The 71,548-nt window shown below is 48.8% G+C and overlaps 1 long non-coding RNA gene across 2 annotated transcripts; it reads left to right on the forward strand.

The window, feature by feature from the left end:
* Positions 1-28,850: 28,850 nt before the first annotated feature.
* LOC308567009 lies at positions 28,851-39,714 on the forward strand. 2 transcript variants are annotated; one of them, XR_014000254.1, is made up of 7 exons: positions 28,851-29,188; positions 33,898-34,087; positions 36,336-36,417; positions 37,792-37,860; positions 37,948-38,126; positions 38,236-38,304; positions 38,908-39,443. It is a non-coding gene; the product is annotated as an uncharacterized lncRNA (long non-coding RNA). The 2 variants fall into 2 exon arrangements; XR_014000255.1 differs by having other exon boundaries at positions 28,867-29,149; positions 38,908-39,714.
* Positions 39,715-71,548: the final 31,834 nt, after the last annotated feature.

Here is a 71,548-nt window from a genome sequence, read left to right on the forward strand (position 1 = left end):
GAATGCATACCCGTTCCCAATATCTCTGCATTGTCTCAGAGCCTCTTTCCTCAACCCCCTGCCTCCAGCACAGAAGCAGCCGCGATCCGGAGAGTGCCTATGGTTCCCTTCCCGAAAGAAACAGAACAGAACATGTTCATTGTTTCCATCGGCACCCCTAAAGAATACACTGCTTATTCTTGCCTGTTTTTGAGCTTTATAAAAGTTATATCATAGCGTACGAGGTCTTCCGTGACTTGCTTTTCCCCACTTAAACGTATTCCTAAGATTCATCCTTGTTACTGTGCGAGGCTGTTTCAATGTTTTTTTTCTGCTGCAGAATGTCCTATTGTGTGACTACACCACAGTTTAGGTCTTCAGACTCCCTTTGATGGGTACTCGGGTCATATGTATCCAGTACACTCACAACTATAAACAGCCCTTCTATGGACATGTTGGCGTGTGCCTCCTATGACATGTGCATATGAGTTCCTATGGGACAAACATGTAGACGTGGGGTTGCTGGATTGTAGGGAGTAGAAATATTCAAGTTCATGGAATAGCTTCAAGTTCTTATTCAGTGTTTGTATCCAAAGCCTCCATTTCTTCATTTGTAACATGAACACCAATTGCATAGGGCTGACGCAAGAATTTAATGCGTGCCAAGCGCACAAAGCCTTAGGCACAGGAGATGTTCAGGGCACAGTACCTGTGACTAGCTGGCTCCATTTTCCCGGAGAATTTGGGGGAGTCCTTGTCCACCTTCAGCAGTTCTTCCCGCTGCCCCTCACCTGACACTTGACTAGAGTCTGCTGGGGATTCTCGCGGTGGGGCTTATAAGCACTGTTGGTTTTTCTGCCCGCACGGCATCTTGGTGGTGTGGCTCGCTGCTGCCCAGTGTTTGTCACAGGGGCTGCCTCTCACTGTGCCTCTGAAAGCAGCCCCTGAAAGCAGCTTCCCCTAGACCCGTGCTTCCCAAACCTTGATGGGGTCTTGCAAACACGCAGGTCTTAATTTAGTCGGCCTGGGGCAGCTCGGAGACTCGGCATTTCTAACCGCCTCCCGGCGAGGCTGAGGCTGCTGGGCCCAGGCAGTGGATGGGAACTGCTTTGGGAAATGATGAGATCAAGCTGAGACCTACCTGGTAGAAGCCCCGAGTTAGCCAGGCTACGGCAGAGAGGGCCCGGACCAAGGAGCAGGGCGTGCAAAGGAGCAGCCTGGGGGTCGGTAATGCCCCCCAACCTTGTGGGGCCAGCTCTTCCTCCAGGAATTCTTTCAATGACTTTATAAAGAGTTCCTCCAGGTGTTATTAGGAGAGTGGCCCCAACTACATGCTGCAGTCCCTTCCAGAACATTACAAAGAAAATCCTAGGGAAGCAGCTTCCCATTGTTGGTTGGGGCCCTGGTTTTGGGCGAGACTCCCATTTTTCTCACCCAATTTACCCTGAAACCCAGGAAAGTGCTGGTCAAATTCAGTTTTCCTTCCTGTGCTGGCTCCAACCTTTTTCTGTCACCCCAAAGCTGCCCCCTACGCTGTGTGGTTTAAAGAAGCACTTTGCTTTTCAAAGCCAAGGACTTCTCGGGATGTTCCAAGCACAGGGCATTTCTCCAGTATATACATACCTCAAAACTCTTGTCCTACTGTGCGCTCAGTGAGTTGGGCTTTAGGAGATTAAATTTGTTGTTGTTGTTGTTATTTAAATGGAGGCTGATCCTCTTCCCTCCTCTCCATCTTTGCTGTTGACAGCCAGACACCCAGGAAAGCGTGCAAACGCAGTTATCCACGGCTTGTCGCCAAAGATATTTATCACTTCTCAGCGCGGTGCGTGACTCCTAAATGAGACACCCAAATGGGCACGTGTTTGTTCTTGCTCGAAGTGAAAATTTCCAAGTAATAGATGACATCAGGAGAGGGGTGACTCAGATTTTCGGACATTTAAGCCCAGACCCACGTGTCCAAATCTCTAAGACGATGCTATGGGACATGTGAGGTCAGTTCTGACTCTAGCAGGATGCTCCCCTTTCAGCTCCACCAAAATCCTTACGGCACAGGGGTCCCAAGGTCTCACTTACACACCACTTCAGTGAGGAGGAGTGGAAGGGAGCCAACACCAGAGTGGGAGACCTCAGCACCGCCCCAGATGTGCTGACACGTAGTTCTACAGCCCAGGCACGTGTCCTCGCCTCTGCATGGAGGTCTGGTCATTTGAAAACTAATCAGCACAGTTTTGAACATGTTGCAAAACAAAGAACCTTTAAATGGAGCCTCAGGATGGGACGGACGAAAGCCAAGCAGACTAGCTTGAGACAGAGCTGGAGACACAGATTTCCACTTGCTTCCCCCCCTCCCCCAACCACGGAAGCTCCTAGGGTCACTTTAGCAAACACAGTGTCTACGGAACACAATTTGAAAACCAAGAAACTAGATAAACCCCAAGGTCCTTTTACCGTTGATGGTTAACCAAGCGATGGTAAGTAAGATGGCCACGTTGGGGATATGGAGTGTTATGGAAGGAATTGCGTCTCTCCAAAATGCCTGTGTTGAAGTACTGTGAATCCCGAGGACTAAGAAGGGGTGCTGGTTGCTAACTGGGCTAAAAAAAAAAAAAAAAGAGGCAGAGCTAGCAGCAGTTTCTGCACAGGGGCCTCCGCACTGCCCGCCTGCCTGCCGGCCTGCACTGCGTTTCTGCCTGGGAGCCGCCCTTATAAAGGAGTTTCTGGAATCCTGTTTCAGCCAATAGGACTGAGGCTTTCCCCATCCAATTGGAGCTGCACAGCTCTGACCAATCAGAGCCCTGTATTCTGACCAATCAGGGACCGGGGGCGGGGACTTCTGTCTATATAAACAAGCCCCGAGCTTGCTTGGAGAGCACCTTTCCACTGAGGGCTGGAGCCTGAGCTCCCTGGTGGGTGGACGAGCAGCCGGGCATGGAGTGGAGTTGCCCAGGGAGGAGGGGCATGGCCCCAGGGCTGCCTGGCTTGGGGGCAGCCTCACTGCAGTGCTGTGATCTTTTCCTTCACTGCACCCCAAATTGGGAATTCCTGTTGCCTTTTGAATTGTCCCCAATGACCAGCAGTTGACAGTGCCTTAAGCTGAGGCTGTATTTGGGGCTAGGGTCTTGAAGAGAGAATTAAGTTAAAATGAGGTCACTAGGGTGGACCCTAATCCAATGTGACTGGTGTCCTTATAAGAAGAAGAGAGTTGGACACAGACACAGACAGAGGGAAGACCATGTGAAGACACTGGAAGGAGACGGCCGTCTGTAAGCCAAAGAGAGAGACCCCGATATTTGGACTTCTAGCCTCCTTGACTGTGAGAAAATAAACGTCTGTTCTTTAAGCCACCCAGTCTGAGGTACTTTGCCGTGGCAGCCCTGTGACCTAATATAAGGGGGGCAGGGAGGGGGATAGTTTCCCATACAGGTCACCATTTTAAGGAATTCTGTTTGTCCCCACTCTAGAAGAACTAGGAAACCTTGTGTGCCTTTTCTCAGAGGGTCTGAGCCCAAGCCCTTTACAGGAGAGGTGTATAGTCTTGCCTTTGGCAGGAGAAGAGGAACATTTTTTAGTGTGGTCATGTCTGGTAGGGGGTCTGGGTTCAGCGGGCATCCATAGGGATGGTGACCAGGCCTTGGGAAGGTCCCACTGGCTCGTGGTCTGGGAAAGTCTGGCCACTGGAAGGTTTGGGCCTGCTGGAAATATAAGCCAAGTGTTATTCTTTTCCTGATCACAGTGTGCTCATCTAGTGCCCATAGTAATAACAGTCATCAGCAGTAGAGCTGTGTGAAACTAGCAATTTTCACTTCGCAGGAATTTTTCTGGGAAAATAACACTTTTTCACCTTTGGAAACTGTCATTTGGTTTCACAAAAAAATTCAAGGTGAAAAGAAATGTAGGAGAACATTTTCAGTTTCTCATGAGCTTCATTTTGGCAGTGGTGGCCACTCCCTTCAGTCTCAGTTAACTGTGAGAGGGTCCGTGGTGGGGTGGGACCGGAAGAGATGTGGAGGTTGGTGGACAATGAGGGGGATGTGGAAAGCCCAAGGGGGCCATTGATGCCCTTCTAAGGGCCTCTCCGAGGAAGGGCTGGGGCTGGGGTGGCACTAAGCTTTGGGGAAACGAAGAGGGACATAGGACTTTGAGACGAATCATTGTCTTCTTTGACATCTTGCTCTGGGTTGTCTGGGAAAGGGTTAAGTTCATTCGCCACATAGTTTATGAAGGTCCCCTTCATTCAGGTCTCAGGGATTGGCCATGCGTATCTGGATTAGGCCTTCTTGGGGTTTTAAATATGTGGGGTTCATTTGCTCAGCTGCTTGCCCAGTAGCCTTTTCATCACATGCGTGCTGTCATAACAGGCACTGCGCAGGTGTGTGTGTATGCATGTGAGAGCGTGTATGTGTGAGTGTGTGTGTGTTGTGGGGCAGGGAGATGGCAAAACTGAGGGCAAGGCATACGAATTCTAGAATAAGATGTCACGCCTTTACGTGTGAGATATTGGAACTCCTAGAAAACACTGAATTCCTGCTCAGGAAACATCTGGAAAACAGTGTTTGGGGCAAGTAAAAGTAGGTCAAAGTGCAGTGCCTGGTTCAAAAAAATTAAAAAAATAAAAAATAAATAAATTGATGTCTCCTGAATTTGTCAAGATGACTCAAGAGCCTTAAAATTGTAATTCTTCTCTGAGAAACTCTCCTAAGGAAATAATCAGAAATATAGTCAAGGGCAACAGCACCAAGATCTCTGCAGACTTACTTACAGTAGCATCCTGGGGCACGTGCACCTCTCGACTCAGGGTTGGAGCACTTTCGTGGCCCCTCTTCTTTCGGCTTCCTTAAGCTTCTCCCTCATCTCCATCAGCGCCACCTCCCAGCCCCTCCCAAATAAAATGCCATTCCATCCACGCAGCAAGGGAAGTCTCAGGCTTAAAGCTGTTACAATCTGGGGTAGGGATACAGAACTCCAAATGCAAAACCATGTCCAGGCCTTGCAATGAATGAGTTCAGTGAGGGGTCCTCCAGTGGGAGCTTCTGTATGTGAGGCAACTCAGGATGCTGGTTTCGCACACAGTCCTTCAAGGCAGCATCCCAGCCTGCTGCCTACCAGATCTCAGCCACCCCTGCCCCGCGGACACTTCTGCCCTATGGACACTTCTGTGCTGCGGGGTAATGGCTGCTCTCAGACCTTTACTTGGGAGACCTTTGCTGGGGGTGGGGAAGGATTGCTCAGTGGTTTCCGGTTCTCTGAGAGGGTGAGAAGCCCGGCTCTGACATTTGCTCGCTGTGTGACTCAGTATTCTCGTCTGTCAAATGGGGATATTGTTAAAAAAAGACCAGAGGTGAAGATACGCAGCCTGACACTGTAGGCGTTGAATGAGCATCCATTCCCTTCCACTTCTCCTTCCTGGAGGGAGCCGGAGAGGAGGGTCTGAACATCAAGATGAGGGTCACCAATCACAAACTCAACCAACTTCCCAAGGGTTGGCTTCGCCTCTGGGCCCTGAGTTTCTTTTCTCCCCGAGGCATCAGGTAATCTGGGTTGTACTCTCACTTTGATTCGGCCCTGAAGCCTTGTGTTTGTCAGGATCCATGCTCAGGAAGGGGAGGGAGTTTCACATTTTTTTATTAAATTGCTGAATAACCACTTGGAAAACTCCACTCTTCTCGTGTGTGACAGGAGACGGCAGGTGAGCGAGGCTTCGTCTGCTGTAAACAAAAACTTAAGATTTCTTCCCATCGGCTTAGTCTCTCATTCATGCAGAAAATGAGACACGATATCAAAAGCGCGTGGGCTTGGCAGCATTAGGCGGCCTTTATGGGCCTGTCAGGCCCTGGCTCTGAGGGGCGGAACCTCCTTCGTCTGATTTCTTTCAGATGATTTCAGTTTCTGGGGCCCCGGCCCTGACAGCTTTTCCTGGACACAGTAACAGTGCTCTCTCTGGACAGGGCCCAGGAGCTGGGCTCGTCTCCGAGGCTACTGACTCTGGAGAGTGTCTAACAGTCCAGGCATCACGTCCTTGCCCCATACTAGGTCATCACCCACTTGTATGAGGGCCCTCCAAAGCCTGGATCCCCGGGGAGTGTCCACCTGCCACTGAGTGGGGTTATCCTCCGCAGTCCTGCACCCAGGCACAGACCCCCAACGTGTCCCCTGGAGACAAACGTGCTGGTGAGAACAGGCTCAGGCTGTGTTCCTGCTGCTTCTCCATGGAGAACACACGGGAGGCCCGATGCTCCCCTCCCCCAGCATCTTGGCTTTAGAAAGAATGGCCACAAGGAGTGGTTTCCAGCAGGGCCTCACTCAACTCACCAACGTGCGGGCTGAACTTGGCCATGTGGCTCGGTGAACGGCCGTGCTCATCCATGGGATTTGCCTGCACACTTCTCTGGGGTGGGATCGGACCTGCTTTCTCCCCTTAATCCAGCTTGGTTCAAAAGCGAGGACTTCACAGACCCCTAAGTGCCCAACAAAGGGATATTTGTGCCCATGGCACCAGGGCTGCTGTGCAGGGAAGGGTGCTGCATTCACCCACAGAAGGGGTGCGTTTTTCTAATTCACAGTTCACACAAAAGTGACCGCAGGACTGGCTGTGGTCCAGGGTGCACCCTGAGATGTGGCAGGAAGGATGGTAACGGTGGCAACCCCAGTAGATAAATCCAGGTGGGCACCGCTCGTTGTAAAGCTGTGCTGTGCATGCAGAGCTACAGGCCACTGTTACCTCTGCCTCCGCCTCTAACCCAGCTGCTGTCTGTTGAGCTTCTGTCAATGTGCTGTGAACACATGTGTTTTTTATAAGTGACGTTTTGGTTCTCATACAGGGGTTTTATCCCCATTTTACAGATAAAGACATCAATGCTCAGAGAGGCTGTGTAACTTGCCTAAGCTCATGCTTTGCCATTGATGGAATCAGAATTTGAACCCGTGACATCCTGGCTCCAAACTCAACTTGTTGGAAGCCTTGGGCTGGCAGTTGTCCAGGGTCCCTTGAATGTGAATGGGTCCCAGATGACAGGTCCATATTTTTACACTGTGAAACATACAACACACAGGAAAGGACCTAAAATGTAAATTTATATATTAATGAATTATTTGTTGTAAGTCAGCACTGATGTAACTTCCGCTCAGGTTCCTGCATGAGTACCCCAGAAGCCCTCCCCGTCGCCACCGTCGCCCTCAGGTGCAGAGGTGAACCCCATTCTGAACTCTTACAGGATCCCTTCCCTGCTTTCCTCTTTCGCTTTATTACTTAAGCAGATGTACCTAATCAGCATAGTTTCATTTCGCCTGTTTTTGAACTTTACATAACCGGGATCGTACAGTATAGATTCAGCTGTGTCTGGTTTCTTTCATTCAACGATGCATTTTTGAGATTCATCCGATTATCAGTAGTTTATTTTAATTGCTGTGCAGTATTTTATCATATGACTATTCCACGATTTATTTATCCATTCTTCTATTGATGGACTTTTGGGCTGTTTCCAGTTTGGGGCTGTTATGAATACTGCTGCGAGGAACGTTCCTATACCTGTTCCCTGCAGCCTAGAACGGAAACCGCAGTTTAATAGGGCGTGCATTTGTTCATTCTAGTAGACATGACAAAATGCTTACTGAAGTTGTATCAGTTCACACACTCCCCAGTAGTGTGTGAGTTTCGGTGGCTCCATATCGTTACCTACTCTACGGTGGGTGTGTAGTGACATAACATTGTGATTTTCGGATTTTATGACTGTATTGGTTCTGGTGGAGCATAGATTTGTTTTCTCTGAGTAGATAGGACTTCACCCTGTTGAGGGAGGCTTACAGCAAAAGTTACTAGTTGGCGGGCATCTGAGCACTTTGTGCCATTGATGTTTAAACACGGTAGACAGCTATTGAGAATTTCCTAGGCTGAGCTCTTTGCAACTTGCAAAAAAGTGGTCTTGAGAAGTTGGCTTGTGGGAAATCCCTGTGGGTGTTTGGGCTCCAAGATCAACAAGTATGAGCGAGCCCGGGCATAGATGGCAGCCCTGCTTCATGGTGGCCCCCGGCCGGCCCTCCACCCTCACCCCAGCCATCTCTTTTCTTCCTGTCCTTGCGCTGTCTTTTCCATCACCCAAGAGTTCTGGGGGCTGCTAACAGTCATAGCTGACACTTTCTGGGCATCTCTCTTGGCCTCAGTTTCTTCAGTGGAAAGAGGGGCTGTTTGGAAGATTGAATGTAATGGTGCGTGAAGCCCTGGGCACGAGGCCTGGCACAGAATGGGCACTCTGCTATAGGGATGAGACTACAGTGTGGCAGGTGAGGTGCCTAGGGTGAAAATTTTAAGGAGCTGACGCACCCTTGCTGGACCCTGAGAGCAAGGGCCTCCTTAAATTACACACTTTCGGCATTTTGGTTGCCTCTTCGTGGTCCAGGCCTTGCTCAGCTGTGGTGCTGCTGATCCGCTGCCCTCCGCCTGCTACATAACTTACTGTGGAGAGAGCTTTTCAATTACTCATTACGACACTTCAGGGGATTCCAAAACCAATTTGCAGGATATTTTGCACAGCACGTACAAAACTGAAATGACTAGAAAATATGGAAGTTCATCCTATATTATGGGGCAGGTACTGATTGAGGAAATGAGGGTCTCAGTTATACATGCATACTCTTGTACATGTTGCTCACCACGGGGCACAGTAATAAAGTGTTTTGAAAACTGCCGCTCTATCAACTCTGTACCATCAACAGTGCCCAGAATAACCCCACTTTCCCCTTCATCTGCCAAGTCACTCCTGGCCTTTAAACAGCTCCACCTGAGCAGCCCCTCCTTGCTGAAACCCGCCCTGACTTCCCCAAGCAGAAGCCATTTCCTGTGGCTTTGTGTCCCTTCCCCGCCTCACACCCAGCAAGGCAGGGAAAGGCCCATGGTAGGGCCAGACTGCCTGGGTTCAGATCCCACCTGCCTCTTACTGGGCGTGTAGCCAGGGGCAAGTGCTCTCCATGTCTCAGTTTCCCCATTTGGAAAATGGAGATGATGATGGAAGGGCCTAATGAGCTAACATATGAGAGACACCTGGACCAGCCCCGAGGGCACACTCCCCAAATGCTAGCCGGGTTCTTTATAGCACAGACCCCTGCATGGTGGTTATTTTTTGCCTTTTGATGATTTGGTTCCCTGTCTGCCTGCTCTCCTGGACTGAAACTCACTTCCTAAGCAGGGCATTCTCTTGAGGGTGGCAGGAGGGGAGGCAATGTGTGGATCCTGGGATTCTTGCTTCTATTCCATAGTCATTAAAGCTTAGATGAATCAGTGAGTGACTATATCCTATTACAGTGGTTTTAGAACCCAACAGACATGGGCTCCATATTTGTGTGAACTTGGGCAAGTCACTTAATCTTTAGGAGCTTGAGTTCCTCTATCTGTAAAATGGAATAATAATACAGCAGTATTTAAAGATGAAACTATAGTAATAAAACAGAGTGATGCCAAAACACAGTGGCTCCAAATTTATGCCTGTTTTCCTCTACTGTACCATTCTGGGTGAACAGCTGAAGTTGATGGGCAGTTGTGCTCATGGGGTCATTCCCAGACTAGACCCCTTCCATCTTGTTGCTCTGCCTCCCCTGGGCCATTATTCTCATCCACATGTCCACACCAATATGCAGGAACAGGGGAGATAAATCATAGCAATGGACTTGCCTTTGGAGTTCAAAATAATCCCCAAATTGCCCAAAGAACTTGCGATAACATTTTGCTGAGCTAACTGTAGTCACATGACCAGGCTAGCTGCAAAGGAGCCTGGGAAATGTAGTCTTTAGCTGGGCAACTACGCATTCAGCTCCAGCCCTTTTTCTAGGGATGAAGGGGAGACTGCTCGTTGGTGGATAACCAGCCGTCTTACCACAGATGGCTACGTCGGATGGCTGTGGTAAGAACTAAGGTTATGCGCATAACCTGCAAAGCATAGGGTGTGATATGAGTGTGCACCTGAGAAACGGGAGCTATTACTTAATAATTTCAAAGGAATTCTTTTAAGATGAATGTCATAACAATGTAACCGAGTTATACATCTTCTTGGTCCTTTGGTGGCTCAGGCTGGTACGGAAGAGCCCAGCCACAAATGTGTAGACGCAACGCAGGGAGTGTGTAGCCTAGAAGGCAAAGCCCCTTGTGGGACATGACACCTGCTCCAGGTATGTCGCCAGGTGAAGTGTTGGAGGAAGAGTAGGCACCCTAGAGGCGTCCCTAAGATAGAAGGACTTGGCACTGGCAGGGAGCTGATGTGACGGACGTCAGGCACCCTGTGAATCCTGCTTGTCGCAGTCAGGAGGTGAGTTTTCAGGAGGGTGAGGGAGGCCATGCGTGTTCGTGGGGAAGGCCGCACGATGCAGGGGGCTACCTGCGTTCTAATAGTCTCATCCCTGGCAAGTCCCCTCACCGTTCCGAGCTTCGTTTGTGCCCATGCACAAAATGGGGACCCAAACAATGCTTCCCCTGAGGTGTGGCTGTGAGACTAAAGCAAGAGAATGGGTGTGCTGGAAACTCTGGAAGGCTCTACAGATGTGAGGAATTAGGGTAATTAAATGCAAGTGGGGGAAATCCATCACCAGGAGTCAGGTGTGTCCCCAGACCGGCTTGGGCTCATGTGGTGGGTGGGTGGAGCCCGCTTACCTGTCCAAGAGCACTGCCTGCTCGTCCCCCGGGAGTGGCAGCCGAGCTGTCACTCTTAATCAGAGCTTCCTTTCTGGGAGCGGCCTCCTTCGTGACACAAACTTGGCACAGTGCAAACCTCTGCTTCAAGAGTTATTTTCTTTGGGTTTTGCAAATCCTCTTTTACCCGGAGGAGACAGAAAGCGCCACATTTCTTTCCACCTGGAAATTGCCATGGTTCTAAGCTGTCCTTGTTTCCCTGGGAAAGACATAGTTGTGTGTCTACACCCCGCAATTTTCCCGTGTAACTTTCGTTAAAGTTAATTGGCATCACAAGATTAAGGCGGGCAGCAAGAGACATAAGAAGTCAGTGACAAGTTGGGCCTGGCTGGGGTGCTGGGAGAGTGACAGGGCTCCCACAGGGGACAACATGCAGTGGGAGTCCCAGGCTTGCGTCAGGTCTTCTGTAGAAGGGGCTGCAGAGGTGCATTGTGGGAAGAGCCACAGCCCAGGGCTCTTGTGTCAGGTTAGGGCTGGAGGCGCTTTCTCTCTAACACTAACCGGCCTGGAAGGTATTTTCACCTCTCTCTTTATTAGTGACAGCTGGTCATAGTAACACATAGCACCTCACTGGGCGTGTCATGTGCTCATCTCCAGGTTGGGTTCTTTCTCACAGCAGCTCTAGGAAGGGTACGGTTATCTGTGGTTTACAGATGAGAATGCCGAGGCTCAGACAGGTTTCCTGATTTGCCTGTCACACAGGAGTAAGGAGCAGAACTGGTTGGTCACAGCCCTGTCACCTGACCCCACAGCAGGACACTGGGCTGAAAACAGGGTGGGAAGCGGAGCCTTCCTGCCTTAGATGGCCCTTCGCTGAGCCTCATCACTTGGAGGGACCCTCCCAGGCCACCTGTCTTTGGGCCAGCTGGGGGTCTGGGACCCATCCTGCTCGGGGCTGACGTTTGCAGGGTCTGTGAAAGCCCTGTGCTGCAGGCCAGGAGCTCCGGGGACCAGGGGTTCCGCCCCCGTCTTCGGCAGCAGGTGTTGGGCTCACAGAGCCCGCAGGCCACAGGACCCCCTGGTTCTTACCCCGTTCCTGTACAAGGACCCATTTAACGTTAAAACCTTCAAAATCTTTTTAGTATTTGTTCATTGAAAAACAAAATGAAAGAAAGTCAGGCGGGTAGTGAAGGGGGCAGTTGGCACTCTATCAGGCGCCCCTCTGCTGCTGAAGCGGGGACGCTGGTGCCAAACAGGAGCCACCCCAGCCGCCCCGAACCCAGCTGCGGGCTGTGCAACCCCCGCCGGCCGATCGACATCACAGCTCAGGGATGGCTGTGGCCACAATTGGTTTTCACAAACCAGACGAGAGGCGCTGAGGACTGTCACTCATCATGAGGTCAACCAATAAATAGCACAGCTGAAGACTATGGTTCCAGAATCCAACAAAATGGAATGCTAAATTAATACATGCATCATGGAAGGGAGGGAGCAGAAAGTCAGGGGATGAGTAATTATGGGATGCGCAGGAGCAGTTCCTTAAAACGCCAAGGGACCCCAAAGTAAGCCATCTCTTCCTGTATTATCAATACCCCAGTTTCCCTTCCCAGCGAATTCTTCTCAAGCCCACTCCTTGTCTGTCAGAGGGGCACTAGACTCACTGGGGTGATCGCTTTGTCAGTTATAGAGCTGTTTAATCACCGTGTTGTACATCTGACCCTAAGATAGCATTGTATGTCAACTGCAACTGAAAAAAACTTTAAATTATTTTAAAAATTAAAAAACTCAAAAAAAAAACACCCAAAGCAGAATGATGAAAAGGTACTCTTACTTCAGTCATACTTGGAAATAGGTCTGTCTTTTATCCATGACAACATCTATGTAAATGAATAATAATGATATGGATATAGGCAAATCAAAGGGGAAATACACATGGCCAAAAAACATATGAAAGAATCATCAATCTTACTAGTAATCAGGGAAATGCAAATTAAAATGACAAGGAGACATCACTTCATTCATCAGATAGGCAAAATTAAAAGTTCGATGTTATCTAGGGTTGGCTGGGGTGTGGGGAAATGGTTACTTTTATCTATTTTCTGTTCAGGGCAATAGAAGTCGATGCAGCCAGTTTGGAGGGGAACGCGGCAGTGATGATTAAAATGCAACAAACACACACACACACTCCTTTGTATACACAACACTGAAGCGCTGTGTGAAATAGCAAACACATTGGAAGTAAGTTAAGTGTCTGGGGATGGAGAGATGATTTCACAAACAGTGGGATATTCATGCAGTGCAATACGATGCAGCCGTTAAAATGAGTTAGATCCCCCTGGCAGGTGGCTCAGGTGGCTGGAGCACCGTCCTGTGCACCGAAAGGTTGTGGGTTCAATTCCTTATCAAGGCACAGACCTAGGTTGCGGGTTCTTTCCCCAGTTGGGGCACATACTGGAGGCAACCAACCGATGTTTCCCTCTCTCTCTCTCTTCCTTCCTCTCTCTAAAATCAATAACCAAATCCTTGGTGAGAATTTAAAAAAATGAGTTAGCAGATCAATATGCACTGAAGGGAAAAGATTTCTAAGACATGTTGTTGAGTAAAAGAAACAAGCATATTGTGTGGCGGCCGTGAGAACAGCTTCACGTGTCCCCTGGCAGCATCATGGGTGGGTCACGGAGCCTCATCGCTGCGCTCTGAGGTCTGCTGCTGTGTCGGAGTCAAGGCCACGCTTCCACGGCTGCTCCCTTCAGTGAGCGGGTGTGGCGGAGCGGTATAGCCAGGCGTCCTGGGGGACAGTGGGCTTCGCTGGCCAGCTCTGAACTCATGGGCTCCCCAGTGGCGGTCTAGGCGGCTTCCGCCTAACCTCTCCCCTCTCTTCCTCGGGGTCACGCTTGCATGGTGGTCTGATGGTTTTCCGAGTTCCTCCAGTCCCTCTCCGCTCCCTCCCTGCGTAGCTCCTGCCCCGAAACCTCTCGCACAGGAATTTCCCTTAATGAGATTCTTACACGCTTAATCCTGTTTTGGTGTCTACTTGGGATACCCATTGCCTGTCATTCACGCAGCAGCTCTCAAACTGCAGCACGCTTTAGGATCACCTGGAAGGTGGGTTAAAACACAGAGGGCTGGCCCCAGGCCTAGAATTTCTGATCCAGTTGGTCTAGGGCAGGGTCTGGGAATTTGCATTTTAACAAGTTTCCAGGTGATGTTGCCCGAAAAGGACCACACTGTGAGGACCACCCTGTTAATATACAACACACTTAATTCAAAGGTATTTTAGAGGTTTTGCCTCTGTATGTAAACATGAAGAAGCATATCTGGGGAGCATCGCAGCAAAGCGGCAATAGTATCTTTCTCCGGGGAGGTCAGTGGGACTGCAATCGGCGTGTCGTGGTGGCCTCGGAAACCAGGCCGCCTGGGTTGAAATCCTAGTTTTACAACATGCTAGCTGTGTAATCTCAGCAAGTTCTGAGCTTCCCTGTGCTTCAGGCTTCTCATGTGTAAAATGCTGGTAACAGCAGCAGCAATCTCTAGGGCTGTCCAGAGGAGAACACACGTTAATACATGTAAAGTACTTAGAACAGTGTCTGGGACATAGTAAGTGCTCAGTGCTCAGGAAGTGTTATTTTATTCTTTTTGAATTAAATGAATGATGAAGGGTCTTTAACTCGGAACTTTTTGCCACAAGAATTAGGTGTATTGCTTGTATAATTAAAAATTTAAATACAAAGAGGAAAAATCGTTGTGCATATATCTGTGTTTGTCCTGTGTTTAATCTACATGCAATGCTTGGTGAACAAATGAAGGCACAGATTTCTTGCAAGATTTCTGCCTACCCCTCACCCTCTGAGGGCCCCGAACCTATAAGCTAGGAACCTTAAATAAGGCAACTACCACTGCCTGGTTGGCCAAGTTTTTAAAAAATTAGTGTAGTCCTTACGTGACCCAGTCTATGTAGGGTCATATTCCAAGAAGCACGACCCATCTGCCAAAACTAATTGAAAAGGAATTCCAAATTTGACTTACATCATCCCAAAAACATTAAGGGAGATCCACCGGATAACCTCAGCAACAGTTCCTAAAACGCCCTTCTCTCTGTCTCCCCCCCCGGGAGAGCCTGAAGCATATGCGTGTTAACAGTTAGCAGTGTCGGTCCCTGTCACACTAGATTCATCAGGAAATCAGTTTAATTAAGCCTGAGTGTTAACAGGCCTCCCGTTTTTAAAGCGAACCACTGCTACTATAAAGGGTTCCCTTTCCCCGGACACATAATCCTATTTGAACATTGAGCTATTGGCCACTAAACCTTCCTGCATGAGGCAGATTATCAAGTAATTCATGTCCCTCTGAGCAAAAGAGGGGGGCTGTCAGGGTGTGAAAAGTTAGAAGAATCTTCTTTTTTGTTTGTTTGGCTTGTTTTTCTAAATTTCTTCATACATTTATTTATTTAACATTTATTTTAGATATATTCTGGACTTGAAGCTAGAAGATATGAATATATTGTCCTATTCAACCCTCGCTACTCAACCTAGGAACTAGTAATTATTTCCATGTTTTAGATGAGTAACGTGAGGCTTGGGAAAGGCAAATAAAATCTCACTTAAAGCTACTCGATTTATCACTGGCTGAGTTTCTGTGATCTTTTCACCATAGTACCTCTTTTGCTGAACTAAGAGATAGCCAGGCAAAGCTCAGCAATGCCACTTACTATCTGTATAATACAGGGTTGGGCAACAGTAGATTTACAGTTGTTCAAATGGAAAATAATGCAATAATTAATAAATACTACTACTACGAGGATAAACTGTGTTTCGCGTACTCACAATTGGAAGCCTACTCTTGCCCCACTCTGTAGTGAAAAAGTTTTTTTAATGTGTCTAGGCCTGAGTTTTCTCATCTGTAGATAAGATCACAAATATTTAACTGAGGAGATTTTTGTGGAAATTACATTAGATTAGAGGTTGAAAGTACTATCTCAGCACCTACACGCTGTAGGTATATTGTGAGCCTTGCACTGTTTGGGTTTGTTTTTTAAAAAGGAAAACCATGACCAACATTCCTATGGCTAATTTTGTAGATTAGCTCACTTATAACTCACCATAACTTCCTTCTGGGTTATCTTTTTGTATTATAGAAATTATAGAGCAAAAACAAAACCAGACTACATTTCCCAGATTCCCTTGCAGCTAGGAATCGGCATAGCACCTGAATTCTGCCAAGTCCCACGCAAATCTTGGTAGTAAAGTGAGCAATACAAGTTGGTAGACGTGCTCAGAAAGAGCAGATGTGCTGGTGAGTGGGGTGTTGGCATCTGTGTCTGGTGCTGGCTGTGGTGGAGTTTGTGGAGTCCATTGTTCCATATCAAAGGTTCTGATCAGTGAGTTTTATAGTCCCATGGTGTGGGTTGGTATTTTCATCTGGCCTCTTGGCTACAATATTTCTTGTAACATCCACATCTGGTTCTCTAGCCCTCCTGGAGGTTCTATGAGCTACTTAATAAATCCCTTTCTGCTTAAACAGACTAGAGTAGCTCCTGTTGTTTAGAAATAATATTTATAGATTGACATAGTATCGGCCAAGAATAAGGATTTGAAAATATCAACATTGAGTGTCAAGTTGTCCATGGGCATATGGCCGGTGCTCTGAACTAATGTTTCTAGATTGCCTTACCAAGGCAAAGAAGACATGCAGAACAGAGATAGTTTCTGAAATTTCTCTTGAATTATTTTAACAATCTGTAGTAATTTCAAACTGATAGTCCTAATGCAGCAGGAGGTATTGACTGCAAAGATAACCTGGGGATTTTAAAATTTGAAAACCAAGTTATAATTCTGCAAAACAGTGAAGGACATTTCCATGTCCTCAAACAGCAAACTATCTATATGGTTAACCATTGGTGTTGTCCTAATTGATGGTTTTCAATGGAAAACCAAAATAAGACATTTGGACAAGATTAAAAGAGATCCTGCCTGACAAAGGGATAGTGTGAGACATCTCACAGCCAGCTAGAGCGGGGGGGGGGGGGGGGGGGATTGCACAGTCAACTGACACCAGAACCACTCTGCCACATCCTGGGTGACCCTGGACCAGCTAAGGACAGAATATCCATAGAGCCCACTCTCCGGTGTGGTGAGAATTAAAGAAGACAATGTATGGGAATGGGCCCAACACATAATAAATGCCCAGCTGGTGCTGGGTCCCTCTTCTTGCCTCCCCCTCACCTATTGCAGCACATAGAGGGGGATACCACCTCAGTTACACTTCTGAAATATCATATGTAAATTAAATTTTGGAATCTCAAGTCATCCTGACACATGTCAGGGAGGCTCTCTAAGGACCTAATAGGCATGTGTTTATATATCTACACACACACACACACACACACACACACACACACACACACACACAGAAGTTGTGGGGGGTTTTGGCTCCAAGGAACTTAGACAAGTGCAGTATCTGATCAGCAAGGGCACTTGCTGCCTGTGTCTGGAATGGGCCTTTATCACTGAGCTAGCCCCCCCTTAAACCTTCAGGTTGACCCCCAGCTGGCACCTTCTGGCTGACCAAGCCAGGAGGCCGCAGAGTGAGTGGGTTACACGTGCTGAGGGACCCCTCGGACAAATCCCCCACTTTGGGCCTGGGGTGTCTGGAGGAAGGATGAGGGATCCTCACCATTGCTACCACCTGCACGATGTTTCTTCTTTAGCGAAACAGCTACATCTCTGTCATTGTCCCTAAGAGGTGTTTTTAACAGCACCGCTGTTGAGTTAAGTGAACACTGAAGGAACCAAGAGAAGAGGAAAGAGGGCAGGTTAGGGGTAAAGGACCTGGATGACACGTCTCGTCACTCAGAGGCTGCCAGATGGCGCAAAACTCTCTTCCTCGTGGAGCTGGTTGTTTCTACACTGGAACAAACAGATCCTTTTTATTATTATTATTTTAAAAAAAAGCCAACTAAGAAGCTTGGCTGAATTCTTAGCCCCAAGTTTTCCATGGGTTAGGTTAGCTATAAATTAACCAGTCGCAAAATATATAAATAAATGAATCGCTTTGTTCCCAGCTCTCTCCAGTAGGGCTCTGGCTGCGAGCTCTGAAGCCCGGTGGCCGTTGCGCTGCCCAGTGCTTTTATAAATACTAATGAGTGACATATTGAGAAAAAATCGTACCTACAAAAGCAAAGACTTCTTCCATGCAAATCAGGCCCCAATTCCCCACAGATAAGGATCTTTTTGATGGAACACATGCAAAATCTCCAGCTCTTAATTCTTTCATTAGTATTCCAGGCAGACGGCTGCCAAATAACAGAGAGAACAGTCTGAATCGCGGTGTCTGAAACCTAATATTGATTTGTTTAATAGTGTCAGGAAGTCAAAATTCACAAATCTCCTGTCGATTGTTTATGAGGCAGTTAGCAGAGAATTGGTTGCCCCTGCTTAATTAATAACTCATTACTGAAATTTGATTATATGCTTGAATGCTTTAAACGGGCTCTAACACAGCGTCTGCCGAAGTGGTGGAGCGATAAGGTGAGCAGGCCCCGAAAGCGTCCCCGTTTTAGGCTCTGCCACTAGAATTGCCCAACAGCCCTGCCGCGCAGGCCTCTGACTTTCCTTCCGGGGCCAACCTCCCGGCTGTTGACATATTGGTTTAAAAGGTGCTCTGGGCTCACGTGAACTGAAGAGGGGGTGGGTCTGAAATTTGGGGTGGAGTCATTTCTAAAAAGCACACACAGCGCTGACATGGACATAATTTATTGGTCACTGATCAGAGGGGACACTATGTGGTATTGTCTGTGAGTTACAGATTCTGAAGGAGGTGCTCTTAGGGGGCTGATTAACCGGTGGGAAGACAGGAATCACTCTGTCCCTAAGTGTCGTTGTTTAAAAAAATAGAAATTCAGCATGAAGTGTGGACAGACTAGCAGGATCAGAGCCCAGGAGGTGCCAGCATCGTCTGACCTTGTGCTCTGAGGTTTGGGGGTGGAGGGAGGCGCCAGTCTACATGGCCCGTGCCAGGTACAGGAGGGGAAAGCTTAGAGCCTAAGTTACGGTGACATCAGAGCTCAGGGGTAGCTCTGTTGTCTCTCCTGATTAAAATACGGCCTTTGGGAGGTAACACATCTGAGGGCTGGGCTTGCGTGGAAGGCCTGCTGCCCACAGGCCTGTGGTGTAGGCGCTGCCCCCATGATCCCTAAACTTGTATCCCAATCTACCCCTGCTGCCCCTTCCACGGGGCAGCTGGCCCTGCCAGGGGCAGGCTCTGGCCAACAAGGGTTCCCTGAGGCCCCCTCTTTTTTTGTTTTAGGTGCAACCAGGCTGAGCTGATCAGGGGAAGAAAGCAGGAGAGGGTGCTCAGAGCCCGGCCCCCTTTCTGTATGTGCCCTGCCGGCTGCTGTGGCCGGGGGTGGATGGGAAGGAGGGGAGGCGAGTGTGCTTCTCACCAGAGCATTGCCCTTCCGTGGAAATGGGGTCAAGTTCCTGGGCTGGCCCATAAAACGTCATGTAGCGCCCGGGGGACTGACACTGTTCATTGCAGCGTGTCTGTTGAGTAGGACTGCAGTTGTGTTACCAGCGAAATAGGACTCTGTGGGCTCGCCTGTGACGTGGCCACCACCGGAGCGTCGTTGCTTCATTTCAGAACGTTGTTATTCTGGAAAAAAATGAAAGAGCTCGTTCTAAATTCCAAATGGCGGGCTCACAGGGGAACTTTTGGAAGCCAACCCTCTGTCACCAAGGGCTGCCTGTCCGCAGGCTCACACAGGGGTGATAAAGGCCCCTCTTCAGTCAGCGATTGGGGTGTAGGTGCCACGGCCCCATCCTGCGGCTTACAGTCTGATGGCATGGAAAGTGACTAGGGGCTGAAGACAGGCCACAGTGAAATCCCCAGCGAGGGGACACTCAATATGGCTGCGAGATCGGGAGGGAGGAGAGCAAGGCCAGCTGGCAGGGCCAGGGAAGGCTTCTGGGAGGAGGTGGGAGCAGTGGGGCCTTGAAGGGTAGTCAGATTTCACCGAGGGGCGGCTGAGCGATCGGGCAGGCGCAGGAGTGGGCTGGTCAGAGGTAGGTTGTGGGGACGGCGACTGGCCAGGCCGGCTGGGAAGGAGGGTAATATGACCAGCCTGTCTCCTGCCTGTGATCTTAATTGAACCAGTCAAGCTTTCAAAATGAATAGTTGATCATTTGATTAAGAAGGGCCTTTGACTCTTTCAAGACCCACGGAGACTGATTTTTATCAGAGTGGATCAGAACGGTTTGTACGGAGGAATGCCGGCCAGCTTGGGGAGGGAGGGTCCCCGACGCCCATCGGGCCAGCCTGAGCTGCTCCTTCTCAAGGTGCCGTCCCTCAGCGGGGTGGGCTGGCAGGGCGAAGGCCGGAAACTGCCACCCTGGGCAGGGTGACCAGGTCGCACAGCAGCGCTCACTCCTGCCAGTGGCAGGAACTTTATCAAGCCTGCGTCTTGGGTAAAACCTGGGTTTCTCCCGACGATCGGGAATGTCTCCTAATGGCTTCAGCCTGGCCTACCCAGCTCCAGGGCAGGCGGAGTGCGCGGTGTGAGCCATGAAGACGATTTGTCAAAGTGCTATTAAGGATTTTCGGTTATACAAAAAAAAGAAAAAGAAAGAAAAAATGGAGTCAACTTTTTTTTTTTTTTTTTTTTAACTCTAATTTATTATGCTTGATTACGCAGCTGGAATGGGAAGGTAGCTGCTGTTTGTAGTTAAATAACTCCTCACAATTTCTTAAAGAAATGATCTTCAAAGCTTTAACGGGTCAGTGGCTCAAGTACAAAGGAAAGATTGATTTTCCTCCCCCCACCCTTTGTTCCCAGAGTTTAAAACAGACACGTTTGGGTAAATTAGTTTGTCTGTGTTATTAATGGAAGAAGTTATTAAACTCCCATAAATATACGGGGGTATCTCGCTTAAGATGCCAAATTTGCTTCAAGGAAAAAAATACTCTAAGAGAAAATGTGGAAAAGCCCAAAAGACCTCTTGGTTTTTAAAAATATATCATATCTAGATATGAATTTGGATCAGGGAGTTGGAGGAGGGGGCTGGCCCAGATGCCCCCCAAGTGGTGGGGTAAATGCTCAAGGAAGGAGACCCCAGCACATGAAAAAAAAGATCCCTGAGTTTAATGGAAAACATTCAGAGGCTGGACTGTGGCGAGGGTGGGGGTGCATGTGGGTCGAGGGTGCAGGAAAGGTATTCTTTCCATCACGAAGGGGTTGACGAAGGGCCCTCCGGCTTCTAAGCCTGAGGGGCTGGTAAGCATTTGAGGGGTGTGGGGAGAGATGATTTTCAGGCTCCAGGGGCTCAGAGAGGACTCACCTGAGAGAGGAAGGCAGCCCCCAGCCCAGATCCTGGGCCGGAATGTGAGGGAGACACAGCCACAGGTCCCGCCAAGGGGGACCGTACCCAAAGCGCTGCGGGTTTGAGGCTCTGGTGTGATTGTACAGGTAATTCCCCTCCTGTGCACAGCACTTCACAGTTTACAAACCCCTGAGTCCAGTGTCCCCTTTGAACCTCACGATGACCCTGGGAGGTGTTGGATCAAGCTCGCGTTTCCGATATCGCAGATAATGAAAGTCAAACGCAAAGCATTTTTTCCAGCCTGAGCAGAAAAGTAAAATAAAGAAAATCATTTGAAAAGTCAAGAAAATCATAAAGAAGAAAATGAAAATCATCACCAGATGACATTTAGTGTTTTGGATTTTATCTCTTGGACTTCTCTCAGGGGCCACACACGTGCGCGCACACACACGTACACGCACACACTGGATGCCAGGTACATTATATGTGCTTTTTACGTATTAGTCCACTTACTCCTCACAGCAACTGCACCAGGTAGGTACTATTATTACCTGCATTTTACAGATGAGGAAAGAGGCACAAAGAGGTTGTGACTTGCCCGAGGCCACACAGATAAGTGGCCGTGGGAGGTAAGATTTGAACCCAGACAGAAGGGCTGGCTCCTACCCCTGTCCTATGTCCTCAGCACCCTGTATTTGGCCTTTTTAGTCATCTGTAAACTTATTTAATACAGGGGAAATCATGCCATAGCTACAGTACTGCATCCGCCTTTTTTTCCATTTGGTATTACGTGGTGCGCATTTCTGATGTGATTATAATTCTAAAGTGATTTTGAGTGGCTGCACCGCCAGGTGGAGAAGTTTTGGCAAGAGTTGTGTGTCTTGTGTGAGGTCACATAACCCAGGACTGGAACTGTTTAGTGCTCTTGCTATTGTGCACACTGTAGAAATAGTCACAAAATGAAATTATTTTAAGAGGAAGCATGAATCTGAAAGCATCCAGGTTGCACTGTCAGATTCAGAAGTGGCCCTGGGATCTGCAGGACTGCTGAGGCAGGCTGTGCAGCCCTGGGGTGAGACTGTTTTTCTTGCCACTTAGTGTCCCTATCTTAAACCCTGTGTGAGAAATTAACTTTTTTAAATTCAAGACTAAGAAGACCTCTTTGTCCCCTGAGAAGCTGAAAAATGCTTCTTTGCTTTCCTCCTTCATAGCTGACACTTTCCCTTTTCCCTTTTGCCACCAGGAAGCTCAGCATGAAGTCTGCAGCTAAATCAAATGTGATCCATTATGACCTGCACACTCCTCTTTTGTTCTCCCTAGTCTTGATGGTCTCTTTTTCATTTTCTAAGTGTCTGTTTTATGTTTACATGCTGCCATGACACATGTTACAAGATTTCTTTGGACAGCAGCTTCCCATGTGCAATCACCCTCTGCTCAGGACTGGCAGCCTCACACTGTGGGAAGAGCCGAGAAAAAGAACCTTGAGCATTCAATTTGGGGCTGTGTCACTGATTGTGAAGCTCATGAATAGCCACAATCCCAATTAATTGTCCTCCTAAGCATCCTTGGATGACAAAATATTCATGCTCAGCCTCGTTTTAGAGCTTAAGAAACTGAGGCCATGTCCAGGCTTCCCTCCACCCCTGGGAGTTCTCTGCAAAGGGCCAGGAAAAATGAGCTGCAGGACACTCCCTGCTCTGCAAACACTCTGTGCCATGGGGGAGTCTGTCTGGCCCCAGGTTGCTCATCTCTAGGATGAAGCGGGATGGATTGAGTCAGGTCTGGCGTATTAGTAGCTGCATGGAGTGCCATGTATAGAAGAATTCTGAGGCCACACCCAGGCTCTGTGAAAGCAAGGGGACCAGTGAGGATCCCTAGCATTTATATACGGCCTGATTGTTGACATAGAAATGGCCCCAATAGCCAGGATCCTCTGGGCCACGGAAGCCTAGGGGCCCGTGCCCCGTGCCTCTAATTCTAGTTGTTTTTAGTTCCCCAAAAGGCAGCTCCTAGAGAAAGCCTGCCCACCTGCCTTCATTCCTGCCCTCCTTCCCTTTTCGTCGCTTGTCTCCATGGCGATGCCGTGATTCTCTGTCCCTTAGGAAGACTGCTGGGCTCATGTGAGCCAGGTGTAGGGACTGTGTGATCTACCGCCCGTTCGGAGATGCTTTTGAGAATGAAAAGGCACCCTCGATACCCCTCCAGGACCGCGGTGGTAGCCTGGGACTCTCCCACGGAGCTGGCGTCGCTTAAGGTGGTAGTTCTCCAACGTTTCCAAGCTAACGATTGCCAGAGACATTCCCGGGCCCTGCACTCAGAGAGGCTGATTCAGCGGGGTTAGGGCCTGAGAATTTGCCTTCTAATGAGTTTCTAGGTGATGTTGCAGGTCCCCTGGATCACACTTTGAGAAGCCTGACTTGGGGTGTAAGGACCTGTTCTAATCGATCCTTCCAAAGAGCCCAAGAAGCCTGGAAGTTTGTTAGCAATGGTTCCCTGCTAAGCTGACAGACTGAGACTCAGAGAGGTTAAGTGATTAGCCCAAGGACACCCAGCTACAAAGGGGAAAAGCCCTGTGTCAAATTCAGTTTTGCCAGCTCCCAGGCTCTGCTTGGCTCAGCAGGCAGAGAGCCTCTCAGCTCAGGAGCATGCTCAGAGCTGAGCTGGTCTCTCTGGCTCTGCAGTTACGCCTCCCTCTCAGCAAATGCTCTAACCCATATTAAAACTGGCCCTTTTTGCTTTGTAAACACCACTCCAGGCCACCCATGAGGTCAGGGATCTGGCATAAGAAATTATTTTAGCAACGCTTTTGTCTATATTTATATTTAATATTTTAGGGTCTGAGTCATTTTGATATATGAATAATTTTTAATGTTTAAGCTATCAGGTGTACATTCTTGAACATTTGTGCTGATATTTTCTATGTTTACATCCTTGAAATGGAGTTGATTTCTAACACATCAGTCTATTACACAAGTTCCACTCATTTAATCCTTAAGTATATTTTCAGGAATGCAGTAGGGGACTGCCTGTATCATTTAGCCTCTCTGTGCCTCAGTTTTCTCATCTATAAAATGGGACAGGTAACAGTGCCTTCATAATAGGATAGGTGTGAGGACTGAATGACATCATGCATATTAGATAATTGGAAGAGTGCTTGGCAAACACCCTTTATTAGTGTCCATAAATACCAGCTATTCTTTTTTTTTTTTATTCTCTGCCAGACACCAATTTTATTCTGCCTTTTGATGTCTTCTGTCATTTTGACCCCTGTCCATCAGTGAGCTCTTTCCAAGCTCAGGCCTGTTTTCCTTCCTTACTATACCCCTCCAAGTCATGCTTGCACACAGTAGGTGACTAAGACCTACTTATTGAATAAATGCAGAGTGTTTTAAAATGTTCAGGAATGCTCATCTCTATAGAGCAAAACCATAAAACCCAAAGCATGAGTGATGGGACATTTCACGAGGCTCCGTGGAGGTTGCTGGAACAGCCCAGCTTGGCCATGACCCAGCCTCCAGCATCTCGCTTCCAGCTCCATGAAACGTGTTAGGGGCTCTACAGCCCCGTTCCAGGCACGAGGCCTTACGGGGTTTCCACTGCGAGTTCCCCTCCAGGCTTGGGAAGCCCTGGGATCCCTGGAGCCAAAGGGAAGACTGAACATGAGTGGGGTGAGTCTCCCTCAGCCCTGCTGGCTGCTGATGGACTTGGGAGGGAGAAGCATTTTCCTCTGGATGCCTGGCTAGGAAGGGAAAGAAAATAAAAGGAAGAATCTCAGTGGATGTGGGAAGTTTTGTGGTTTGGTCCAAAATCAGAACCAAAAGTGGGAATGAATCTCATGCCCAATGGCCAAAAAGTTAGACTTTTAAAATAAAAACTCCCATTTGTCAGTTGCTTGGTGAGCGAAGAGGTTTCATGGTGCTGAGGGACCGGGGGAGGGGGGCGCTGCTGACTCCCGCCAGGTGGCTGCATTTCAGGGTCTCCCGCTCGCGCTCTCCTGCCCCAAAGATAACCGGTCAATCAGAGAAGGGGGCCGCAGCGCGAGGCACCTGAGATGGTGGGGAAAAGGCCTGGCTGGGAGAGCGCAGTGCAGCTAGGGCCCCCGCGAACCCAACCGCCGCGGGTGCGGTGCCGTGGACAGCCACCCCTTCTTTACGGTCCCAGGGGTCACCAAACTGAGCCGGGCCCAGCTGGGCTGTTCTTTCCTAAGGGAAGTTCTTTTTTTTTTTTTTCTTTTTTTTAAATATATCTTTACTGATTTCAGAGAAAGGAAAGAAGAGGGAGAGAGAGAGAGAGAGAAACACCCCGGGCACGTGCCCTGACCGAGAATCGAACCCCGATTGCCTGGATTCTAGGTTGATGTTCAACCGCTGAGCCACGTCCGGCCGGGCCTAAGGGAGGTTCTTCATGCAGCTGTGGTCAGCTGCAGGCGGACCAGAGCCGGCTGCCTGCTAGCTGGGCAATGGGGACAACTGGGCATTTACCTCTCATTATCCCGCAGACTGGCCTGGGATCCTTGAGGTGGTGGTGGCAGGGTCCAGAGAGAGAGAGGGGGCAGGGGGATGCAATGTCCCTTAAGGCATAGTCTCAGGACGGGAATAGTGCTGCTTCTGCCACAGTTTACTGACTAAAGCAACTCGCAGGGCCAGCCCCAATTCAGTACCACACTCTGCAAAACACATTCCACTCCTGAGGAAAGGAGCCACCGCGTCCCGTGGCAAAGGAGGCATGGCGCTGGGGACAAGTGGAAAATTGGGCCCGTTTTACAGACCAGCACAGATGGGAGGGCTGATCAATCAGCAGCGTCAGGGGAGTGGAGCAGACAGGGGAGCTGCAGGCCGAGAGGGAGCACTGCGGAGGGCCTGGAAAGCGAGGCTCTTGGGCCCCTGGCTGCCTGCTGGGAGCAGGAAAAGCCTGCGAGGCCGAGAAACAGGCCCGTGTGTACGGAAGGAGAACAGGGTGAGGTCTGGATCCTGATCCCCCACTGACCGGCCATGTGGCTTGGCGGGGGGTGGTTAGGGATTCCACCTTAGCCTCAGTTTTCCCATCTGTAAAATGGGATCACAGTTCCTACCTCATAGGGTTCAAAGAGAATCAAAGAGGCAATTGGTGAGGCATATGGAAGGCACTGGAAAAAGAGCTGCAATCATGAGTAATGCATAACACCCGTCAGGTAGCAAATAACAGTACGTACGATGAAAGATAATGAATGATAATGAAGAATTAGGATCTCTCTCTAGCAAACGAGCCTGGGATTTCTTACCCTGGAAGGCAGAGTGAACCCCAGGCTTACAGCTGCAAAGGCTGGCATCTCCATGATGCCAATATGGCCAGCAGAACCGCCACTAGCTACTTAAGGCCCCCGTGGCCTCAGGTGTCTCCCAGGGCTCTGCGGGGCCTTTTGCTCCTCAACAGGCATCCCAGCGAGTGCCCACAGAGGTCTGGGTAATACACTCAGCCCTGGGCCTGACCTTGGCCTTGCAGGCCGAGGGACAGTGAGGAGAGGTCTTACTGAGGAGGCGAGGCAGCCTCTTACTGGGCTCAGGAGTCCTCTCTGGCTTTGCCCTTTGACACCCTCCCACCTATGCCAGTGTTTCTGGGCAGGAAAAGGTCAGGACAGAGAGCAGAGAATTACATTGAGTTCTGGCAATGATCTTGAACATATTCTGTAGCTGTGCTGTCCAGTCTGGTAGCCACTAGCCACCTGTGGGCACTGAGCACTTGAAATGTAGAGAATGTAACCAAGAAACAGAATCTTTAATTGCAGTTAATTATTTATAGAGCCACTTGTGGCTAGAGATGGCCACATTGGATGGTGCAGTTCTAACCGGGTGAGCTTGTGAAGGGACAGGGCTTTGAGGATGCTGAGCCACATGGCCGTCGGACCTGAGTGGGTTGGGGACATTGTCTTGGAGCTGTCTGGGAGCCGAGGGAGGGTCTGGGTGCCGGTCAGCTGAGCAGCCGGGCCTTGGAAGAGCCTCCAAGGTTGTTGCCCAGTTTCCTCCTATTTCTAAGTAGGGCTGAGAAAGGAGGAAAGCTTATGACTCAGGGAAAATCCAAAATCCAGTATCAATTTAGCCTCTGTCCCCCGTGCTCTGTTCTGAGTGGCCACGTGTAGCTTCCAGGAAGGCCATGGCTCCGTACACTCCCCCCTCCTTTCTTGCGCCAGGGAAAACCAGAGCTCAGCTGTTCAGTTAGGAAGAAAGGAGGGGACCTCACAAGGAGGAGAGACAGGTAGTGCCCATTTGGGTGGATGCTTTCGAACCAGAGGGACCATGTGGTCTAATGTGGCTTTTGAGGACACACGCAGAAACACTCACACGCGCGCACACACACAGTTTGCCTGTGAAGGAGTTTCCTTTTGGAGACTTGGGACAAGATGCCTTCCCTGGTCTGGAAAAACAGGAGGTTTTGCTTCTGCTTTAATCGGGTTCAAAAAGATGACAAACCAAACCTGTCCCAGGGTTTGTTCTTGAGCCTCACACTGGAATTTCTTTCTGGACCTTCCCCTAGTCACAGCAGAGCGCTGCTTGTGGAACTGATGTTGGATTTTGCCTAGAGATTATTATTTTTTCTAATTGCCTTTCAACTCCAGCGGCAATAAATGGCCCAAGCCAATCACGGTCTTTGTATGAAAGCAGGATGAGAGAGGCTGCTCTCTGCCCACCTCCCCGGTCTCGCGGTCCCCGTATTTCCTAAGGCCGGGACTCTATCGCAGGCAGAGGCTCTAGTGTCCTTTAAAAGACACTCTTTCTGGACCCCGCGATTAATTGCCTGCAGTGGATACCGGCAGCTCCCGCTCGGGCTCTTTGCAGTGGCGTGGGCGAGATTAGCTTTCCGCTATTGCCATAATTTACAAGGCTCACATAACCATGTAACGACTTGGTGATTACATGGCAAATATCGTATAAATACATAGTAATTACAAGTTCATGCAGATTACTTGCTATATACATTTGAAGTTCCCGAGTAGTTCAAAGATTAATTATCCTGTAACTGGCAGTATTTAAATCATTTTCTCCTCGTGCGGGAATACGCTGAGGCCGACTTCAAGGCCGGAGACCATGGGGATGTGATGAGTAAGATCTGAAAGGAAAAAATGAAATTTGACAGGCATGGATTATTTAAAGCGCGCATATGTGAGCCGAGCAGCCACTGCGCTTTGATGCCAATCGGAGGGGAAAGAGCCGGGGGATGGTGTGTAGAGAAAGGTGCTGAACAAAGTAAGGATTTCCTGCTGGCGACTTGAAATTTAAACAAATAATCATTTAAATGGCGGCCCGGCATTACGTTCCGAGTTGTGTGCATTAATGTCAACATCTGGTACCAACATTTTGACAATTCTATTAAAATGCCCCAGCATTCCCTATCTAACACCTGTTAGCTCTAATTTTCTTTCCTGAGAAGCACACCAGTAGACAGGGTAGATTCCAAATCATTTATCACTTTTAAAGTGCTTCCATATGCGTGTTGGACCCAGCCTGGCCCTAGGCAAACGTTTTCTGAATGCATTAAAATTCAGGACTATTTTTTTTTTTTTTTTTAAGTGTAGACACCAATGTTTCATTGAATTCATGTCTGGTAATTATTAGCTTAAATTATGGCTCACACATGACTTGACAAAGTGGACCATGAATTAAAACACACACACACACACACACACACACACACACACACACACACACACACATGCACACACCCCAGAACTCTTCAATAGATGCACCCAACTCCTGGTTATTGAGATGTCAGTCAGTAATCATTAGGCAAACACTCTTCATGGAGGGAACTGCTAAGAGGCCCCGGAGTCCCCAGAGAGGATCTAAAAATGTCAAAAATGTTACAGTATAAATGAATGACACCAACAAGAGAACATGTGTTAGAGATGCAAGCAATTAGTTAATATATTACAACTTTCAACCTCTGAGCAAAACAGGCAACAAAAATTTCCTCTTGACAAAAAGCTACAGATAAGGATCGGCTTGGTCGCCACCCAGCGCAGTGGCCCGGCCCTGGAGCGACCCTCCAGGAGCCCGGGAGGGAGGGAGGGAGGGTCCGGGACGCCGGGGCTGCAGGGTGCGCGCCCCAGGGGTAGATCCCGCCGAGCCTGGAAGTGACTGGCCTGGCTGCTGGGCTCTCCAGTGGAGAAGTGGAGCCTGAAATGAAAGAAGACGCCCCGAGTCCCCGGGCCCCCCGTCACCCAGCTGGCTGCCCGTGCTCCTCGCCGGGGCTTTGGAATGAAATTTAGAAGGTAGAGCGACATCGCATTGCTGTTTTCAAAGGAAAGAAGGTGCCTGCAAAAGGTGACGGGGTGGGGGTGCTATATGGACAAATGCTTGCTCATTGCTTTTCAGAGGAGACTTTTTTTTAAACTAAATATTGTATATTGTATAGTTTCTCTCTCTCTCTCTCTCACACACACACACACAGAAAATATGTTTTAAGCAAAATACACATGATGTGTTCTTGGGCTAAGGGTTTGAATAGGTCCCTTCCACGTAGCAAGGAAACACTGAGAATGCGAGGAAGGAGGAATGGAAACCCGAGCTCACCAACTCCAAATGTAAAAAAATTTGTAGACAGTTAAAAATGCCCGTCCCTGTACACACGCACACCTACACGTTCACACTTCCTCTGTTTACTAAATAACATTTCAGCACAGTTTTCATCTTATAAGGAAAGTGTTTGAAACTTGGAATAAGTGCACTTAATTAAAGGAAGGCTGTGAAAATGTGCACTAATCTGATATGACTAATAGCAAAGTGCATGAAATTGCTAATTAGAATTTCATTAAAGGTGCTGCTTTATCAGGCTGTGAAAATCACAACCTTTAAAATTCTTCCAGGAGAGCTTAATTCCTTTTCAAACAGAAATATTCTTTAAAGACATTTGATTTGCTCTGAAGGAAGCCGTGGCTTGGGCTGGAACTGAAAATGTTGCCGATGTCCCAGGAAGTGACACCAGAACAGGAATATAGATCAGGGACATTGTTTCATTTGCCCGATGAATCCCCTTCTCCGCGGGTTATTGTTCAGAAAAAGACAGTCATGAAAATAGAGTTGAGTCCTTGGTTTGTTCCATGTGTGATTTGTTTTCTGCTAAAGTCAAATGTTTATTCTCTTCCCGTAAGAAGAAAGGAAAAATTACTTTAAGAAAATTAAAGTCACTAAAAAGAAAATTAAACATTTTAATTTTCACATGCGTTACAAAAAAATAAAAGGCAGCAGACAATAATTTTTTTTTTTTAAAGAAAAAGGCCATTTTAAAAAAAAATTCAGCTGGCCCCCTATACTCGTTCTTTAAAAAATAAAACTCTTAAAATACTAATAACATTTCAATCATAAGACTGCACTTTTTTAAATTAGGAAAGTCCGCTGTTAACAACAGCAGAATTATTTTTACTTCCTCTCTGACTTGCTTTCCCTAGGCGACAAGGTTTTCTTATTTCACATTTAATTATTCCCTGTACCAAATCTGCATTTCAGCTTGCTCTTTGCCACTCAGGTCTGTAAAATTCTACTTTCCTATTTTTTTCGTCTTTTCTATTTTCAGCCTTATTGGGGGTCACTTCTCTTTATTGTCACACACGTAAAGTTGCTATAGCAGGTTCCTGCCCCTGCACACAGCTCCCAAGGTTACCAATTGTATTTTTTTATTTATTTGCTGTTTTCACTTGTTGTTCAAGTTCTTACAATTAGTAACTTTTCAAAAAAAAAAAATGCAAGCTTGATTGAACAGTTACATTTTGTTACTGGAAAACCATTAATGTTAATGGAAACTACAGCTCACTCAAAGCAGCCGTTTACTTTTACAGAAGTTGTTAAAAAACCAGCCTGGCTTCAAATTTGTTGAACACACCGGTGAACGGTGATGTAATTTTGCAGAATTGAAATTTTAAATACACTTTAAAAGCCTCGGTTTAAAAGCTAATCAGTCATTTTTACCTGATGACCATATCTAAAAGGGGAGAAAATGAGAACAGAAGTAACTTTATTTGAGAAAACTGTGTGATTTCTTTGGTCATTTAAACAAATCTCAAGTGGGTTAATTACAGTGTGCTCTGATTTTTCTTCCAGCCAGAGGAATTTTCATGGCATTTAGGTAATTTATCATTTTAGGTAACAGATAAAAGATGATGTTTTCCTTTCCAGCGTTGGGGAGGTATACTTCTACAATAAATGCAACGATTTTAAAAGATCGGTCTAGACTTAAATGAGTGAAAATTATGCTCGTTAACTGTAACGTCTGGAGCCGAGGTGGGGTGTCAGTCTTGCCTATCTGCGGGCCACCGCAGTCACACAAAGCTGCTAATTCGAATGTTTTAAGTTTCAAATTGAGAAATATTGTTCTAATATGGCAACAATGGGGCTGTTGTCCTCTCCAGCGCACGGCGACGGCCGACTCCTCACTGTCGTTTTATGCAAAACGAATGGCAGGTAATTGTGATTTAATTCTTTGCAAGCAAATTACAGCGAGTGTGTGACACAAAGCCGCCGCGCGGGCCCTCCTTTCTCTGTCAGCGGTTGAATTAAGGGTGGCAGGAGTAAAAACAGCAATTGTGCACAACAGCCCTCCCCGGGCCCCTCCCCGCCGCGGGGGGACCTGCCAATCAGGCCGCGCCGCCGGAGGCTGGGCCCGCGGGCCGCTCGGAGCCCCGCGGCCCGCGCGGGTCAGGGGTGCGCGCGGCGGCCCGGGGGGTTCCGCGTGGGCGCCGTGGGCACGGCGGGCACTAGGGGCTTACGGAGCTGGACCAGGGTTCCTCGGGCGGGTGGTCCTGGGCGCGCTGATAATAGAGTAACCAGGCCGCGCTCGCCTCCCCTGGAGACACTCAGGAGGGCTCCCTGGAGGAGGCGGCGCGCCCGATCGAGGGGGCGGGGGGAGGGCTCTGTGAGTGCCATCTGGGCGCGGGCCTCTGGGTGGGGAGGAAGCCAGAGATCAGAGCCTCTTGGAGCCCAGAGAGCCAGTTCTCAACCCCCAAAGCCGCAAAGCCCGGGGTCAAAAGGGAGACGCTTGGGGAGGCCTGAGGGGAGAGCCCGAAAAGCGGTGATCGTCTGAGAGGGGCGTGTGTCTGGTGTCCCCACCCCAGGCTCCCTGGCTGTGGGCGGCCTGGCACACCATTAGGGCTTTGGGATGGGGCTGGGCAGCAGGCACACAGTAGGTGCTCAGTAACCATCGATCTGACCAACGGTGTGACCTGAACACTTTCCGTTGTACTTCAACAAAATCCCAACTCCTTCCGCAGAGGCTGTGCCCTCCAGCTTTTGCCTGGGATCTGCTGGGGTGGAGGTTCTGCATTTGGGATGCCAGAGAGGGAATCCTGCCTGCCCTGTCCTCGTGGGGTAACTTGGTGGGGAGGGTGGGTTCCTTAATCTGTCTGGCCTCAGTTTCCACAGCTGTAAATAGAGTTAATAATGGAACCCTACTTTCAAGGGTCCTTTCAGGTATTTAATAAACTATTTGTAAAGAAAATGCTTAGAATCGAGCCTGGCACCAAGTAAAGTGCCTGATAAATGTTGACAGGGCCCCCTCACTCCACCTCAGTCACATCTCCCCCTCCCTTTTCCTGGACCCCCTTCCGGAGTCCTGGCCTCAGGGCCTTTGCACTTGCAACAAGAGCTTTTACCCTGCTCCTGCCATGGCCTCTGCTTCAGGCCTGCGCTCAGCTGTCTGAGAGATCCTCATGACCACCCGCCATCACTATCAGAACGCTCTTTGTCTTCTTCCTGATATTTATCCTGATCTGAATGTTTTTCCTTATTTGTTTAGCATTTATTACCTGTCTCCTCCCACAAGTGTAAGTTTCCTGAGAACGGGACCTCATTTGTCTTGCTCTCCGCAGGTCCCCAGCACCTTGATCGGTGCCTGCTAGGAGTAGGTGCGCAGAATATACCTTAGAGTGGATGAGCGGAGTCACTTCCTCTGACTTATACACCAAGATGGTTGAACTGGATCACCTCTAAGCGCCTGGTTCTGTCATTTAGGGTAATAGGTGAAATTGTCACCATGGAAATAATAGTTTCAAAATTAAAAAAAAAAAAATCCTAAAGAGATCTAGGTTCTCAAGAAGGGGCCAGACAGTTGAAGACTTTTCTCAGGATCACCATCTTTCTATCTGACCAGCTTTGACCCGGAGGCTGGAGCCAATCTCTCTAAGCTCTCCCGAGGCTCCCAGGGAGCTGACGGAGGACCCTCTGGACTTTCTCCCTAATTGAGGGCTGTGCTGGCTCTGGCCAGCTTGGGCCCAGGAGCCCTGTAGACACCCACAGCACAGCAATGCCCACCCTTATCCTACCTGCCCTGCAGGGTTCTCCAGCCCCGTCCAGTGACTACATCCTGTGACAGTGGCCTTTTGTCCTCAATCTCCCTGGCCAGAGCTTTTCCGCTTCTTTGATTCCCCCTCTTTGGCATCAATCACAGGTTCACACCTGCTTTCCCTTCTCCCCAGAGCCAGCTGCCTTAGACTGGCTCCTGCTGGGCTTGCCAGGCCATCCGAAGGAGCCAGAGAGGCTGGGTGGGGCTGCCCCAGCGCTCAGCTCCGGTTGGGGAGATGAGTCAACTGGCTAGGGTCACTGTGTCTCCATGCCCCGGCTGGAGCCAGGGATAGAGTATTTTTGGAAGGCCTGGCCTGGCTCCCCATCTCACACTATTTATTTACTCAGTGAGATCATTATAAACAATGAGTATCTGGGACACGGTGGCCATCCTTGGTGGCTAGCTCCTGTCCTGGGGTCCTATCTTTAGGAGAGAATTTGGAGAAGACCTCTGGCTATCTACAAGAAATAAAAATACTCAAGTCATTCACATAGCCCAAACCAGTTGCTTAGCACCATTGGATCAGGCACAGTGATAGGTGCCGGGGCAGAGATACAATAATAACTGACATTGTTTAGTGCTTCCCATATGCCAGCAACCATCCTAGGTGCTTCATGTGTGTTATATCACGTAAGGAAATACTCTATCTCTATGAAATAGGTTCTATTACAATCTCCTTTCATGCAGGAGGAAACAGGCTCAGAGAAGACACAGAGCTGGCCAAGGTGACACAGCCAGGGAGTGACCGGGTCTGGACTTGGAACCAGAGCCCACGCGTTCTAACCACCACACTGCATCCTTCCTCCGTTAGTCTCCAAGACCGAAAAGAGGCAGCCTCGGCTACCAGGCGACACAGCGTCAGAAGCAAACAGAGAAGGTAGGTGTGTGTGTGTTTCCCTGAACAGGGTGTCAGTAGTGACTGACACACAGTGGTTCCTACCCTACGCCAGGCCCTGTTCTCATTGCTTCACACGTCATTAGCTCTTTAAATCCTCACAGCACCCTAGGAGGTGAGAAGTAACGTCAACCCATTTTATAGATAAGACACTGAGAGGTCCAGCGGCTTGTCCAAGGTCTCAGGGCTAGCAAGTGGCAGAGCTGGGCCTGGAACCCACAGAGCCTCACTCCAGGGCCCATGCTCTTACCCCGAGCTTGGGTCAGGCCTCTGCCTGATAGTCCTGGTGCCCATGTGCCAGTTCTCAGGCACCCAGGAGTGCTGAGCCCCTTTGGTGGGAGCCCAAACACCCTGTGATTAGAGCTCCAGAGCTGCTGCTCATGCACCAAAACCCTTGGGGAGTCTCTATTTCCTTGTCTGTAAAATGGGTGTAATGAGATCAGTTCTCCCTGCCTCTCGGGAAAACCGTGTGAACCGCTGATCTCAGAAACACTCACTTTTCTGGGTGCTGGGCACCGTGGAGAGGGGATACAGTGACTCCTTCTGCCTCTCGGAAGGTGCAATAGGGACCAGCTAATTCCTCATGGGGGGGCATGACTTTTGACGGGGAGCCCCCCTGCAGTCAGGTTGACAGGCAGCTTGAATCAGTAACTACTATGTGCAAAGTCTGGCCCTGTGCTGTCACAAAGGAGGCCCAGGCTGTCTCAAGGAGTGGCGTCCTGGTAAAGAGAGCTCTGTACCTCTACCTGCAACCTGAATAAGTCAGCGCCGTGGTGCTGTGGATGCTGCAAACCTCAGAGGAGAAAGAGGGAACCCAGGTAGGGGCCGGCCTAGCTTTGCCAAGGCAGTGAAATCGAGATTAAACTTGTCTGCCTGGATTGGAATCCCAGCTAGCCGAGTGACCTTGGGGAAGTAACCTGACTTCTCAGAGCCTCAGCTTTACCACGTATAACACGGAGATAATAAAGGGACCTAGCTTACAGGGTTATTATGAGTATTAAACAAGAACAGGTGAAGTGCTTGGAACATCAGCAGCTCTGTATTACATACTTATTTACTCTTTTCATTGTCAAGGACAGCCACGAGCAGAGCTTGAGGGTTTAGAACACAGAGGGTGTTTGTTTTTGTTTTTTAGAACACTAAGTAGCTCAATTTGGCTGTTCATATGGGAGCGATGGAAGATGAAGCTCGAAGGAGAGGCTGGGGCCAGGTTATGGGTATATACTCAACTCAACTGGCAACGGGGAGCCACTGAGGGTTTTTGAGCAAGGCAGTGTCACAGCCAGAGCTGGGCTTTAGAAAAGTCCCTTTGGTCACAGTGTAGGGTGGACTGGAATGGCAGTTATGGGAAATGCCCGGTAGAAAGCTTTTGTCATCGGCCAGGGTTGTGGCAGCAGGCAGGGTGAAGAGTTTAAATCGGAGCTCGTGGCAGGGAGTCCCCAGGAGCTTGGCGGTCTGTAAACTTCGTACGGCAGGGCGGCTGTGCTACATGCACCCTTGGCCAAGCGAGTGGCTGGGAACCCAGAGCAGGGCCTTCCCTTTGCAGGCCCAGGCTTGGGATGCGGTCCCCCTGGGCATCACACCATCAGTCGTATCTGTGCCAAGAACGAGAGAAAAGAAAGGTAGAGAAATGGGGACCAGCCTCCCTTTGGTCTGAGAACTCAGAGCCCCTGGTGTCTTCAGAGTAAGCTCTGATGGTCTGAAAACAGGTCCCAGAAGGCTCACTTGGAAGGGAAAAAGGAAGCTGCCTCTTTTGGGCTTTTTCATCAATGTTTTTGAAAAGCAAAGCAGACCGGCGAGAGGGGCCTGTCTGAGGCGCGTTTCATCTTAACCTTTCCCTGGAATCCTGGTAGCCCACCTAATCAATTGAAGATCACAAAATATTAGACTTAATGCTGCAAAGTGCTGCTTTTTAATTCACATAACAAGCTCCTAAATAATTCAAATAGCAAACAGAGCCCGCGAGTCAGTGGTGGAGGCTGCCTGGAGCAGCGGGAGAGTGTCAACACGTGCCACGCTTCCCGGATCGCCTCCATTTCCAGAACCCTATTAAGTTAATTGCCGGTTTCTGACAGCAGAGAGCATGCTGGGAGCCCAGCAAGCCTGATTAGCCTCCGTGGCATCCGGAGACATCAGCCATTTCACCCCTACTTGCGGGCTCTGGGAGCAGCGTGGAGAAAAGCCAATCAGGGGACAAGCGACGCTTCTGGCAACACGTTGGGTTTTTCAGGGCAGTGCCGTCTCGAGGTTGCAAAAGGCTCAGAGGACGCCACCGAGCAGTTGCATCACTTGGCACCGAATGGCCGATGCAGGTAAACATTAGTGCAAGGGACACGACCCCCGTCTCCTCAAGAAACTACTGGGCGGAGCCTTCAATGGAACGGGAGTTGGGCTGGACATCTGGAGAGGCCCCGGGCAGCCCCAGCGCCACACATTCAGGCGCGAAAGCCGACTCTCTGCATTTGAAAACCCAGTGGAGACACGCTGCAGGGTCTGGAGATGGGCAGAGATGGGCAGGGAAAGGATGACATGTGAAGTCAAGGTCCCAGACTTCTGTCCATCCAGAGGCTCCCAGACAGGGCATTGTTTCCATGGCTACCTGCTCTCCCCTGGGCCGCCCTGTATGTATTAAGTACAGAGCCAGGCAAGGGCATCCTGGCAGCTTGGAGATCTACCAACAGGTAGCACCCCCAGAGTGGGGCTCTGATCTATCCAATGCCCACCTCTGCCGCATGGGAAAACACCAGCAGAGAGAGATTCTGTGACTGCCCCAAGGTCACACAGCTAGTTAGTGGTGAAGCCAGTGACAGGAGCTGTGTCTCCTCCCACCTGGTCCTGTCCTCTTTCCAGTTCTCACAGTTGACAGTGATCTTAGTGGCACCAAGACTGACTCCACCTTACCTGGGAAGAAACAGAGCAATGCCATGGGCCAAAGCCCAGCTACCCCGCCTTTACGGAGAGAGGATGCACCATTGCCCGGGACCTCTCTGTGACAATAACAATATTCATCCATAATGACCCGCAGCACTAACGGCTGCCATTTCTGAGGGCTGAGTTTCAGGCACCGTATTTACATCACCCAGGTAGCCCTTTGAGGCAGGTGTTACTAGGACTCCCATTTTTAGAGGCGGGAACTGAGGTTCAAAGTTAAGTGGCTTGTCCGAAGTCACACACAACTGGTAAGAGTCAGAGGGAGGACCAAAACCAAGGTTCGTTTTGACTTACACCCGTTTCCTGTGGCAACACCCTCCGGTCCCACCTTAGATTTTGGCTTAGGCTGGAGATCTCTAGAAGATGAAGTGGAGAGAGATGGATCGCTCACCGGAGGCCCAGCATGAGCCAAGAGCAGTGGGCACTAGTGAGGGGGTGCTGCGGGACCCTTATCCTGCACCCTGACCTTCTGCCCCTTCCCCCCACCTCCCACCCACCTTTCCTGCCAAGAAGGGGACCCAGGGCTCCTCTTTCACACACTCACCAGCCTCTAGTAACTATGTATATATATTAGCAGTAGGTTCAGCTGCACTGAACAGAAAACTCAAACGACAGTGGCTTAAATGCACAAAGGTTTCCCCTCTGGTGTACAAGAAGTCCTGGGTAGGCTGGTGTGGTAGCTTCATGATCATCTGGGGCCAGGTTGTGTCTCTCCTCCTGCTCTGACATTCCCAACATGTGGCTTCCATCCTCAGTGTTTCAAGATGCCTGCTGCAGCTCCAGCCATCGGGCCCGCATTCCAGGAGGCACCAAGGAGGAGCAGGGTAAAGCCAAAGGTCTATCTCTAGCCATCTTCTCTCCCTTTCAGAGGACCTCCCCCGAGGTCCTTCCCTATGTTTCTCCCGTTCCAGCGCCAGAACTGAGTCACGTGGCGACAGCCAGCTGTAAGAGAGGCTGGGAATCAGAGTCTCTAACCGGGCGCTTTGCAACACACATTGGAAACTCCCTGGGGTGCCACTGGCCTAGGTTGGAACCACTGTGCTTTCTGGGGCTGTTTGTTCTGAGGATGGCAACGATGATGAAATCAACGGTAAATCGCGCTGTCAGCGATGTCCATCCCATGTGGTCCCCTTTCAAAATTAGTTTTATTTCTCTGAATTTCTTCTGTTCATAAGATATTTTCCTATTGTTCTTATGAGGTTGATTGGAGGAGTGGTTTCCTGTTCTGGAAGATCCTGATGACTGTTGGGCTGTAGAAACACACACAGGTACCCCTGGGCCGGCCCACCCGTGTGCCGGGCCCTGTGCTTGTGGCAGGTCACGTTGTCCTCACAGTAGGCGTGAGGCAGAGGGATGGCGACCCATTTTATAGATGAAAAGCGGAGGCTCAAAGAGGCTAGGTGACTTGCCCAAGATCACTCAGCCGGTGCTATAGACTAGACGTCCATGCTCTCCCTAAATTCAGATGTGGCCCTGACCCCCAATGCGATGGTATTTGGGGGGGGGGGTTGGGTTTGGATGACGTCATGAGGGTGGAGCCCCGTGGTGGGATCGGTGCCCTGATAGGGGGTGGATTGCAGAGCCCTCTCTCTGCCATGGGGGGGGCACAGTGAGGAGGCAGCCGTCTGCAAGCCAGGAAGAGTCCTCGCTGGACGCTGACCATGCTGGCCCCTTGATCTTGGTCGCCCGGCCTCCAGACTGTGAGAAATCACTGTCTGTTTTAAGCCCCTGGTCTGCGGTGTTTTTACGCAGCCTGAGCTGGCGAGCACAGCTGCCAAGTTCAGTCCAAGAGCCGGGGGGAGGCCGTGCTTTCCACCAGGCCACGGGCCGCTTGGTGCGTTCCCGGCCTTCAGCCTCACTCCCCGTTCCAGGCGATGTCTCCTGTGACAACGGGGCACCCAGGAGACCTCCAAGCATCTGCTGTCTCCCAGAGTCCTCTCTTATCTCCAACTTCCTCCTTTCTATTCCACTCAAGACCCTCCTCTGATCTTGGAAAGACCCCTGGAAAGTTGCCGCCCGAATCTAGCCCCATCACCTGTCCCCCAGGTGGACTTGGGCCAGTCACACCTCCTTTCCCGGCCTCACCTGGCTCAGGCTCTCAGTCCAGCCCCCCTCCTCGCATCTCAGCTCACATCCTGTGCATGAAGTCTCCGTGGAAATGGCTTTGCTCATCAAGTTCGGACCCACGTGGTCTTCTGGCTGGGCCCAAGGTCTGCAAATAGGACCAAACACAGGCTGTCCCCGCCCCCTGCACCATCCCCATCTCGATGAATGAAGCCGTCGCATCTGAGGACAAACCCCAAAGCCCCCCTCCCCGCAGCCCCAAGAGGCAGGAAGAGCTGTGTGCGGCCTCCCAGCGTCTCTCAGGTTTTCATATACATAATCTAAATATATGCTTTGAAAATTGAAAAGCGCTCACGTATAGAATGTGGCTGCGGGGAGGGAGTGCTCTCTTTGAACGTGTCTCTTTAAAGACAAAATTTGCCAAGTGTTTTCCTGCCCTTAAGGAGACACTTGAGCATGGCAGCAGATGTAAAATGGAAATTGAAGTGTCTCTCCCAGGCCACCGTACACGTATAAAACAGGCACAGTCTATTCTAAGCGCTCATTAATAGCTGGTCTCCGAGGGCCCCGGCAGCAGCCAGAGGATTTTACTCATTAAAAAGGTGGCGAGGTAGAGTTCGGTGCCTTCCCTGCTTGTCGCTGCGTGATCCTGGCATTCGCATGTCGCCAACAGGCCCCCAGCGAGCGCCCCGAGATTGCTGGCGTGAGTGACTGTTTTCTGAAGGGTTCGAGAGCGTCGCCCACTCACTGATGGGGCGAGAAGCCCTTGCTGTTTATCAAGCGGAGGCGGCCCGAACGCATTATCTCAAGACATATGCAGACGGGAAAGAGCTTTCGCTTGTCAGTTAATAAAAGATCATCTGAGGTTCCCAGCATCTCAGCACCGTGGTCCTCTAGATGGCACCTGAATGACATAGAGCCACCAGGCGTGGTCTCTGGGGGGGAGCGTGGAGTTCAAGGTGCTGACTGGAGGCTCCCTGGGTTTCACATCTCGGCATTGCTACGTGCACGAAGGTTTATTTTAGAAAAAGTGGGCAGCGGGCCTCATTTTTACCCCCACTTTTTGTTTGTTCTTTGCTTTGGTTGGCCCACTGTTAGGATCGGTGTTTTGTCTTCTGGTCCCCCTCTCGTGGGAGGGGAGTGGCATTGTCCTGCCCTCGTTTCAGGGCATCCTGAGGGCTGTCTGTCCACCTGAAACCTCAGGTGGAGGCCGGGAGCCTCGCTGGCCTCCCCACTTCTGCGTCTTCCACGGCCGCGTTCCTCCTGGCTCTGGACTTTGACCATAGCTTCTCTTGACTTCTGCTTCCCCTGCCCTTCTCCTGGCCAGCTCAGATGTCACCTCCTCTGAGAGCCCTTTCTTTTTTTAAAAAATAAAATGTATTGAGGTGACACTGATTAACATGATCATGCAGGTTTCAGGTGCAGGTTTCTATGGAGCTTAGAGTCTAGCAGCGATTGGCAAACCACTGCCCACGGGCCAAATCCAACCCCCTGGATTTTATTTACGGTATTTGTAAATAAAGCTTTATTGGAACACAGCCACACCCATTTGTTTACATATTGTTTGTGGCTGCTTTTGAGCTGTAAAAAGTTGGGCTGTGACAGACCAGATGGTCAACAAAACCTAAAACATTTGCTCTCTGGTCCTTTACAGAAAAGTTTGCTGGTACCAGTATGGTGGGGAAGATAGCCCAGAAAAGGATCATTACAGCAGTGATGTGTGCCCTGAGGGACAAAAACAGGGTGACATGATTGAGACTGGCAGAGTAGGAGATATGTGTATGTTACTGAAGATTAGGGTGCCCAGGGAAAGCTGCTCTTATGGAAGCATTATGTGAGCTGAGACGCAAAGGATGCGAAGGCTGCCATGTGAACAGCTGGGAACAGCAATCCTGGTGGAAGGAACAGCATGTGCAAAGGCCCTTTGATGTGTTGAAGGGATGGAGAAAAGCTGTGTAGCCAGGAATGCAGTGAACAAGGGGAGAGTAGGACAAGACCAGTGTTGGCAAGGCAAACAGGGGCTAGATCAGTGGTTCCCAAGGGGGACAATACTGCTCCCTAGAGTTTATTAGGGATATTTAGGGGGGGGACAGGATGCCATAAATTCAGCGAGTAGGCGCCAAGGATCCCAGACTTCAAGCAGAGCATGAAACAGTGCTCTATAAGGATGTTCACTCCTGGGTCCTGCATGACTTTGGGGTGTCCTAAAGGATATTCATGTGCGTGAAAAGGCAACTTCTAATGCCCTGAGCCTGGATATAACTCTTATTCATACAAACAGAAGGTAGTTTTAACACGGTGTCAATTATCCATCGAATCGTCTAGGAATGGAGCTACTAATAGATCAAGGGGAGATTGCGCCGTGTTTTGTTTGGAACATTACCAAGCAGTGTTCGCCGTGTTGGGAAAATCGCGTCACCCGTGGCAACACCGCTGTCGGTATTGGAGTCTCCAAAACAACACGCCCGTTGTCAGTCTGCGTTAGTAGCTGCGGCACTCACGGTGCTTTTACGCACAGACGCAAGTCCTCGTGTCACATAGTGAAGTCATGTTAGAGGATCTGCCCATTGCAGCGCTCATGGTTTTACTACCGATTCCTTCTCTGTCTCCCTTCCTGTGAAAGTGAAGGCATTCTGTTGATCTACGCATCTTGTGTGTAGATGAATTATATTACCTCTGAATTTTGTTTCAGGACAACAAAGGAGTGTTATAAAATAGTATCTGATGGAGGAACTGGGCTGGATCCCAAAGCTTTGTATGGCCCCCGAGAGAGTCAGGATTTTATGCTCAGAAAAATTAGCCTCTTTGGCAAGATTTTAAGAAGAGTGATGTGTTCTTTCAGGCAAGGGGATGGTTTCAGCTCCTCTTTTTCCCTGGTACAGTACTGGTGCCCAGAGGCGCTCTGTGAATTAAACTGCTACCAGGCAGAACAGCTTCAGCCCATGAGCTGAGCTCCTCCCTTACCAAGGAGACCGCTGAGGCCTAGAGGGGTTAAGTGGCCTGCTGGGGCCAGGCAATATCTGGTAATAGTTGCTAAATAAGGGTGTAGGTGTGTGTTTGGGTTGGGGAAACCGGCCTCCTTTCCTTGCCCCTGACATCAGTCCAAGTGCTTTGTGGCTCCTCTGCTTGCTGGTCTGCCCCTAATGTTGGTCACCGGCCCAGGCCCAGCCCTGCTCATAGGCCTCCCGCCTCGCTCTGTCATTGGACCGATGCTACAGACACCATTGTGTCCCAGGGGCCAGCTTCTCAACCTTTAGACCCTGGGCCAGGATCTAAGAATATCTCCGAGAGTATTCCCCAACACCTGCAACAGATGTGCCCACAAATTGCCTGGTCCCAGTGGGGGGAGCAGGGAAAGAAAGGGCATCATTTCTTCTAAAAGCGTTACACATTTAATTTGCAAAGTTACATCACACATTCGTGCACACGTTCGGGGACCTTATTTCAAAACCAGAGGCTGGTCAGGGATCCTGAGTATGTTCTGCATGGAGAAGGCGGGGGGGGGGGGGGAGGACCGTGGCGTCAGGTGCTCTCACATGTGCAAGGTCAGACGGGGAGGGGTGGCCCGTCAAGGGCTTCTTTTCTGCAGGCGCCAGGTGCCTCCACAGACGTCACCTCACGTCTTTCCAAGACGGACCCTGCCAAGTGCGTGTTAACAGCATCCTCGTGTCACAGGTGTGCAAACTGAGGCCTAACCAGGTTACATGTGTTCTTACCCTTTATACACTGTGTGACAGGGTCAAAGCCTGAACTTGAACCCAGGTTTCCAGGCTCTTAATCCCACATTTTCCCCACCATCTGGTGCAGTGAGAGATGTGAACACAGCACACGGGTAGGGCTTAGATGTGCTTACACACTGAGGTGTACTTTTTTTATTATTGGATGGGCCTGGGTTCAGACTCGCAGAAAGAGCTATGGATCCATGTGAGGTGACAGCCAGGAGACAATAAGGAATCATCCACAGAACAAGTTTAGTAAGAACTGGTAAAATAAATAAGGTTGAATTCACTCTACAGTCCCTTCGAGTCCAGCTCATTCAAGTGACAAAACAATTGTCTTGAATTATTGTTGGCAATTTAAGGGTTTTTAAAAGTTCATTGGAGGAGAGTTCTGTGCATAGATGAGGCATTTAGAAGTTTTTTTTGGTTTCTAAAATCAATATTACATATATTACCGTTACAAAATTAAAACCTTAGTTTTTTCTTATGCTTTCAATTCTGCTTATAAATGGTATTATTCTATTTATTCCCCTAGTAATATTGTGGCAATATATATAACAAAATTTATTGCTTTAATAATTTTCATATGTACAATAAGGTGGCATTAAGCACATCCACACTGTTGTGCGTATCTATACCCTTCTTAAAAACCTAAGAAATCTCATAAAAATACTAGCAAAGGAGGCATGGGCCAAAGGCCTCTGGGGGGAAAGCAGCCCGTGTGCCCTGTGGCCGCTTCCCAAGGCCCAGCGAGCCCTTGCCCGCCCGGGGGGGTGCATTTCTGCCAGTTTGTCAGCTGCCGGGACCATGGCCTGCTACTACTGCGAGACCACCTCAAACCCAGCCGCCTCTTCCTCCATTTCTCAGAGCACTGTTTCCCCAACGGGATTTACACGTCCAAAAACCCTTCCGATAATCGCAAACCCAGGAAGCTTGCACTTCTCTGAGGGTTAATTGGGAGAAACTGTCTTTCTGGCGCTTCCGAGAGCCTCCTTCCAAATTTCTCAGCAGAAAAGGAAGGGCCGCGGTGGGTGGATGGGAGCAAGTGGAACCTGTGGATGGCCCCCACCTCTGTCCCCCCCTCCCCGGCTGCAGAGCGCGCTGTGTCGCAGGTCGCCGAGATCACATGGCGACTGTGCCCTGTATCATTAGGACCCGGAGGATGGGGACGGTCGGAACGCAGGATAACACATTAGCGATAAATAATAGAGTCTAAATAAACATAATCAGCTTTCCCCCACGTCTCCAGACCAAAGCTTATCTATAAATACCCTAATGATGCCCAAGCAGCCAATTACTTGGTTCTTGGAAGAGCCCCTTATTAATGGCGTTGCAGTGAGGGAAAAACATTAATTATTGGACACAGTGGGATCTTTTACGTTCTGTCTGGTTCGGACAGCACCAATTAATGGGACAATTATTATCAACGACCGTGGCAGCGCGGTGAGTGCCGCCACCTCGGGCTGGCTGGGGGGGTGGGAAGGCCGTCACCCACGCGCTCCCTGATGGAGCTGCCTCTTCGTCGCTGCACACACTGCGGCCACGAAGCAGAGGGTGGCCAGGGCATGTCCGTGGTTTTTTTAAAAGCCTCGGGATAGTGCTCCTGGGGTGCTAAGTGGGGGGGGGGGGGGCACTGATCTGTTGCACCGCGTTGCTAAGTGAAGCCTGGCAGAAGACTGGCGACGACAGGCCACCTGCAGAGCACGGAGCACTCGGCTTGGCCCCGGCCCACTCCTTCAGCCCCTTCCCTGTCACTCACCACGCCGCAGCCCCACTGGTTCTCTCTCAGCTTCGCCAGTTAAGCTGAGCTCCCTCCTGCCCCAGGACATTCGCACAAGCTATTCCTCACTCCTGAAATACCGTTCCCTGCCCTTTGCAAGGGTGGCTCCTTTTTGAATGAAGCATACAGATTCCCTCTGTAGGGGGGTCCTTCTTGAGCCTGAACCCAGAATAAACCTTTCCCTAAAATTAGTCGCTTCTTGTTTCTTTCTTTTTTTTTTTTTGCCTGTCTCCTCCACAAGAATACAAGCTCCATAAGGGCAGGGATTTTGTCAGTTTTCTCCAGCATCCTACTGAGGATCTTGCATTTAGTAGCTGCTCAATAAATACTCGGTGAGTGAATGAATCAATCCATGCACCGCGTAGAAGTATTGTACTTAAGAGACTGTATGCCAGGTGCCACAAAGACTAAAGCAGCCAGTCTCCTGCAGAATTTTCAGAGAAAAAACCCCAAAGTGTTCTATAAATAGCAACATCTCCTGCGAACTCTATGTCAACTCTACTTCTGCATTTTAAATGTGATGAACATGCTTGACTGGCCTCTGACGGGCTGTCCTGTAAAATGCTGGCTTCTGTTATTACTCACATCAGGGCACTTTATTCAAGCTGGCTAAAAAAATGAGTCTGCTCTGCCCAAGGTATAAACCAGTTGCAAGAATGCTTTTATTTCTCTCTTCTTGGTGACACAGAGAGGATCTCTTTGGGGAGGCATTAATTACAGAGCACTTTGGAAAATTGGTTCAGCGAAGGCTGGCAGAAGTCCCCAGAGCCTTGGTCAGGGCCCTGAGAAGCGGGCGTGCGCACGTGGCCCTCTGGAGAAAGCTCTCCTGGCTATTTCCACTGGATGTTACCCTTCGCAGGGCTAAAGCAGTTCATACGTGTTATTCAAAGTCAGAGCCAAGTTCAAGGAGCTCATGCGACCTCACTGACCCTCCTTTGAGGTTTCTCTAACCGCAGTGGAGCCGCGGAGCTCACAGGCAGCCGTGGGAGCCCTCAGTGAGGACTGCTGTACACATGTGGCCGCGGCAAGCTCTGCCATCCCACCTCCTGCATAACCATCTCCAGAAAAATCTTTAAAAATGACAGGGACACTCGGGGCATCTGTCGGGACTGTTTTTGCTTTCATCTCCCAGAGAGTGGCAATGACCTCAACTCACAATGATCTCACCCGCTCCGCACGCCTCCAACACATTTGGTTTCGGCCCTGCCTTTGGGCTCAAGTGTGGGGCTGCCCAGCTCCTAAGCTGCTCGGGGGCAGACAAGCTGGAAGCCACCGGAGGGCAGGGGCTGCACCGTGCCCGCACCCTGCCCAGGGCCTGGCTTGGTGATGCCAGCTTGGCAGCGCTCGGTAGAAATCTGTTTCAGTGCCACGTTGTGGTGACATTGTGCATGTCCTCATCTGCCCCCCAGGCCAGCTGTGAGTCCTGGGGAGCAGGAGCCACACACTATTCATCCTCCTATCCGAGGCGCCTGGCACGGGGCCCAGGTTCCCGAGTGACTTTCAAGCTGCAAAATTAGCAAATTCGTGGGCTCTCCAGGGGAGCTGCTGTAGGGGCGCCTCGAAGGTGGCGGCTCCTGCAGCAGAAGGACTTCCCTTCCCTCCCCTCGAGCAGGAGCACTTTGGGTTACTCTGGGCCTCAGAGGCCCAGAATGACTATAAGAGTGAAGCATTAGAGTGAGGTGGCTCCAGGCCAGCAGGCCAGCAACCTGGGGGCGAATCCTGGTCCTGCCACCTACTGGCAGGGGGCATTGGGCATGTTGCTGAATCTTCTGGCACCTTCATTTCCTTCTGTGAAAGAGAAGTGATGGTCCCAGTCTCCTCGTGTTGGGTGCGTGTTCATTGGGTCAATGTCAGGAGAATGTTTAGCACGGTGTTTGGGACAAAATAAACCTCCCACAAGTGTCAGCTGCTGAGGTTCCTCCTGCTCCAGAGGAGGAGCATCAGGACACGGGAGCGAGGCCTCCAAGGGTGGTCCCTTGACAGATTTCTACAGAGTGCCCACTGCTAGCTAAGCACTGACCTGGGCCCGAGGATTCCATGGTGACCAAGGCTGGGTCTGTCCCAAAGGCTCTGTTGCATGGTTTCCTGTCTCTGGAACTCACTTATTCTGGAGACCCCGGCCTGTGCCTGCAGGACGCCTAACGTGGACCCCAAGTGTCGGATGAAAGGAAGGAGCTGCGGTGACTGGAGTGTGGCTTCCGAAGGCACTGGCGCTGATGTTTGGGGTGTTTTTCAACCCAGCTGGAGTCCCCTGGGTTGCTCTGGATGATCATTAACCATCCTTCGATCGATCAGTTCCCGCAGCCGCGAGGAAATGCCCGTATCAGAAGGATCTGGACCCTAAGTCATGGCTGCAAGTCAGATGGTCTGCTGTTAGGATTTTAAACCCGGACTCAGTATTTGAAACCACTGTTTGTTTTCTCATTTGGGGGCACCTTGATGTGTCTGACATTTTTTTTATCAACTGATATAAAAAAGGTCTCTGGTTACTCAGGAGGATGGCTGTGTATTTTTCTTGGGACCCCTTGAACTCCCCCAAGTGGATGTTGTGTGTCCCACGCAGTCACTGTCTTAAGTTTGGCCACCCCAAGTACACTTTCTGCATTTGGAGAAAATCAGCGCAGGCTTTTCAAGTGATGTGGAAGCAAATGGCATGAAGGTATTTTATTTACATAGATTTGATGTTGGGGCCTCCAGTAGGTGCCACTTGGTTTCCAATGATTCTACCACCGTCCTTCCACCCCCCCTTCTCCCACTTCCATGCCCCACTCTCCCTCAATCACAGTGATTCTTGGTTCCCTGGGAAGCTGAGGAGCCTGGTAGTCATTGAAAAACGATTTCCATTGTTGTTCAAGACGAATGACTTTCCTTTGCAACTGAGAATATAGTTCATTTCGGGGACAACAGAATACCTTCCATATCGATGCTCCGCCCTCTCCTGTGTGGTGGGCGCCTCCTGGCCCCTGGCGGGAAGATGGATGGAAAGCAGGGCTCTTCTGGTTTTCTGGGGCTCACGCGTGACAGTTAGGGGCACAGCCCCTGCACAGCTCGCTCACTCGCTTCCCCTTCCCGATCCGATCACGCTCCCAGCACGCTCGCTCCCTCGTGGCATTTTGTGACAGGTTCAGTGTCCTCCTCGATGCGGCCCCTCTCCGTGAACTTGTATAATTGGGGTCCCTCACGTAATATGTGTACCCTACATAATTGCTCTAACCACGTACCTTATTTAATTGGAAACCGGGACCGGTGGAGCTGTCTAATGACATCATATGCCTTTTATTAATTTCTGCCTATTTGCTTAGTTGCCAGATTCTAAACTCGTCGAGCCCTTGATGAGGAAAGGAACTGCTGAGCAGGCAGCTAGCACCAGGGTTTATTAGGCAATAAGTGAAATGTTGAATGAAAAGAAATGAATTCTGTAAGAAACGCAACCCACACAGATAGAAAGGCGGAGTATGCAGATCCTTTCTGAGGAGCAACAACGCTTTCCTTTTCTATGAAGATGGAAGGGTCTCCTGGGCTCCCAACGGCCTCCGGGTCGGGGGTAGGTGGAGCAGCGGCCGAAGGTACCAGAGGCCCGAGGGCAGTGAGTGGCTAAGAGAACCAGCACTGAGACAGACTGCCGGCTAGCCCTGTGATCTGGGGCAAGTTATCCACTATTGTGGGGCCTCCATTTGGTCATGTATAAAAAAGGGAGCCCAAATTAGCCTGCAACCCATAGGGCAGTGCTGCGCTGCCTACGTGAGGTAATTTATGCGATGCACTTAGCAGAGTGCCCGGCTCCTCGAGACTCAATGAAGGATGGACGGATGCTTTTCTAATCGTCAGAATAGTTGAAGATGGCAGGGGCTTCTTTGGGGATGGGTAGTGAGTCCCCTGCCCCTGGAAGTATGTAAGCATCAGGCTTCTCAGAGTTTCTTGTTTGATTGAATCACCTGGGGAAAGTGTTAAAATTCAGATTCTGATTTGAACAGGTCCCGGGTGGGGCCTGAGATTCTGCATTTCTAACGAGCCCCAGGTGACGCCAATGCTGCCAATGACCTCACTTGAGTAGCAGGGAGCTGGCTGGGTCCTGGGGGATGCTGAAAGAAGGTCCGTGTTCGTCCAGATGGAGCAATGAGCTGGACCTCTGTTGTCCTATATACTATGGCCACTGGCCACATGTGGCTGCTGAGCATCTGAAATGTGGCTGAGTCCAAATTCAGGTGTACTGTGAGTGTAAAACACACAAAAGCTTAGTGTATCAAAAGAATGGAAATATCTCAATAATTTTTATATTGATTCCATACTGAGGTGATAATATTTTGGATATATTAGGTTAAATAATATATGAAAAGTAATTTCCTTTTACTTACCTATTTTTATTTATTTTTTTTGCCGTGGTGATTAGAAAATTCAAGATGACCTCTGCAGCTCGTGTTCCATCTCTATCGGGCAGCACCAAGCAGGTCATCCTCAGGTCCCCCGGGAACATGGGCACCCAGGAGTCCACAGTTTTTCACTAGGACCCTAAGCTTACGTCCACACGTGTGTCCCCTGGGGACCCTGTGTGGCTTGTTCTCTCCCACTGCTGGAGACAGCGAGCTTGTGGGGACTCTAACCTCCTGTTTGCCTGGGGCAGGGATAGAGGGCGAGGAAGGAACTGGGTGTTGTTTCCAGGTCTCTCTCATTCTCTCAGAACTAGAAACAGACAAAAAAAACCACACACACAAAAACGCTGTCACTATAGGGATGATTAATTTCTACCTTGAACATGTGATTTCTTGAACCCGCCTCCTTACAGGAAAGCAAACTTTGTCTTTGGCCCAGAGCTCTTCACTGAATTTACACAACACCAGCCCAAATAAAATCGGCTGCCCGGGGGAGGTGTTTCCTCTGAGAGTTGGGCTTTTAGGAGCCTGGGGGCAGAGGCCCTGGCAATGCCCATGGATATAGCCCCATGGAAGGCTCCTGGAAGGTCTCCTGGTGGACATGGCTCGAATTCACCTGAGGGTCTGGAGAACCGAGGCCTGCTGTCCTGCAAATGACCAGCAGTCAGAACTAAGGGATTGGCACATCACAGGAAGGGGCTAATTCAGGCCCCAAGATTGAAGACCTTTAACTTCATCTCTAATCCCTTCTCCCCGGGTCCAGCCCCCACCCTTGAGTCTTTATTTTTGAAGTGCATGGTTTTCACATGTCACTGAAGTGAAACTGGAATCTGACAACCACTGCGAATGTCATGTCATCTCTGCCATTACCATCTTCCCTTGTTTGTCCCAATGACAGCTGGATAGGAGGTTTTGATTTTTGCCCGAGTAACGTCATGCAAACCTTCTCATAGGCCTTTGAAAAGCTGTTTCGTTGCATGAGACCCAGCGGAACGGGCAGTTAGGAGCTTAAATCCCATCCTTTCTGGCTGGGGACCTCAGACGAGTGACGCAAGCTCTCCGCGCCTTGGTTCCCTTGCCTTGAACTGGGATGATGGTGTCACCCGCAGAGCCGGGGTGAGAACGGCTGAGTTCATCTGGGCTCAGGGCTGAGAATAGCTCCCAGCGCCCGGGACACACGCTGGCTGCTGCTCTGGGCTCATAAGGGCTCCCTGGACGGCAGCCTCTTTTTTCAGCTGGCAAATTACTTAGAAACCCCCCCAGTGGCACACCTGGTTGAGCCAGAGTCAGGTCCTGTGTGGCGATGATGTAACGTACCTATTTTGGGCAGACTTGGCAATTCGGGGAGTGACCCATTTTCCTGCATTTCGTGGAGGTCATTGCAATGGGTTTCATCAACCGGCGGGCCTGGAAGCGAGCCAGGGGCTTAGAAAGAATCCTTTCTGCCCGTCGGACGGCTTTCCCCGCTGTGCCGCGCAGGCAGGGCTGGGAGGGGAGACGCTCCCCTGATGACAGCCGTCTTCAGAGTGGTGGCGGTGGAGACAGCTGGGGCGGCGGAGCTCATGTCCCCCACTGGACTCTCCGGGGCCGTTTGGTCCTGGGCACTCGTAGATTGAAAATGTTCTCATGAGCAGGGAGGCCCTCAATTCTCATCCCGCAGCCAATGCGTTAAAGCCGGGGGTCTTTTCGAACTTTTTTATAGCCACCTTGATCCAAAATAAAACTTACAGGGAATCCAAATACATTAAACCAATCCTAGCAGAGCTACAGCGGCTGAAAGGAGGGGTGGGGCGGTGGGTGAAGAGTCCCCGCCTCTCCCACCTCTCCCTTTCATAGCCCCCAGGGTACCTGGAAGGTGTCCCTAGAGTTCCAGGGAGCACCATTTGAAAGTACACTTTTCCAGGATCAGTGGACATAAGCAGAATGAAATTCACTTTCCAAAGTCTACCTGCCCTAAACCAAACCCGGACTGTAAGCTTCTCCAGGGCCAGGAGTGTCGGGTGCCCACAGAAACCACAAGTGGCTGCCGAGTGAATGGATGAGGGAAGCAGTCTGCTTTCATCTCAGAGCTCTGGCTGGCTTCTCGGGTGCAGGGACACCCCTCCCTGCCATCCATTATCACCTCTGAGGGCAACAGAGGCTCTGACTTGATCTGGGACTACAGAGCTTGTGCCTTGGTTGACTTCGTACCGGGATGATTTGTGACGTCTCAGGTGGAACTGTGGGTGATGTAATCAACACGTCAAAACTTTGTGGCCACAGGTTAAATTTCTTTTCAACATTTGGGGGTGTTTACGTGATAGCTAGAGTATTAAGTATACACTTGATGCGAGCTGGGAACAGGGGACGGGGGAGCAGGAGGAGAGAATTTCCCAGATCTATATGAAAGAAGTATGAAAAACAAGGTTGAGTTTTTTCTAGGAAAACAGTTTTCCTCCCTTCAGTTGACATGTTGCTTTAAAGCACTGGCAGGCTTGCAGAAGTGAATGAAAAACAAATCCCACAAAAACCCTGAGCACCATAACAAGAATGAACAAAGTAGGGTGAAATGCTTTGATTTGGGCCATATTTTCTGCGGAGCTGGCGCATTCCGAACAGATTGCATTCATCCTGAAGGAGGCCCTTCTGGACTGGGGTGTAAGAGCTTGTAATAACTTTTTGGTGGCCTTAGTTGTGATATGATAATAGAAAGCACTCATGTAGTGGGAAGGGCCTGGGCTCTGAAAGTGGGCCGACCTGGGTTCAAATCCCTCCTCCCTTTGACACGACCTGGGCCTCTTTGAGTAAGTGACTGTCCTGTCTGGGCTAGTGTCCTCGCCTGTAAAAATCTGAAAAGTGATGCCTCCCTCCGTGGGCTGCTGTGAAACTGAGACAGACTGCAAAGTGAGAGCTGCTGATGGGGAGTGTAGGCACTGGGACCAAGCTTTTGTTTGGGTAAAGATGAGATTCTTCTCTGGCTGGTGTGGCTTGGTTGGTTGGGCGTCATCTTGAACACCGAAAGGCTGGCTGTTTGATTCTCAGCCAGGGCACAGGCCGAGGTTGTCAGGTCATTCCCAGTAGGGGCCATGCAGGAGGCAGCTGTCTAAGTTTGCTCTCACATAGATGTTTTGCTCTGCCTCTCCCTTCCTCTCTCTAAAATTCAATAAAAAACATTTTTTTTAAAAAGATGGAGATTCTGTTTCTGTGTCCAGAGCTCTATAGTTCTCTACAGAGCTCAATATTCCATCAACACGGGAAACTATGGTTGTTTCCCCATTTCCCTTTTTGTTTTCATGGCTTATTCTCTGATTATAAAATAAATACATATTTAGTGGCGAAAGCTTGGAAACTAAAGATGGATGTTCAGAAGGAAAAGAAATCACCCACAATTTCAATAAAGCATTGGTGTGCTTTTTTATGTATGCAAATATATATTTTTCTTTGCTCAATTACTTTCTTGCCAAGAAAATATTTTTATTCACTGAGATTTCCAAATATGAAATTTGCATTTCATATTCATTAGAATATGTTTGTATATGCTATTCTCCTCCTATAATTTCTTTAACTGCTGATTTTTATTAGTACAAGAGTAATCTGTGTGCATTGGTAAACATTCTGAAAACGTGAAGGCACAAGAGGAAGAAATGAAAATATCTCCCATGATCTCCATACTCAGAAGTGGTCACTGCTGACATTTAGTTGCATATTTTTCTAATCTTTTTTTCTCAATATATATTTCAATTTATAAACTGTACATTTAAAAACTTAAATTGGAAACTTCTTGAGTGATCAGTGTTGTAGACTACTTTCTTTTGCTGAATATTGCATTAAGAATATTTTTCTATAGCACAGCTTTTCTATGTCATCATTTCTAGTGGTTGATATTATTTCATTGTTCTGTATTATACTTTATTTTATTAATCCCCTAGTACTAGGTAGATTTCAGTATTTTATTATCCTAGACAACTTTGCAGTAAACACCCTAAGAGCTAAATCGATGCTATATTCATGATAGATTCTTTAAAATAAGCTTCTGGAAGTGACTTGTATGCACATTTTTAGGTCTTTTCCAACTTGTTCTTTAGAACAGTTATACCCATTTATATTTCCACTTGTAGTACCTTAAAGTATATGCTTTCTTGTGCCCTTAGGGTTCTTATACTAGTAATATCATCAAGAGAGAAAAATTTTGCTAATTTGACAAAAATTATTGTGCTTTATTATAATTTACATTTTTTATCAGTAGATTTCTCTTCTTTTGAGTTACCTGCCATATCTTTTATATTTCTTCTTTTTCATACTTGTTTGCCATGGTAAAACAAACATAGGGGAAAATGAATGAAATGAATTAAGAGTACAGTTAAATTAGTTTTGACAATTGTAGACATTTGTGTAAACATCCACATTAAGATATAAAACCTTTCTAACACCCCAGAATAGTCTAGAACCACCATCGATCTATTTGTCTATCCTAATACCACATTCAAAAACATCATATACCCAGGAATGAATCTAACAAAAGGTATACAAGACTTCTACTCTGAAACCCACAATACTTGATTGAAAAAAATTAAAGAAAACCTAAGTAAATGGAAAGATATACTATGTTCATGGATTGGAAGAACTTTATATTGTAAAGATGTCAATTACCCCAAAACTGATCTATTGATTAAATGCCATCTCAAACAAATTCTAGCAAGCTTTTTCCCCCCTGTGGAGTAAAAAACTGATTTTAAAGTTTATATGGAAATTCAAGGGCCAAGAATATCTAAGTCAATCTTAAAAAGAAATACAAAATGAAGGACTTATGCTACCAGATATCAAGGCATTATAAAAGACTAGTAATTAAGATAAAAGTATTATGGTTGAAAGATTTGAATGGACACTTCAAAAACAGGACATTCAAAGGGATGATAAGCATATATAAAAAGGTTCTAAACTTCATTAGTCATTTGAGAAATACAAATTTGAACCACATTGTGATACCACTGCACATTCACCAGAATGACTAAAATTAAAGACAGATGTACCAAGTGTTGGAAGGAAGTGGAGCAACTGGAACCCTCATAGGAATGTAGGTTGGTACAATCACTTTAAAAATGGTTAAGCAGTGTCCATTGCATGTAAATGTATGTCTACCCATGATGCAACACTTCCCTTTGTAAATAAACATCCAGCAGAAATGCATACATATGTTCATCCAAAGACAATTAATGAAATGTCCACCAGCAGTAGAATGGAATAAATGCAGTAAATTCATACAATGGAATACTGTATGGTAATGAGAATGAACAAACCACAACTACATGCCAAAACACAATGTTCAACAAAAGAAGCCAGGCATAAAAGATGAATGATTCTATCTATATAAAGTTCTAAAATAGGCTGAACTAGCCTATGGTGTTAGAAGTCAGGATAGTGGTTACCCTTTGGGGTACAGAGTAGCTGTCCAGGCATGACAAGGGTTCAGAGCTGATGGTCATGTTCTGGTTCTTAACAAGGTACTGATTACATGGGTGTTTTCTTTTTGAGAATTTATTTAGATGTATGCTTATAATTTGTGTACTTTAAGGTTTATGTATTATTGCTTACATTTTTTCATGGGATGAGGGGACTACAATGGCCAGTGCTATGTAATCTTTTTGCTTTGTATTGCTGAGGAGAATTCTGAGGCCAGACAGGCCTTCCTTTCTTGGGTAGGATTACAGAATTTTCCCTTACCTAAAACTAAAACATAATTCCCAGATTTTTTCTCTATATTGGCTATTTTAATTAATATTGCCTGATCTCCAGGGAGTCCTTTAGGTCTTGAGATATTTTCTTTCCCTTTCTTTCTTTCTTTCTTTCTTTCTTTCTTTCTTTCTTTCTTTCTTTCTTTCTTTCTTTCTTTCTTTCTTTTTCTTTCTTCCTTCCTTCCTTCCTTCCTTCCTTCCTTCCTTCCTTCCTTCCTTCCTTCCTTCCTTCTTTCCTTCCTCCCTTCCTTCCTTCCTTCCTTCCTTCCTTCCTTCCTTCCTTCTTTCCTTCCTTCCTTTTTCCTTTCTTTCTTTTTTAGTTTTATAAAGGTTTTGACTATTACTTGTTAGATTACTTTATCTTCCATCTTTTTTTGCTATTTACATTGACATTCCTGATAAATAATAATTGAATCTATTGAATCCTCTTTTAAAAAAAATATTTTCTTTCAAAATATTCATCTCTTTATTCTGGGAAAATGTCTTGACCTTATTTTGTATTTCATTGATTTACAGTTTTAAAACTACTCAAGCTACTATTTGTTGCTTTCATTTCAGCAATTGTGCTTCTCATCATTTTATAGAATTTCCTGATGTTATTTTTAAGTTATCACTTGCTCTTGATATGGTGTTGAGAATACAAATTAGACAATTCCTAAAATTTTCCCTGCTTCCTGCAGTACCAGGTTCTCAGGAAAGCATTTTTCTCTGATTTCTCAGATTGGTTCTCTTTTGTTTTTGTACATCAGGACCTTACCTCTTCTAGTTTATTCTGTCCACTTCCACATCCTGATAGAGATGCTCAGAGATGGAAGCTAAGATGAGTTATGTTATTCAGACACTTTTACTGAATATGTACTATTTGTCAGTCATTACCGTAGGTCCTAAAATTATAGTGAACTCTCCAGAAACCAACTTTGTTTCCATGGTTCTTATACCTTAACAGGGAGGCTGACATTGAATGAGTGGTTGCAGATGTGGGCAACGTCATGCAGGTGAAGAGCAGGATCTTACAAGAGAGGAATTACACCTAAGCTTGGTGGGTGGTGCATGGCGTACTCTGGAAAGACTCCCTAAAGAAGTGATGTTTTAGGCTGAAATCCAAAAGTGAATGGCAATTAAAGAACAGGCAAAGTAAGGGGACTCCAATGTACTCAGCTTGAATCCTAACTCTGCCTGTTGGGTTCATATTGCAACTAGCCTGCCTTGGAGAATTTTCTAGGAAGTTCCATTGCCCAAATATAGATGGGAGACGGGGCATTACTGAGATATGATTAGGACCAAGGTGGTACCCAGTTCCATGGGCTTTAGGAGACTTCTCAACCAAAATGAATAAACGTGTCAGATGGTGGGTTTGTTAGAACCTCCATTTCCTGTCAGTCTGGGTGTCAACCGAGAACCAAAGTGACATCTTCATAGTCTTAGAGTCAGGCCCAAATCCCCACCAACACACAGACTCTCTGGGGTGGATTATATAGCTTGAATCAGAAGTAAAGAACTAATAGAAAATTCTTTGGGATTCTGAGCTACTTCTTGCCTGGCCAAAGGAGATCTCCTACCTCTTCTCTGTCCATCCATCCTTCCAGCCACTTTCAACCATAATTTACATCAGAAGCTTGGCATTTATAAAAGATCTATCAAATGTTGGCTCTTATAATCATTGCTTGTTACACTTTGTCCATTTTGGAGAGGCAATTCTAGGGCTTTCAGACTTTTACTTCCAAGAGGCCAGTAAGTGGGCACCACCAACACTATGTGAGACCACATCGTGAACATCTGGCATCAAATGACAAGAGCAAGACTCTTCCAGTTCTTTCCAGATTCTCCAATAGCTCCTGCATCCTAAAGGAGAGACTGTTCAGAAAAGTCAGGCCACAGCTACCCGGGAGAGAAAATACTTTTTGCATCAAGTGAAGGCCTTTGCTAAGTGACATTAATTATACTCGTTTGGGTTTGACATTATTAATTAACCTTCTCAGCTGTTTACATTGTAGTTTCTTTATGAAAACAATATGATTAAACCAAATAAAGAATATTACTACCACTTAAATATGCACATCATTTTAGGCTTACAATTCCACTTGATAATGCACTTTGATTCCATTTTTTATTATGGTAAAATATACATAACACAAAATTTACCATTTTTACAGTTTTTAAGTGTACAATTCAGTGGTATTAAGTGCATTTACAACACTGTGTCACCATCGCCACTATCCACTTCCAGAACTTTTTCATCACCCCAACCAAAAACTTCACACGCATTAAAAATAACCCACCAATCTTTCTTCTCCGTAGACCCTAATATGCTCTAATCTACTTTCTGTCTCTATGCATCTGACCAGTCCATGTGCCGGATATAAATGGGATCAGACAATATATGTCCTTTTGTGTCTGGCTTCTTTCACTTAAGCATGTCTTCGAGGTTCATCTATGTTGTAAGGTGTATCAGAATTTCCTTTTTGGTTATCGTGACTAGAGCTGCTGTCCACATGGGCCAGTCTTATTCTTATTGGACAAATGTGGGTACATGATCCACCTCATCTCATGGGAAGGTAGAGCCCAGTTTTCAGCCCTGACTGCATGTCAGAATGGCTTGGACAGTTAAAGAAAAAAACACTCTGGACCATTGGAATGTTAGATTCTCTGGAGGCACGGCCTGGATGGAGCAGTTTATAGAACCCTCTGGGTGACCCTTCTGTGCAGCCAGAACCCAGACCGTGGAGCCCATAGGGTAGCCTCCCAGGGTAGGCCCCTCTCTCCCATTCCCAGGCTCCCTCCTTTGGGTCTCCTCTTTCTTTATTGAAGTCACCCATCAAGGTCAGTGATCAAACTGGATCATCTTTATATCCTTTTAGTCCACAATTTGGAACAGGAAAAAAAAATAAATAAAGATTTTAAAATTTGAGCATAAAAAAAAAGCCTCCCCTCAATACCAGGAAGCCAAATGCTGGTGTGTTGGCTAAATATATGGATCCATTTGTTTCTTGCATTTTAATCATCTCGTTTTAACAATGCACCACAATACAAAACAATTGTGTGGGTTAATTCAGCTCCATTTAAGAAGGCTTGTTCTGTCCACCAAAGCTTGCTGTTCTGTCTAGTTCAATGCACACGCATGAAAATGCTAATAATGAAACTGTAACGATTGACTAATGAACTCCGCCGGCGATAAATGATGGTCTTGTTAGATTCACCGCCCAGCGAGCCTCCTTTGTACGGAGAAAGCCAAAGGTTAAAGAGCTCTTGAAGCCAGTGAGTGGGTCTAGAAGCAATTACAGTTTTTCCTTGAAACTAACAGTTAGGACAATGGTGTTTCAATTCCCACCCGGCAAGAGCCAAAAGAAAAAAGGGGGCAGGATAGTGCGAGGACAACCCTGAGCTCCACTCCTGGAGAGGCTGGAGCTCTCTTTAGCCCTCAGGGCGGGAGGAGCGGTTATTGAGGCTCAAGCTGCAAACACCCTTCTTAGAACCTCTCTCCCCGGGATGCGGGCAGAAGCGGTGATGTCTCAGGAGCCAGCCGCCGGTGACTCGGCGTCCTGAGCACTGTTTGGGGCGTAGTGGTGAAACGAGGTGGGAACTGTTGGCCGGAATCTCTGTGTGATTTGGGAGACGTTGCTTAACCTCTCTGGACCTCAATTTTCTCATTGCTAAGAGCAGGAGTAATAATAACAGTTCTCTACGGCATGCATTTGCTTGTCCTGCCAGGCAGCCAGCTCGCGCCCTTCCAGTAAAAGCCTCCACGGTTCCAGGCAGAAGCCTTGCTCCTTGGTTCTCGGTTCACACAGTGGCTGGCAGCTGAGGGCAAACCCCCCTCCCCCCCGGGCCCAGGCAGAACCAGGCAGAGCGCATCCTGGGCTCCCTTTGCAGTGGACTTGAGCCAGGAGCTGGAAGCCAGGAGCCCCCCGACGGCTCTGTGCAGAAGGCCTTCCTGTCACAAACACAGCTGAGGGGGACAGGCAGAGACCTGAGGAGCTATCCAGCCTCACTCCAGGATTTTTCAGTGGCATGAGCTACCCCCCCCCCCCCCTTGTGTCCTCCCCATAAGCCAGTTTGAGATGAGTTCCTGTTGCCAGCCTGGTTTTTCCTACTCCCAGCTGAGGGAGAGCCGTGAAGCTGGGACTCAGCCCTACCTCCTCCTGCGGCCCCTCGGAGGGCTCCAGAGTGAGCTGAGCCCCCCCCCCGACTCTGAGCATCACTCAGAGGGGCCTCAGCAGTGCCCGCTGGCCCGCGTTTGTAGGTCCCCTGCCTCTCCAACAGGACCGGGAATCCTCAAGGGCAGCGCTCCCATACCCCTTCCCGCGGGCCTTCCTCAGATCCGTGCAGCCACAGGGGCGGTCAGGGGTGGGGAAAGATAAACCCATAACGCAGAGCTAACCTTTCCCGAGATCCCCTGTCCTTTCCCAAAGGAATATATATTTTTCTAGAGGAAGCAATGGAAGAGTCTGCTAAAAGTATCAGCCAAGATCATGAACTCAATTCATTGCACTATTTCGTAGCCATTCTGGTTGATCTTTGGACTCATACCTAACAGTGGGCACATTTAACCAACCAGCACAGCTGGCAAGCCTTTGGGGAGAGCCTGTGTTTGGAAGGGTTATGTAGAGGGAAAAGCTTAGGCTCTCACAGCAGAGTACTATCCAGGCAACCTCAAGTAGGTCACTGTCCCCTCTCTAAGACAAGGCCAGAAGTCCTTGTCCTGGTATCGGGGATGTTGGGGGTATGAGGAGATATGGGAAAGAATAGTAATTACTTAATGGAGACCCTCTAGCTTCCATAGAGTTTTCACACCTACCTTTGTTTTTTGGCCAAAAGCAGTATGAATGAAAAGCATGATATAAATATAAGGGAATTATTACATTCCTTTAAATTGTTTTCTGGTCATTCCATGTATTTTTTGCCTCCCTAAAAGCATTAAATCTTTTGATCAATGTTTACTGAGCATCTTCTATGTGTGACCCGGTGCTAGGTGCTGGGGATACAGCGTGAAAACACAGGTGTGGGTTCAGCTTTCTTAGAGCTTATAGTCTACGAAGACCCACCCCAAAAACAGAAAAATAAACGCACAATTACAAGTGTGTTAAGTCCTGTGATGGAAAAGAATAGAGATCTCTGGATAGTTGTAGAGGGAGGGCAGCTGAGAGATTTCTGAGAGTATAAGGCATGTCCTGAGACCTGCAGAATAACATAGGCCACCCGTGGTGGAGCAGAGAGGTCCAGACAGATGGGGCAGGGGCTCGAGGGCCTGGAGGCAGGAAAGAGGAAGAGGCTCTGGGAACCCAGAGAACAGAGCCTGGGTCTTCTCCTTTTTAAATTAAAAAAATATATTTTTGTTGATAGTTTTAGAGAGAGAGGAAGGGAAAGTGAGAAAGAGAAACATGAATGTGAGGGCAGAACATTGATTGGCTGCCTGCTGCATGTCCCCTACCAGGGATTGAGCCTGCAGTTCGGGCAAAAGCCCTGACCGGGAATCCAACCGGCAACCTTTCGGTGCCCAGGACGATGCCCACCCAACTGAGCCGCATGGGCCAGGGCAGGCCTTCTCCTTCTTTATACACTTCTCCTTCTTCATACTACTCTTGCTCCACCATGTCCCCCCAACATCCAGGGCTCCTAGCCCAGCACTGTGCACAGAACTGGATTTTTCAGGGCTGTTCACTGCAGCCCCGTTTCCCCCTTCCAGGAACAAGGCTGTGCTGTCTGCATCCCTGTCTAAGTCAGGCATAAACAAGTCGCTTGCTTTGGCTGTGGGATTCGCTCTGCTAAAGTGTTCTTGCCCTCTTCTGAACTCCCCTCTGAACTTTCTCCCCAGGTAGAGCTATCTGCTCCGCCCAGGAGTGCCCATGACTCTCCCTTACTGTATGATCATATATCTGGAGGCAGGACTCACACCAGACTCATCTCTGTGGCCTTGCTGAATAAATGGGTGGGTGGACTGTTAGCGGCAGCGTGAACTTGCCCTTGGAGGCCTTGGCAGAGCTCAGCTTCAGCCCGGCCTTCCTCTCCGTCCCGTACCCGCTGCTGTGTCTCAGCGGGAGATTCGGCCTCACGAGAGGTGCTGCTCGGACATCAGTTCTGTCCTTTCCTGGGTGGAAAAATGACTGCAATTGAACAGATTTTAGCTCCCATAAGTGAGTGAGTCATGATGAAGGAGAAGGAAAACCACAAAATGCTTAGGGTGGTTTAGGAAAAAAATAACTTTGAGACAGGCGGATACAATCTCTGGCCATTCATTTGGTCACGTTACTCATTAACCAGGGACCGGGATGAGCCTGGGGCAGCGCAGGCTGAGGGCAGGGCAGCGGCTGCCTGATCTGAAATCTGGAGTGACCCTTCGCCCTGTGTCCGTGACCCTTCACCCTGTGTCCGGGCGCACAGGCTACGATGTGTGCTGCTGGTTTTCTAACCTGGGGGAACGCAGCTTTTGAGCCAATGGATGAATGCCTGGTTTCAGTGAGAGGGGAGGTGGTTCCATTCGGTTGACCTGATGGAAATGATCTTTCCATAGTTATAAAAAATAAAAATTATTGACATCACAGAACTTCAGGGGAAGAACTGGGATAGGTTAGGGGACTTGATCTCTGGTCATGGCTCTGCCACCAAATAGATTGAGGAACCTTTGTGGAGGCACTTCCCTTCTCTGGGCCTCAGTTTACCCAACTGGAAACTAAGGCCATTAGCCTAGATGAATCCCGAAGCCACTCTCAGCTATGAAACTCTAAGTATTTTTTAACTAAAAGGAACATTTTTTAATATAACAAAAGAAATCATTTTTCTAATAGAGAAATCAGAAGATACGGATGGGCCAAAGAAAGAAAACTGAACAAAGTATTAAATCTGAAAGTACAGTACTGAGAATAGAAATTGAAAAAAAATTAAATTTGATATATTACTGAGCAGGAAACATTATAAACCAACTCATGTATATACCCATGGGTTTTAAAAATAGGTGTACATATCTTTTAGCATATATGAATAAAAGTTGTACTCCTAGTAAACAAGGGATCATTCTAGACATGTAGCGTTACAACTTGCGCATTTGTACTTGGCATGACATGTGAGCGTCTTTTCATCTAGACATCAACCTCATTGAAAATGCCAGCCTAGCTCCTCAGCATATGCTTGTTCCAAATTCTATTAATGCTGGACACTTCAGATGTTTGGCATCTTTCATTATTATAAATAATGCTATAAAGAATGCCCTAGTAATTACCTCTTTACGTACATCTTAAAATTTGTCCTTGAATAGGACGGTTGGAAAGGTATGAATGGATAGTTAATGGATGGCATGTGCTGGGAGCAGAGTAGAGGCCAACCCAGGTCTAACATGTTTTTGGGGTGGACTGGGGTGGGGGGGCAGGGGAGGAGGGATGGCGGAGCCAAACACTAACCATGATTTTGTAGAAGGGAATCTCCACTGTGTGCAACTGACCTGACCGTAGAGCACACTGGGGGTTGGGTGGCTGGGTAGTGAGATACTTCTGGGTCCACAAGTCATGCTAAGTTGCAAATGAACATATTGTAATGCTATATGTCTGGAATGATCCCTTGTTTGCTAGAAGTACAAACTGTACGTAGAAATGCTAAAGGATATGTATGCCTATTTTTAAAAGGCCGTGTAGCGAAGGGCCTGTGGGATGTGTCCCAACTTCGCGTACCCTGAGCTGCAAGGCTTTCAGGGGTGTGGCCTGCAGAGCTCGTTGCTGAGGGGGAGGTGAGTAATTCCACGTTGCCAGGAAATCAGGAGAATGTTCTGTGATAACGATCGCTGCTCAGCTATTCCCCGAGGCAAGAACTAAGGGGTTCTCCTCCATTGACTCTTGGAATGTCGTTTCATTGCCCTCCTCATTATGAAAGGGGAAGAATAAAAGTTAAGGCCTCATAAACAAGCGCTTGCAAGATTACTGAGATAATATGCAAAGTGCCTTTGAGTCCCTTCCTCCTGAGAATGGGGCCAAGAGCTCTGATAGCTTAGCAGTTGCTGGTGGCGCCAGCTCTTCAGTGTGGGCTGTGCTGTGGTTCAGAGGGAGCCTCTCTGTGCCCATTTCACAGATGGGTGCCCTCGGAACACAGAGGCCCAGTGATGGGTCCAACTCTGTACGAGAGAGCCACTGCAGAGCCGAAAACCCACCCCTGGTCCATGGATGACCATCCCTGCCTTTCAGGCTTCTCTGCTGAAAGGTTGGAATGAGGTAACGTCTCAGGACGTCCTCTGTAAACCATAAAATATTATATGTCTATGTGAGAGATGACTATGACTTATAAAGCTAAGTTACAGCAAATTTTAAATGCAAATCTCAAGTGGCCAAGCTGTAGAACACTAACGTTCATATTCATTTTTCCTGACATAAGAGAGGAGAACTTGTATTGAGTTCTGCTATGGGCTCTAAGTGCTTCTACGATGCTAACCCGTTTAATCCTCACAAAAACCCTGTGCTACGATGACCCCCATCTTACTGATGAGGAAACTGGGGTACAGAAGTTAAAAAATGGCACAAAATCCCGCCATCTGTATGTTCAAAGTCTTCAGTCTATGATGCACTCCTAGACCACGTAAAAATGTACTCATGCCCAGAAAAAAAGAGGACTTGGGTTTTCCTAACCATTAATGCACCTTTGGAAAGTCTGGGCCAACCCAGGAACTTGCGAGTCTGCTTTGCCAGCGCGAGGCTGCCAGTCCCAGCTGGGGATGCTCGAGCTCCGTGCAGGCCTCTCTCCTGGAACAGAAAGGGTTAAGCTGACCCGTGACCCGGGGGACCCCGAGATAATTTTCCTTTTGTGCCCCATATGTAGATGGGCTCTGAAGACGCCCACCTCTCCTCATTGGAAATCATGAATTTTTATGAAGCTGGTCCAGAATTCCCAGAATTCAGCCGGGTGCACTTTGCAGACCCTAAAATGCTGTCACCATGGAAGGTTTCATTGCTTGCACCTGCTAAAACATTTGAGGCATTTGAGAGGCAGTGAAACACATTTGCTTTTCATTTTATCTGACTCGGGAAACCTTTGAAGTGTTTAATAGGAGAGCCCAGGAAAGATCCCCGCCTCTTAATCATTTACTCGCAAGGCACATTCTCGGCTGGTAGCCTGTCAAGCAGAAACTGACCCGAGCCCCGTTTTATTAAGTGTCACATGCCCAGTCACTGTTCATTAAAGGTGTTTTAAGGTTTGAATTATGTAATTTATGAGAAAAAGAAATAAAAATTCCATTGTTTTATTAATATGCAACCCAGGATCTCTCGCTCACAACAAACTTGGAAAGTTGGGCAAAAGGACTCGAGGTGGGGAAGCTGGAGCTGGCCTTTGGTTCTCCGGCCTTGCTCAGCCCCCTGGCCCTCCCACACCTACTCTGTCCAACCCCAGGCAGGAGCCAGGCGAGGGGACAGAGCCCTTACCTGAGACCCACGTGACAAAGCAGCCACCTTCCTCCTCTCTTCCTGGCTCTCCTGCCTCTTTTCCAGAAAGGCCTAAGACAAACAAACAGCCGGAAAAACATTCCCAGAGTGACCCCAGGTGACCATGTGAGTCACAATCATTAAGAACTAATGTGCCTGCCTCGGGAGAGCTGGGGGAGGGCGAGGTGCCTGGCACTGGGCCACCTGCTCTAGGTAAATGATCTCGTTGGATCCTGCCCTTACCTGACGGAAAGCAGTGAGCATCCCCATCCTATAGAAGAACCAGGGCTGCCCTGCTCTTTTCCAGCAGTCGCCAAGGGCATCCTTAGCCCAGGCCAGCCTTCTTGGGATCACACTGCCGGGCACACCAGGAGGTGTGGATGGACTGGACTGGGCAGTGTGTGCTTTATCTGGACTTGAGCTCTGCCCAGAGCCCGGTAGGCCCCCAGCAGGGCTCGCAGCCTTCAGAGCATTTCCAAGTCCGAGGCCACTGGAGGCTTGGCATGAGGGTTGCTCCTGGCTGGGTGTCCCTCATCTGATACAGCGGGACTCCCACCCTCTGGAGGCCCCTGACCTCTCCAGCTTCTGAGCAAAGGTGGGGAGACAGCCCTGCCTGCCCCGGGGTGGGGTGGCTTTGAAGTCCTCCAGCAGTTGTTTGCTTAGATAGGTTGGTCGCAAAATAAAGCACCAGTGGGGGAAAGTCGCTTTCCAAACTGTGAATGGCCCAGGATATTTAGACCGTGGTTAGGATTTGAAAGCTGGTGCGGCTGAAGGTATTTCTCACCCTCTGCATGCCCCCCACTTCCCTGTACCCCACACAGAGAGAATCACACATTTGATTTTGAGCATTTTCTTAATCAAGTGACTCATGTGTTACAGGTGCAAAGTAGCACCAGGCTTTTCCCCCTTGGCTCAAATTTGTGAGTTTTTATTTCTGAAAGGGGATCTCAGGTGCTAAGCCTTTTCGCAGGAATGGTGCAGAGTTTTGAGAACAGGGGCCCTTTAAAGTTGGGGTGGGGGCGGGGCATGGCTCCAGCTAAATGAACTCCTGCTTGGAAAGCTCCATGCTCCCAGCCAACCCCAGTTTGCAAGAGGCGAGGTGGTGGGCCAGGTTTTCCAAATCGATGTCAATCATTAACCCACTTAATTTTGAATTACCAATTCAAGCGATATTTCGATAGTGCTGGCTGCTGGCAATCTGGACTGGAGCAGCCTTGCCTTTGATCTGCCAGCCTAATTTCCATGAGCAGTAAAAGCCCAGACCTCTGCAGGGCAGACCTCTGCAGGGCCACAGGCCTGATGTCTCCCGGTGCCTCGGGGGAGCTCTGAGCTGCTTGTCCCAATCTGAGGAGCTTTGGATAGAGTTTCCAGGAAGGGTCACCACAAATCTATTGACTTGTTAATTCTGCATGGTTCTTAGCATCGCTCTAGGCACTGGGAAACAGAGAGGAGTCTACTTCAGCCAGTCGGAGAGGCAGGTAAACAGGCAGGGTGAACGCACAGGGCTTGGTACACGCTTGGATGGGGAGGAACAGGCAGCTGTGGGAGCTTTGAGGCGGTGCATCAGGGAAGCCTTCCCAGAGGAGGTGATACCTAAGCTGAGACCTGAAGCTGGAGTAGGAGTTAGCTGGATGACGGGCAGAAAAGCAAAGGGAAGCTCAGAAGAACCTTCTAAACCCTGGGAAAGAGTTTGGAATTTCATCTGAGGATAACAGAAGCCATTGATTGGTTTTAAGAAGGGTGGGCAACATGAATAGATTCATATTCTAGAGGGCCAGGTGTGGAGAGAGGAGTGGGGAGGGGCAGGAGGAGCAGCAGGGAGACCAGGTAGGTCTAACTGGTACGACATTGTTAACAGGGGGCTGGCAAGGAGATGTTCTGGGCTAAGCAAAGCCAAACCTGGGCAGGTGTGCTGCCAGGGAGTGTGGGGGAGATCCTGCCAGGACACCTGGCTCTGGGACATGAACCTCCCTCCAGGATGACTACAGGCAGGGCCCTCCTGGAGTTTGTCTGAGCCTGAACCCACTAAGCCCCTACTCAGAGATGGGAACTCTCAGGGACATAGAGACAGTCACAGGGAGGAGAGGTCTTGGAGTTTAGATGGGGGGTTGCTCTTTTTTCAAGTCTGATAAGACTTAATTAAACTGATGGAGTTGGATGGCCTTGGGGACTGAAAATCGAGAAAGAACTTTCCTCAGATTCTAGACACAGAGCAGGTGAGAGCTGGCCCGGGGCAGCCATGAACAGTTGTTCAGCCTCAGTATACAACAAGGTAGCCATGGTGGGTGGCCCTGGGTGACATGAACTTCGGTCAACCATCAAGATGTCTTGGCCTGAGTGGTGGAGACTATATATTTTTTTCCTCATGGCGTATGGTGAGGTAGGCAGAAGAACTCACTATACCCAATGAGATGCTCAGTCCTTTCTTTCCAAAAAGGCGCTCAATGTGAACATCCTCTAGCAATCATTCTTTTTTAAGTTAATTGAACATTTACTACGCACTGGTTCTGGCGCATGATTTCCCATATTAGCTCATTTAATTCCCCATCCCTGAGAAGTAGGCATCATTGTGTCCATTTTCACTGATGGGAAAATCGAGGCTCAGGGAGAGTAAATCATTGGGGCAAGGTCACAGGGCTGATATGTGGAAGAGTCGGGAACTGTCGCAGCATGACACGTAAATCCAGCCTTGGCTGAGACACTCCTTAAGGATTGCGGGGCCCCTGGAGATGGGGCTGGAGAATTGTCCCGCTCCGCAGTGGTGTTCAGTGACATGAGTAGGTGTGAGGGTTCCTGGGAGGGGCAGTTCCCCTGAGCAGTTAGGTGCTGTCTGCGTGCAGTGTCGGGCTCTCCGAACCATCTTCTGCCCCTCCGTTTGCCAGGTGACAGACAGGAAGGCACCGCCCGCCAGTTGGCTAGCACGTCCTGATTCCTGCCCAGCCGCCCCTCATTCAGTGCCCCTCACTTAGGTGGCCCCACTTATCAGCCTTTTTCAAGGCACTGAATGCCACGTTGTCTGCGGGAAAGCCTGGGAGACGGGAGGAGAGGTTCGTCCGCCTGGCCCTCCCCTGACCGCTCCTCCTGCAGAGTCGCAGCCAGGTGAACGGGAGGGGCCCGTCGAGCCGGGCGCTAGGACTTAGCTGCACAATACGGCGCATTGCGCCTCTAACGCCACTGTGGGTGCTACCTAGGGCCCCTGGGTTTTGGGGACAGCAGGCAGGCCGATGGATTAGACATGATGGTAAATGTTGACCCGAGAAAAGCTGAGAGAAATGGAGGGAAAGTATTGCTTATGGTTCGGTGGCACAAATAGGAGCAGGCTGACACCATCTCCAAAAAGTTGATGCTTAGCATCCCTTTCGATGATGCCTTTTCCAAACAGGCTGCTTTGCCCTGGAGGTGGCCAGAAACAGAGAGGACCGACCCCCTTCTGACTTCACAGTGAGTTTTAGGGGTGGAATGGGAGCACTTGGCCTCTATCCTGTGCTGGGCCCTGAGGTGGGCATCTTGGTTATTTCACTCATCTTGGCCACCCTCCCCTGGGAATGCTAAGGTGACCCGCATTGTCCTAAGCAGGGCACGGAGACTCACAGGTTCAGCCTGATGCTCCAAAGCTCAGCAGGGGAGCTGGGGGCCCGCCTATTTCTGGTTCATTTCGAGAGGCGTCCTTTCCACGCGGCTGGGGGAGCCTCTCACAAAAGGGAGGGCCGGGGCAGGTGGAGGCCTTCTTAGAAAATGTGTAAAAGTGGGTTGCAAAGCAAATTGCCATCATTTTCGACGAATTCTATTATTCATAAAAGCAGTGCCTGCTTTCTAACTCCAGCACACGAAATAGTTCCAAAATATCCCGGTTTGAAGGTGAACCGACCACCACTGAAATTTTTGCCAAATGTCAGTGGCAAAAAAAGGTGGCACTTGTTCTGGGGGAAAAGGAATCAAACAGGAAAACTCCCTGCCCCCCGGTGGGAAGAGGGCGGGCGCTGACTTGCCGGGCCAGGGAGGCGGATTCCGGGCTGTGGGAATTAGCTCCAGGTTGCCACCCAAACGCTGGGGTGGGCACAGGGGCCCAAGCCAGGTGTCCATTCCCTAAGGCTGAGAGGTGACATGATGGATGAGACGGAGTGGTGAGGACCATCCCTTCAGGCTGCCCTTGCCTCTCCCAAATGACCCCCACCTTGCAACTCTCCCTAATTCACTGACTCTCAAGCTGCAGTCCGTAGACATAGTCTTGGAAAGCCGTTGAGTCCCATACAAACTTAAAAAAACATCCTGTCTAATTTCAATAATATAAACACAATTCTTTAACCAGACACCTAAACACACCTCTGTTGCGATAATAATTCGCTTTGTTGTAGAATAAGCCGTCCATTTTGCTGCGACTCACTTTGGGGTCCAAGATAAATTCTCCATAATCTATGATTTTTTTTTTTTTTCCTTTAAATTGAGTTTGAGAAACTCAGCCCTCACATAAAATTAAACTCCCAAGCCCCAGAGATCAGAAATGGTGAGCAAGTTACAAGGAGAGACCTCAATAGCCCTGATCCAGGCCTGCAGGCTGTGGGACCACGGGAATGAAAGAAAATTGTTCGTCCACTTGTCATCCCAACTCTGAGCGAAGCCTGGCTTTAGTAAGGGGGAGACCCGGCTGGGTGACATGGCTGCCAAGCAGAGGGACGCAGCAGGTGGATGAAGCCCTGGCCTTGGAGGAGAGGCCAAGCGAATGGGGTCAGCCCTGGACTCACAGTTTGTAACTCATGGGACTAGAGCAAGATGTGTCACCCTGTCAAGCCTCAGCTATCCAATCTGTAAAATGGGGGTCATGACTCCTTGTCTCCCTGCCTTGCAAATGCTGCTGTGAAAATCTCACGAGAGGCTGCAGGCAAAAGGATTTGGACGGTAAATAACACAGAGGTGTTCAGGGTTTACGCACTTCCCTGATCCACGGTGAGCTGGGGAAGGCAAGGCTTGTCGGTGCTCAGGTGCTAAGAACACAGGCTCTGGACCCAGCTTCCCTGGGTTCGAATCCTGCCCCTGCCACTGACTATCTACATAAGCTTGGGCACCCTACCCCCCTGTGAGGCGGGGATAACACAGACAGTATTCGACCTTATAGGGATTCTGTCAAAACTGAATGACACAGGGCAGGCAAAGCACTTCAGACAGGACTCAGACAAAAAGGACACCCAAGGAGTGATGGCAATTCTTACTATCACGAGTGACTGCCCCTGGCCTGGGCTGAGTGACAGGGGTGGGGAAAGTCACATGAGCCTCGACTTCCTCAGCTTTAAAGCTGGGTAATAGCACCTCCTTCAGATAGTGAAGCGAGGAATAAACAACCCAAACTTATCCAAAGTAGGCGCATAGGAAGCCCTTCAGCGTTCCTTTCTCCCCTCGCCTCTCTGGCGGACTCCTCCTGGACGGCATTTCCTTGCTTGTCAAAGGGGGGAAAAGCACCTGCTCAGGTAGGTGGCCCTGTGACGGGAGGAGGTAACCCACCAGGGCACCAAACACCTGGGGATGGCAGTGGGGGCTTTGGTGGGTCCATCCGTCCTTCCTCCCATCTCCCTCCAAGTGAGTCCATCAAACTGCTGGGCAGAAGCAAACAAAACTTAGCTAACTGACCCACGGAGAGCATGAGTGTTAGGAAGGCCAGCCTCACTGATTCCAGGAGGGAGCCCGGCTTAGAGGAGGGGTGTGTGGGGGGGTGGCCTGAGTGGGTCACCCTCTGGGCTGAGGAATTTGATTCTCTGGAGAGCACCAGATGAATGACCTGGGGCAGACCTGCTGGACGGCATCAGGGGGTCATTTGTCTTTAGCCTCAGGAGACAATGAACTCCGGGCCTCCTGAGCAATGGGACTGGGGACAGGGAGGGATGTCCCATGCTCCTGCTTTCTCTCACTCGGCTTCTAAGGAAATTCCACTGCAGCGTATTTACAAGGCATCCCCAACTGTCAGCTTCCTTGAACACAATGTATTTAATAAAAAGCCATTAAGCCTTGTAAAGCTGTCAGAAATCTAAATGACACTTGTAATAAAATCTTGTCGGTGACCTGTTCCGGTTAATCAGGTCCAGTGACATCATCACCCGCGGATCTGTCTGATACCCAGGGTGAGAGGTATATTTAGACAGCTTTATGATCCACGCAGATTTGAGTTATTAAAATTGTACAGTTTTGCAAGGAATTTGGGATTTAATAAAGCAGCGGAGAAACTACAAAAGGAGCAATAACCTTCCCCAAAGCCAATCCTCCTGCAGGCTGGGGGCTTGGGCTCCGGCTAGTCATGGGCCAGCTCTGATGCCAGGCGCTCACGTGGGCGATTTTATGTATCTATAATGTGTGTATCTGGCATCTGCAAAGCTAGCAAATACATTACATCGTGCCCAATGACTTCAAGGTGGTGAATTGTGCTTACATGTAAAGATTTATGGATTTATTCAGATTACTACAAGAAGATATTACCGGCAATTGCATATTGTTTCTAACAAGCCTCTTTGGAGCAAATATAACTGCTAGATTGTAAATATCTTTGGCCCTGCTTACCACCTGGTTAGTTTCCGGGGCTCTCATCCCTTTAAGGCATAACTTTACTTATCTTGAACTACAAAAGCCAGGCTTCATGTAACAATCAAGATGAGACAGACAAACAGACAGACACGAACAAGGAATACTCATTTGCTCAATAATCTATAAATTTAGGCTAATGGGGCAGGTATCAAAAAAATGTGTTGGGCGCAGGTAAATAAATCACACCTGGCCTCCTGGCATAAGCTGGCACAGCGTTCCTGATATTTCAGTCAAATTACTCCATTTGTTTCTGAAGATATTTTAATCCCACATGACCTCAAACTTCCCGTGAACCAGGGCCTGGACCCAAGGCCGCCCACGGCCTTTGCAATAAATCCGTTGTCTCCCTTCTCGGCCCTCAACCCAGGCCCATAGATCACCTCTCCCTGCATCTTGCTTCAATTACTCAATTAACTGCAGTAAAGTTCTTGTAGGTTTTGCAGATGTTGCTTTATTATCAAGGCCTCAGACGAACAGGAGAGTTCAGGAGCTGAGGTTATAGGAAGGTTGATGGGGGAAGGGCCGGGATGGGGCACAGAGGATATTCCCAGCAACCTTTAGGGCTGAAGTCCCGGAGAGGGGCATTGCTCCCCCCACGCTCCCCTGTGCTGTTAAATGCCCTTCGCAGCTCGGGGAATTTGTGATGTTATCTCACTGAGAAACTGCTTGAGAGAAGTAGGTATTCCACCTTCCGATGAGATAATGCTGTGATTAACAGATGCTTAATTGGGCCATTTATCAAGAGCAGGACCTGCCTCCAAGTCAGTGGGCTCAGTAAATTATTGCCCACCCTGCAGGTGTTGGACTGGCAGATCTATTACTCTTCTCGAAACGGTCTTCAGAAGATTTTATATGAAAAGATGATTTATTTCCAAAAGGAATTCTATTGTGCTCTTATTTATCCAG

This window comes from Miniopterus schreibersii (assembly GCF_964146895.1).
Source record: "Miniopterus schreibersii genome assembly, chromosome: 14".
NCBI classification, from domain to species: domain Eukaryota; kingdom Metazoa; phylum Chordata; class Mammalia; order Chiroptera; family Miniopteridae; genus Miniopterus; species Miniopterus schreibersii.